This window comes from Azolla caroliniana, unplaced genomic scaffold (genome assembly GCF_043228905.1).
Source record: "Azolla caroliniana isolate FFs.n. ecotype wild unplaced genomic scaffold, voAzoCaro1.0.p SCAF_16, whole genome shotgun sequence".
NCBI classification, from domain to species: Eukaryota; Viridiplantae; Streptophyta; class Polypodiopsida; order Salviniales; family Salviniaceae; genus Azolla; species Azolla caroliniana.
Genome location: NW_028230451.1, coordinates 17,128,228 through 17,199,839, shown reverse-complemented (window position 1 = coordinate 17,199,839; position 71,612 = coordinate 17,128,228). Strand labels below are relative to the sequence as shown.

The 71,612-nt window shown below is 43.2% G+C and overlaps 4 protein-coding genes across 7 annotated transcripts in view; 3 read left to right on the top strand and 1 right to left on the bottom strand.

Moving 5' to 3' along the window:
• Positions 1–19,632: 19,632 nt before the first annotated feature.
• Positions 19,633–22,648, top strand: LOC147854100 (uncharacterized). Of its 3 annotated transcripts, XM_087332697.1 has the most exons (5): positions 19,633–20,359; positions 21,218–21,458; positions 21,542–21,666; positions 21,973–22,041; positions 22,356–22,648. In XM_087332697.1, exons 1-5 carry the CDS (start codon positions 19,973–19,975, stop codon positions 22,365–22,367), a joined length of 834 nt encoding a protein of 277 aa, XP_087188823.1. In that variant the 5' UTR covers positions 19,633–19,972; the 3' UTR covers positions 22,368–22,648. The 3 variants fall into 3 exon arrangements, with proteins under 3 accessions (XP_087188823.1, XP_087188824.1, XP_087188822.1); XM_087332698.1 differs by lacking the exon at positions 21,973–22,041; XM_087332696.1 differs by lacking the exon at positions 22,356–22,648 and having other exon boundaries at positions 21,973–22,154.
• Positions 22,649–34,907: 12,259 nt separating this feature from the next.
• Positions 34,908–37,480, top strand: LOC147854099 (uncharacterized protein At4g08330, chloroplastic-like). The gene is made up of 3 exons (XM_087331823.1): positions 34,908–35,191; positions 35,764–35,827; positions 36,898–37,480. The coding sequence occupies exons 2-3, from the start codon at positions 35,802–35,804 to the stop codon at positions 37,286–37,288; spliced, it is 417 nt and encodes a 138-aa protein (XP_087187949.1). The 5' UTR covers positions 34,908–35,191; positions 35,764–35,801; the 3' UTR covers positions 37,289–37,480.
• Positions 37,481–64,764: 27,284 nt separating this feature from the next.
• LOC147854098 (uncharacterized) lies at positions 64,765–67,062 on the top strand. Its single transcript, XM_087332311.1, has 5 exons — positions 64,765–64,868; positions 64,995–65,175; positions 65,599–65,825; positions 65,927–66,344; positions 66,693–67,062. The coding sequence occupies exons 1-5, from the start codon at positions 64,797–64,799 to the stop codon at positions 67,043–67,045; spliced, it is 1,251 nt and encodes a 416-aa protein (XP_087188437.1). The 5' UTR covers positions 64,765–64,796; the 3' UTR covers positions 67,046–67,062.
• Positions 67,063–68,659: 1,597 nt separating this feature from the next.
• Positions 68,660–71,612, bottom strand: part of LOC147854097 (uncharacterized) — an 8,369-nt gene continuing 5,416 nt past the window's right edge. For both annotated transcript variants that reach the window (XM_087331917.1, XM_087331918.1), the window contains 6 exons: positions 71,027–71,068; positions 70,832–70,927; positions 70,567–70,677; positions 70,242–70,331; positions 70,066–70,145; positions 68,660–69,979 (listed from right to left, as the gene is read on the bottom strand). In XM_087331917.1, coding sequence (XP_087188043.1) covers positions 69,064–69,979; positions 70,066–70,145; positions 70,242–70,331; positions 70,567–70,677; positions 70,832–70,927; positions 71,027–71,068 — 1,335 coding nt within the window. In that variant the 3' untranslated portion in view covers positions 68,660–69,063. The remainder of the gene's footprint in view (positions 69,980–70,065; positions 70,146–70,241; positions 70,332–70,566; positions 70,678–70,831; positions 70,928–71,026; positions 71,069–71,612) is intronic.

Sequence of the window (71,612 nt, the reverse complement as noted above, 5' to 3'; positions counted from 1 at the left end):
GTTTGCCAATCTAGAAGATGATATTGCTTATTTCAAATCCAAAGGGGAAGTTATTGTCTTTGGTGACATGAATGCTCGTACAAGAAGTTTCCAACTTGATTCACAAGAATCTTTCATGCCACATATCTCAAGGATGCAAGAGGATATGCAAATGTATAACCGCTCTTCTAGCGATGAAAAAGATCTGGACCAATTTGGGAAGTTACTCCAAATGTGCAATAGTACCGGATTGCTTATTGCAAATGGTATTTCCTTATGGCCCAACACTAATGGTTTTACATGTAGAAAACACAATGGAAATAGTGTGATTGACTATGTGCTACTTTCCGAATGTATTTTGGATCGTATACATAAATTCTCACTTGGTGAATGGACACCGGAATCCGATCATAGGCCTTTATGTATCGATCTCAAATGTATGCATAGGTTTGATTGTGAGAAGGCTATTGAAGATAATAAACAACCGCACTTGAGCATGAACCTTAAGCGAGCACCCATGTATTCCAAGATGGTTGAGGATATGTTACAAATGACAAAGATACAACATGGTGCCACACTAGAATGCAAATGGGAAGCTTTCAAGAAAGTCATTCTCTCATGTACAAACAAATGTTTTTCGACCAATCGCACATCTTGGAAATGCACCAAGAAACTTAGGAAAAAATGGTTTGATAAAGAATGTCATGAAGCTCGAAAGTGCCTTATGGTTTTGGATGTAGTTAAGGATAAAGAGAATTACCAAAATCATTTGCATGAGTATAAAAGGCTTATTCAAAGAAAGAGAAGAATATGGGAAGTTACTCAACAACTTATCCAAACGCAAGAGAAAGCACATGCATGTGCTAAATTTTGGGGAAATCTAAAGGGAAAACGTGTTGAGAGTTATGGTGACTTAACTCTTCACGACTTGTCTATGCATTGTAAGAATTTATATGAATTATCTCTTGCCGGAAAGATGATGTGTTATGGTTCTCTTTCACATATGCCTCCCTTCTTTACAATTGAAGATATATGCATAGGACTTAAGAAATTGGCCTCTCGAAAGGCAAGCGATCTTCAATGTATAAAGGCTGAAATGCTCAAATGGACGGGAAAGGAAGCACATATATGGATAAGAGATATGTTTAATGATGCATTGCAACATGGTATGCCGTACGATTGGACTACAAATTGGATCAAACCTTTACATAAAGGTGGAGATATAAATAATGTAAACAACTATCGAACCATCATGGTTGGCTCATTAATGGCAAAACTATTTGGATGTATAATGGAATCAAAGATAAGTGTATGGGCTGAAAAAAGTGGTAAGAGAGCTTATGGACAAGCTGGCTTTCGGAAACACCATAGCACCATTGATCACCTTATCACCCTTCGAGTATTAACGGAGGAAAGTCGCCTTAGAGGTAAAGGTTTATATTGTTGCTTTGTAGACTTCAAGAAAGCTTTTGATATGGTACCTCGTGAGCATCTTTGGAGGCGAATGGAAGAACTTGAGGTGCCAAGTGAATATATGCTTGCAATTTCCCGAATTTATGAGAAGGTTATATGTTGTGTGCGCATGAGAGATAAACTTTCAGATTTTTTCAAAAGCACTATTGGTGTTAAGCAAGGATGCCCACTCTCACCAACACTATTTGGTCTATGCATTGATGAATTGGAAGAAATGGTTACCAAGTTTGCAAAGGAAGAATGTGTTGAAGAAGTTGCCATTGGGAATGTTGTGATTATGCTTTTGCTATATGCAAATGATGTAGTGCTTTTTGCAAATACTTTAGGAGATGCACAAAAGCTTATGAAGGCATTGGAAAAATTTTGCATGCATACTAAATTAAGTGTCAATAGCTCTAAAACAAAGATTATGCTTGTGAAGAGCCAAAAAAGAGATAAACCATGCATTATGTACAACAATGAGCCACTTGAATGTGTGGAAAGCTTCAAATATCTTGGCCTTGAAGTTCCTTCAAATCATAGATGGAATGAATGTGCTACACGCCGCTTAGAGGCGGGCAAGCGAGCATACTATGCATTTGAGAACACATGCAATCTTGGAGATATTAAGTGTTGGGTCCTCAAGAAATATCTTTTCGACACTTTGGTGACACCGGTTCTTCTCTATGGGGTGGAAGTATGGGGCGGTAGCATCCCTAAATCTATGTGGAAAGAGTTTGAAAATGTCCAAAAGCATTTTCTTACCAAGTTTCTACAAGTTAAGAAACAAACGCCCTACACCCTCCTCCTCCTTGAGACGGGATCGCTTCCCATTGAGATCATGGCCATGGAAAGGGTTGTTGAATACATGCTTAAGGTTCAAAAAAGTCCCTCACATCGACTTCCTAGAATTGCGTGGGAAGCAAGCAAAAAGATCCAAAAGACGCATAAAAGCAAAATTTTGTGTTCCGGTTGGATGCAAGATATAGAAAAATGGTTTGGTAGATGGGATGCGAGACACTTGCTTCATGATGCATCATTAGATTCCTCTGTAAATGAGGCATTTTTGCAACGCCAATGTATCATGACATGGGACAAATGTGGAGGCTCACGCTTCACACATTATACTACACATGTTGCACCGAACTACAAAACCATATTCTTCGCGGAACGGGGAAATCGTACACATCCATACATGTTAGAGCCCATACCGTTATCTTCCATTCGAACCATTGCTTCCATGCGACTTAGCTCACATGCATTGCGATGTGAAACAGGGCGTTGGGGTACAAGTGATGAGAGTGGTCGGTTATGCGCACTTTGCCCTAAACAAGTTCGCGAGTCTGAGTATCACACTTTGATACAATGCTCTGCCTTTGATCATATTCGACCATGCTTTACACATCTCTTCGATCGAGCCCAATCTTTGCATGAATTCCTCTCACAACCACAATGTGCACTCTCGATTGCAACATTCATTGGTAAAGTTCTTGAACATCGAGAGTCACTACTCACTTTCACACATATCACGTGAAATGTAATATTTTTGGTCTCATAGGTCATATTTGACCTCCGAAGACGATAATATAATCTATCTATCTATCTATCTCTCTCTCTCTCTCTCTCTCTCTCTCTCTCTCTCTCTTTCAAATCTCTCTGTAAGTTCACTCCAGCCATCGTTTTCTACGTTCTATAGCTAGTTGGAAAGCTCTTTGAGAGAGCTTTCTAAAGAATGTTCATTTACTGAATTCTGTTACCGTGGCGAGAAGTTATGAGCATTTTCATCCACAACCATCTTTGCCCCACGGTTCCTCAAACGGAAGGTAGATTTTGAAGCCCTAAATCGAGTGAAAGGTACATTCTCTCTCCTTCCCTCTCTGTCTCTCTTTTCCCGTAGGGTTTGTCCCTACAATGGAAAATACTCGTAAAACCGCCGCAAAGTTCAGGGGTATGATTGATAATGAGCCGAGATCACCAACAAATCTCAATTCTAATGAAATGGACAAAATGCTTATGAGTCACTTGATTTCTCTTCAAGAAACCATAAACAAGTAAGGTTAAGAGATTAGGATGTTAATGAAAGAGAATACTAAGATCCAAAGTGTTGTCATTGAGAATGAAAGTCTTAAACAAGTGGTTGCAAAACTTCAAGAAGAGATTCAAGAATGTAAAAGAGCTTCTTTTGAAACAAATGAGCACCTTAACAAGATTGAGTTAAAGGAAGCATTAAAAGAAGAAAAATTGGACACGATGAGGCGGAATGTAAGTGAGATGGAAAATGTATGTACAACGAAGTCATGGGCCGATGTATGTGGTGGGGATGTGTTATCAAACTCATCTAATATGCATGTGATGCATCAAGAGAAGAATATAGAAAGCATAGATGTCCGAGAATTGAAAGAACGTGAACGACAATCAAAGAACATTGTCGTCCGTGGGATTAAAGAAGAGAGTATGGAAACACCCGCATCCCTTGGAAAGGCCATTGGTGAATTTTTTAGCATGCATTATGGGATGTCAGATGTGAATGTATATGGGGCACACCGAGTTGGGAAACATGGTGTTACTCGCTCTAGAGAAAGGCCTATTGTATGCACAATGACAAATGATACAAAGCAGCGAATCATACTCGAAAATAGTTGGGTATACCTCAAAGGTACACAATGCTTTGTGAGTGAAGATCATACTATCTCACAACAAAATGCTCGTCGTAAAGCATATGAAGAAAGATTGAAAAACAAGGTTAAGGATGTGCCTAAAGATGGAAATGTAGGCAAATAGGGACACGTGATCTATGAGACTAACTCATGCCTTTTACGACTATGCTTTTGGAATTGCAATGGATACCCATGGAATGCGGGATTTGGCATAGAGGAGTTCACCGATGACTCGGATATCACACTTCTTGTTGAAACATGGGAGCATGATACTCAAAGGATTCAAGGTTTAGGAAACTATAATGTACACTCTTTGATATGGAAGAAAAATCCAAGACAAAGAAGAGGACAAGGAGGGGTGGCATGTTTGATTAAGAAGGAAATAGAGAAATATGTGTCAATCATAAAAAATGATGAAAATAAATGCTACATATGGCTCAAAATAGAAACACCTAATGATTTGCCCACTTTTGTAGTTGGATGTTACATTCCTCATCAAGATTCTAACTTTTATGCTTGTTTGGATAAAGATCAACCGTTTGCCAATCTAGAAGATGATATTGCTTATTTCAAATCCAAAGGGGAAGTTATTGTCTTTGGTGACATGAATGCTCGTACAAGAAGTTTCAAACTTGATTCACAAGAATCTTTCATGCCACATATCTCAAGGATGCAAGAGGATATGCAAATGTATAACCGCTCTTCTAGCGATGAAAAAGATCTGGACCAATTTGGGAAGTTACTCCAAATGTGCAATAGTACCGGATTGCTTATTGCAAATGGTATTTCCTTATGGCCCAACACTAATGGTTTTACATGTAGAAAACACAACGGAAATAGTGTGATTGATTATGTGCTACTTTCCGAAGGTATTTTGGATCGTATACATAAATTCTCACTTGGTGAATGGACACCGGAATCCGATCATAGGCCTTTATGTATTGATCTCAAATGTATGCATAGGTTTGATTGTGAGAAGGCTATTGAAGATAATAAACAACCACACTTGAGCATGAACCTTAAGCGAGCACCCATGTATTCCAAGATGGTTGAGGATATGTTACAAATGACAAAGATACAACATGGTGCCACACTAGAATGCAAATGGGAAGCTTTCAAGAAAGTCATTCTCTCATGTACAAACAAATGTTTTTCGACCAACCGCACATCTTGGAAATGCACCAAGAAACTTAGGAAAAAATGGTTTGGTAAAGAATGTCGTGAAGCTCGAAAGTGCCTTATGGTTTTGGATGTAGTTAAGGATAAAGAGAATTACCAAAAGCATTTGCATGAGTATAAAAGGCTTATTCAAAGAAAGAGAAGAATATGGGAAGTTACTCAACAATTTATCCAAACGCAAGAGAAAGCACATGCATGTGCTAAATTTTGGGGAAATCTAAAGGGAAAACGTTGTCGTGAAGAAAACTGTCCCCAGGCGCAAACCGTGTATAGCATGTGTAAACCGGCCCTTACACGTGGGAACGCCCTTTGTTGTACAATAGATAGGTAGGCACAAAGGTTAGATCCTAGGTAGCAATATTCTATAGGGAGAATCGAGGAGTATCTCTGTCTGAAAGGACAGAGAATTAATGTGATGTAAACGGGTAAGACGGCCTCCCTCCTTGAGCTATAAAAGAGAGGGAGACGGGGGAGAGAAGGGTATCACGCGCTAGAGGGAACGAAGTGCTGTCGGACTGGGACCGAGCTCTTCTTCTTTGTCGTTCTCCTTAGCTTCTTTTGCGCAGGTTCTCAGGAGGCTGATTCTGCTCCGTGGAACGCCCGTGTGCTTCCGGCAGAATCTCCATCTTGCTCTCCTGTGTGCGTGGGTGTTCAGGAGTCGGCATACACCTCGCCGACCTGATCGGCTGTAACCGTTCGCGTCGTCTGCATACTTACAAATACATGCCTATTTTATATACATACTCTAGTGTTCTCAACTCGTGTATCCTGTGTTGTTGTGTCGCGTCCCCGTGCACTTCTTTGTCTATATGTGAGTGAGCGTCTCTCTCTCTCTCTCTCTCTCTCTCTCTCTCTCTCTCTCTCTTTCCTCACCTATTCCTCGGTCCAAGACCCGAGTGGTCCCACCTTGTTCTCCACGCACGCGCGTAACAACGCGACATATTTGGTGAACCCGACGTGAACAGGCGGCAGAGGAGTAGAAGATGAGGGGGTCGGACCTTGCAGAAGCCATGGCTTCGGCTGTAGACCGTATAGTGAGTGCGCGCGAAGGCACTGGTGCCCTTGATAGGGCTATCGAGGCGGTTGTCGGTACGATCGGCCGGTTTAGTGGAAAGGATGCCACGAGCTACTTGGCGTCCTACCGGGCTGAGATGGTAATGAGGGACATTCCGGAAGAGAGGCTTCTAGCCGGGTTCCCTCGAGTGGCGATGCCGGGTATCCATACGGAGGTGCTCGAGGTACGGGCCGAGAGCCGGACCTGGGAGGAGTTCGAAGGTCGGCTCCTTGAAAGATACGGGCTTGAAGATGCGCTTCGACTTTCGAAGCGGGACTTCATGGAGTGGGTGGAGACCCCCGACAAAGGAAGGAACGCGTCAGTGCTCCTTCGAGAGTTTGAGGAACGCTTCGCGTGCCTCTCGGTGCTTGACCGGACCGTTCTAGACACAAGTCGTGTCCTATTGTTTGTTAAGTCGGTTGACGAGCGGAATCGGGAGCAGGTAGGCCTCCTATTGGAGACTGATGACGGGCTGACGGCCGACTGGGCCGTGGTGAAAAGGGTCTGTGGCCGTTTCGACAAACGGCAGGAATGGGTTGACAAAGGATCGACAAGGGCGGGCTCTGTCGCAGCAAAGAAGCTCGAGCCAACGCCACCAACGCGAAGGGAAGAGACCCGAGATTGGCTCGAGACCGGGTCGGCCTCAATTGGCATGGTCAAGGGCTCGTCCGGGGGAGCAGCTCTGGAGGAGCTAACGCGGATGGTAAAGGATCTCCAGATCGCCCAGGCCCGGAGGGATGGTGGCGAACAGGCCCGTGACCGACGACCTCTGGCGGAAAACAGGTGCATGTGGTGTGACGTTGTTGGGCACATCCGAAAGGACTGCGGGGAATTCGTCGAGGCGATGAGAAGCAACGTGGTGTACCTGTGGAACGGTCGGGTGCACGCCAGCGAGACCCGAAGGGCCCTGAACCTGAACGTCGGGCGAGGGGGCATGAAAAGGCTGATGGAGGAGGCAGTGGCTCGTCACGCGGAGACCGTCCACTACTCAGCGTCAGCTGGTATCCGGGTCGGAGGTGGCAAAGCCTCGAAGACTGACAAAGCCGAGTTCTAGCCGACGATGCTAGAAGGCCTCGACGGCGCGCGGCGGAGGAAAAAAGAGGTGGACTGCGCAGAAAAACGGGTCCGGGAGGTGACCGGGTGGAGTGACCTAGTGGAAGAAAAGACGGGCTTCGTCGAAGCCGCTTGTCAAAACTACGAGGCTCTGGTAGAGGACAAGTGGGTAGGGAAAACCGGAGGGGCCGGACCCTCGCAGCGATATGAAACTTGATTCGGGCAAAGGCGGAATGAGGCCGGTGTACTCGGCGCCCAAGATAATCCCAAGAAGGGCGGGTACCGGTTGGGCACAGAAATCGAAAGATCCACGGACCTGCGAAAGGTCCTGGAAGAACGAATCCTCGACAGCAAGGTGGAACTATCGCTGAGGGAAGTGCTTGGGATCGCCAAGGAGTTTCACGACTCCATCGTAGACTTGGTGAAGAGGAAGAGGTTGTCGACGGAGATAGAACCGGAGAAGCCGGTGGAGGTGCGGACGACGCACATAGAGGACATGGCGCTGGAAGACGAGTTGGCGGAGAGCCACTATTCGAGGCCGCACTGGGCCAGAGCGACTACGGAGACCCCCGTGAAGATCGGAGATGTTCATGATCCAGTGGTGGCGTTGGTGGACCACGGTTCAGAAATCAATTTGATGTCCATGGACTTTTATAAGAAGGGAAAATGGTCGATCAACACCAAGCACGGGTGGAAAATACGGGCGGCGACGCATGCCACCGAAGAACTGCATGGAGCTTGCCCGAACGTACGAGTAAAGATCGGCGATGTCGAGATTGACCAACACTTCTTCGTGCAGGAGACGTCCTCACATCCGGTTATACTAGGAGAACCGTACATCACGGCAGCACGGATGGAGACCAAGGTGTTGGACAACGGCTCGGCCTATGCAAGGGTCAAGAGCCAGGATGGGCGTCACTCGGTCCAGTTCCTAACGGTGAGACCGAACCATTAGCGGAACCGCGAACCCTCGGGGGCGAAAGCCGAGAGGATTTTTAGAGAGGGTTATCAAGGCGTGGGGCCGCGATAGTCCGGACACTCCGGGAAAACCCCACAAATGTACGATAGCGGAGAAGACCAGTACTATAAATAGGAAATTTTGGTTCTCCGACAACGGAGGGTGTATGATAGTTGACGTTCTTGGGCGGAAGAAGAAGAGGGTGGAGGAGCGACTTCGGGCATGTGGTATCCTCGGCCTCGGAGAGGAAATCAACGGAGCCGTGGAAGCGGTCTCTTTCGACGATACCTTGGGGGAGCTGCGAGAGGTAGTCGGAGAAGTCCTTAAAGAGGACCGGACGATTCCGGTATGTTCGGAAAGGATGTACGAAGTCATCGCGGACTTCAGAAGAGGGCTCGAGTTGGTTTGGACGGCCCGAGTGGACACGAGGTACAAGACTGTGGACCGGAAGATGAGGCCAGTCGCGGCTCCCTTGCCGGAGGGCAGCGAGTTGCGAATAAAGGGGGTTGCATTGGACCCGAGTTTACGAAATCCGGCCCGCATAGGACACACGTTCACCGACATAACGCTACGGGAGCTCAAGGTCGGTGGGGGCGGCTTCCTACTGCCAGCGGAGGAGGACCGGTTTCGGGGAATGCTCGGAAGGCACGGGAAGGCTTTCGCATTCTCATCGGAGGAGATCGGGTGCGTAGACCCGACATTCGTGGAACCAATGGTGATATTCATGGTACCGCATGTGCCGTGGAGTCTCAAACCGATTCCAGTACCCAGATCTCACATCCCGAAGCTGATGGAGCTATTAAAGCAGAAGGTCGAGATGGGAATCCTCAAACCGTCGAGTGCCCCATACTCGAATCGGTGGTTTACCGTGCCGAAGAAGGACGGCACGCTGCGCTTTATTCAAGACCTGCAGCCGGTCAACAAGGTGACCATTCAAAACGCAGGAATCGGACCAACAATAGACGAGTTCACGGAGGCCTTCGCCGGAAGGTCGATTTACTCGGTCGGTGATCTCTACTCGGGTTACGATCAGTTCCAGCTTGCCGTAGAGAGCAGGGACATCACGACAATGCGAACTCCTCTCGGCCTAGTACGGATGTGTACCCTGCCGCAAGGAGGGACGAACTCGGTGGTTCACATGGTGAACGCAATGAACAAAATACTGAGGGATTGTATCCCGGACATCACCAGGCCGTTTTTGGACGACGTCCCGATCAAGGGATGCCCGGTGGAGGAAAGGGACGAGACGAACCGGACGGATGCCGGAAATTCGTGGCGACGCACATCAACGACGGCGAGAAGGTGCTGCAGAGGTTGGAGGGCGCGAGGCTCACCTTCTCCGGGGGAAAGTCGGCCTTCGGGCAATCAGAGATCATGGTCGTCGGACACCTATGCGGGCCGTACAGCCGGAAACCGTCTCCGGCTAAGGTAGAAGCCATCTCAGCGATGAAGAACGACTGTAGCTTGGTCACGGAGGTTCGGAGGTTCTTGGGAGCGTGCGCGTTCTACCACATATGGATCCCGCATTACGCTCACGTCGCGGAGCCGTTATACGGGTTGCTGAAAAAGGGGCAAAAATTCGAGTGGAGAGACGAGCATACGGAGTCTGTCCGAAAGACGAAGGAAGCACTTGCCACAGCTCCGGCGCTCTGAAAGGCTGTCTACGGAAAGGACACCCCAATTTTCGTAATGGTAGACACGAGCCCGACCGGGATCGGATGGGTCGTCAACCAAGAGGACGAGGATGGCATGCGTTTCCCGATACGGTTCGGCACGAAGGTCCTCAGCGAGTGACAGCGAGGATACGCCCAAGTTAAACGCGAGCTCTGGGGTATCGTTTCGGCGGTAAAGGCCGATAAAGACTACCTGATCGGGGCAGAGGTAATAATCGAGACGGACTGCCTACCAATTCTTGGCATGGTTTCCGGATGCGCAATGCCGAACCTGGCAATGCTTAGGTGGATAGCGTACATCAAGTCCCTGAATCCGGAAATATGACACATTTCCGGGAAAGACAATGCCATGGCCGACATGCTTTCAAGGGTGAGGTTCGAAAACGAGGGCGGCATGGTTTCGGAGGACGAGGAAGTCGGCGTGGACTTCTTCAAGGCGGCTCACATAACAACCGGCAAGGAATGCACTCCAACGCTTAATGATTTTGACGAGAGCAAGTACGATGGGGAGTGGTTGCAGATCGGCGGGTTCCTGAAAACAATGACACCGGACGCGGCATGGACAACAGATGAGGCCAACCGGATTCGGAAGAAAGCGTACCGATTCTTTCTCCGGGACGGGTACATATGGAAGCACCCGAAGAAGAGGAACGGCATCCCGCTTCGAGTAGTGGCGAAGAAGGAGGAACAGGAGGATTTGCTGACGGCGTACCACGACAGTCCTTGGGCTGGACACCGTGGAACGTGGGCCACGTTCGAAAAGCTAAAGGGGAAGTACTGGTGGCCGGGACTATACCGGGACGTGCATCGGTTCGTGACGACTTGCGAAAGCTGTCAGGTGCACTCCATGATCCGACACCAGGACGAGCTTCACCCGACCTACCCTCCGACCGTCCACTTCAAGTGGATGGTGGATTTGGTGACGATGCCAATGGGGGTAGGACAGATGCGGTATCTGGTGCTGGCTCGGGAGGATCTAACGAACCAGGTTGAAGGCCGAGCCCTGCAGAACAAGACAACTGCAACCGTGTGCCGGTTTTTGATTGAGGACGTGGTATGTCGATACGGGTGCGTAGGGAAGATCGTGGCTGACCGTGGTGAGTTGGACGCAGAAGAGGCCGAAGTGCTGTTCGACCGGCTAGGAGTCAAACTTTCGCTCACCACAGCGTACAACCCGGAGGCGAACGGGAAGGTAGAGCGCGGACACGGGCCGATTGTCAAAGCGCTAGTACAAGCGTGCGGAGGCCAAGTCGGGAACTGGCCACGGCTACTACCTTATGCCTTGTGGGCGGACCGGACTACGCACAGTTCGGTAACCGGGTTCATGCCGGCAGAGCTTATGTTCGGACAGAAGCCGATCATGCCAACAGAGCGAACGATCTCCTCGTGGGCCATGGTGGAATGGAGGGATGAGATGAGCCGGGAGGAACTGTTGGCGGCGCGGATTCGATAGCTCGAGCGGAGGCCGGAGGACGTAGAGCGAGCCGCGGAGAAACTTCGGGTAGCGAGGATAAGGAACAAAGCCCGGTTCGACCGAACGCACCGGCTCCGGCCAAGGAAGATCGAGGAAGGCGATTGGGTGCTAGTCTATGACAGCAGCCTCGACAATCAGCACAAGGCCACGCGGAAGTTCGCAAGGAGGTGGTCCAGGCCTTACGTAGTAACATGCGCCAACGACAATGGCACGTACCATCTCGCGGAGCTCGACGGTACGAGAATGGCGATACCAATAGCGGGGAAAAGGATCAAAGCGTTCAAGAAATGACACGACGGTGAGCCGGAGCTAGGGGGCACGGACAGCAACGACGAGCAGCCCGAGGCGAAGGACGAACCGGTAAACGACGAATAAAAGCAAGGACCGGTTTTCTCCAGTAGGAACCCAATTTTGGCGCATACCGGTGGACGCGCGGTTAGGTGGGGGCGGATGTCGTGAAGAAAACCGTCCCCATGCGCAAACCGTGTATAGCGTGTGTAAACTAGCCCTTACATGTGGGAACGCCCTTTGTTGTACAATAGATAGGTAGGCACAAAGGTTAGATCCTAGGTAGCAATATTCTATAGGGAGAATCGAGAAGTACTCGAACTTCTTTCAGCTTCCGGCTGGTTTATCTTTCCACTCTCGCATGGAGGTCCTTGAAGACGGATAACACCTAATCCTTCGTCGTTAGTGGTGTGGCCCACAGCTTCCGGCTATGATCATCTATGAACGTCACAAAGTACTGTACTCTGGCATGTGACTTCGTGTCTACCTGACACACATCAGTATGCACCCAACTCCAGTGGTGCATTACGTCTCATTGGTGGCCTTGATCGGAAGGAGGTCCGGTTTTGCTTACCGGCCAAGCAGTCGGTGCACCTCTCAAGATGCACGTTCTTCACCGGAATGAGGTTGTCATCGGCAAACCTCTTCATCCCCTTCTCGCTCATGTGACACAGTCTCTTGTGCCACAACTCACCGGCAGTGTCGGATGCCACGTTCACTTCGCCCGGGCATTCATCAGGTACAACGTGTTGACCTTTTGGGCCCGAGCCACAATCAGGCTCCCTTTGCTGAACTTCATAACACCGTTTCGGATGCTACCCGTGTAGCCTTCATCATCTAGCCAACCAGCTGATATCAGGTTCAGATGAACCTCCGGAATGTGTCGGACATCCTTCAGCAGCAGCTTGCATCCGGTTGGTGTTGTCAGCCACACGTCTCCTATGCCGACAATTCGGCATGTACCTTCATTCCCCATCCGTACACAGCCGTGATCATCGGTTGTGTAGGATGAGAAGCATTTCCGGTTCAGGGTCAGGTGGAACGACGCTCCAGAATCAACAACCCACGTTGTCTCGTTGCCGGCAAGGTTCAACTCACTCTCCTCGGTGATGAGCATCAACTCTTCTTCACTTTCCGCGATTGTCGTCATTCCCTTCCGGTCCGGTCCTCTCCGATCTTTGTCGTTCCGGTCCGGTGACCGCTTCGAATCGGTACTGTTTGTTTCCTTGTCTTTCCAGAAATGCCGACAGTTCTTCTAGAAGTGCCCCGGCTTCCCACAATAGAAGGAAGTGGGCCTTCCCCTTGACTTTGACCATGTCCCCAACTTTTCCCGGTTCTGGGAACTCCTGTTCCTTTGTCTTCCGCATTTCGATTCTGTAAGGAGCGCTTTGGAATCGGAGATCGTATCCTTGTCTTTCCGACACACCTCCTCATCTAGCAAGCTCGACTTTACTCTTGCTAGGGATAACTGTTTTCCTTCCGACCTGGTGTTGCCCAAAGTGACAACTAACGTCTCCCAGCTATCTGGGAGGGAACCGAGCAGGAGCAATGCTAGTACCTCATCGGTGAGAGGTACTTCCAATGATGTTTCTTGGTGAATCAGCCCCTGGAAGGCATTCATGTGCTCCGCCATGCTGGAGCCATCTTGGTACCAGAGCCTCACTAGCTTCCAGAATACCAAAACGCAATTAACAACATTTTTGTTCTGAAACATAATGTCGATCTTCTCCGATAGCTCATGAGCCTTGCTCTCTTCATTGAAGTTGTTGTACAAGCTCATGTCGATGAAGCACCGTATGTATATCGTCGTCTTCATGTGCATCACCTCCCACACCATGGCGTCGATCTTGTCCGGTCTCTTGTCCCCGAACTGAACCGGCAACCAAAGATCTTTCACCACGGGCATGTCCCTCATCTTCAACTTCCACACTGAGTAGTTGGAGCCGATGAGCTTGAACATGCTGACGTAGGATTCTTCCATTTTCTATGTCGTTTGGCTCTTATACTAGTTTGACACGAAATATGCGGAATATTACTCGGCCACAACCGAGTCTCAGATCGTGTCATTTGGAATCAAAATCGAGAATGGGAATAGACATGAATATATGTACACACAGACAATATGAGAGAGGGTACAAAGTATGTTTACGTGGAAAACCCTAAATGGGAAAAAACCACGAGAGTTCACAAACTCCAATTATCACTATGTCTAGAAGAATACAACAGGTGAACATAGAGGCAACAACCGCTTGCTCACAATCTTTGCCTAACTGCAATTACAACAGAGACCCACTCTGTATCTCTCTCTCTCTCTCTCTCTCTCACTTTGTACAACAGTTACACAGATAACTCTATACAAAATAATGACAACAGCCTTGTCGATGAGTTTGCCCTAGGTCATATTTATACTAATATGACTTTCAGGCTATTTACAAATATAGCCCCAGTGGGCTCTTTGGAACATATTTACATATATGTCCCTTCATTCGGTGAGGGGTCCTCAGCGGGCCTACAACATCCAGTTCTCACTGGGCCTTCATCATCCCATCCGAAGGGACCGAAATCCTAACAACAACTTTCTCCAATGTAATAAACTGATGATGCCAAGCAACATTATCTTCAGAATCCCCAATAATACAATCCCAATTGTCCCTTTAAAGTATCAGCCATGCCCAACCAAATATGACGTACCAATTCAACTAGTGAGGGTCTAGCTTGGTGAAAAACGAGAGAGCAATTAGCCTTCCCGATGTAGTATATATTAGTACTAAATATCTCCCATAGTGGTTATGGTTCCATCTCCTTCCTTTTCCCTAAAAAAGCACTAATGGAAGTATTTGAACTATTGTCGAGTGGGTGTGGAATTAAAGACAGAAGATATGATTGCGCCCTTATTGTTAAGATTAAGAAATAAATTAGTATATTGGAATAAAGAAAAATTATCCTTAGCTGGACAGGTAGTTGTAGCGAATTTGGTGTTGTTGTCCTCAATTTGGTATATAGCATCTACATGGTTGTTTTCTAGGTCAATAATGTTGAAAGTTCAAAGTTTAGTACGAAATTTTATTTGGGGGAACAATAGGTCAGACAATTTTGTAGCAAAGGTAGCTTGGTCTGTTCTGATACAATCTAAACAAAAAGGAGGTTTAGGTTTGATTGATCCATTTATGCAAAGCAAAGCTTTACTTACTAAACATGTTGTTAGGAGTTTATTGCCAGGAGAGGAGTTATGGAAAAAGCTCTAGATGCAACATTTACATAAGGTCAAGCCTTCAGTAGGTGGTCAATGGAAGGATAGTCTTAGATGGTTCTTTAATGTAGATTTTCAGCTACCTAAGTCCAATGATGGATCGTTGCGTTTCTTCAATGGAATTTTTCGAGCATGGGAAACTCTTCGGCAAGAACTAGTTTTCTTGCCACCGAATATCATCAATTTATGCGTCAACCATTGATATGGAATCCTTTATTTACTAATGAGCTGCATGTGTTTTGGGTTTACGCCCTAGGTTATCATGGGCTGCAATGGACAGTGGACCAGCTCGTACGGTTGCGGATTGGATAAAGTTTATGCAGTCCTCTATGCAGGATCAAAGTAATAGGTTATCTAACTTAAGAGGGGCTCAGATCATTTTATCACAATTGTCCACGGTGTATCAGGTCACAGTGCCAACATTGCAATTTGATCATTTTCAGAGTTGGTACGGTATGTCCTCGACACTCAATATACTTATAGGAGCTCGGTTATATCATCAAAATGGAAGCCTCTATTTTTATGAAGTTTTGGACAATGGTAGGTTGATACTAGTGGATGAGGAGTCTCCAATCATGTCCGTTGTGAAGCAATTTCCAGTGCGAGTAATTGCTAGATTAGATAAAAATATATATATATCGATCCTAGTCCACTAATCACTAATTTCTCATCTCATATTTCTGTGTTAGACTCTAAACCAATTAATGACCTGTAGTGGGATCCATCGGATTATGGTTGGAAATTGTCCATGTCTGACTCTTCGACTAAGGTCCTTCCTTTCTTCAAATATTCAGTGGCGTTTGGCAGGAATTTTATGTTGAAGCAGATCGAGCCGATACCTGCTGGAAAAAAGTATTGGGAGGAAGGTAATGTTTCATCTGATCATATGGTCATGTTTTGGAAACAGTTTTGGTCAATTAAATGCATGAATAAGATATTACATTTTCGGTGGTTGATGATTCATTATGCATTGCCAGTAGGTGATTTGTTGAGGGGATTGGTGAGTAATCGGTCATGTATTATGTGCGGGTTTACGGATGAGACATTGCATCATGTATTTTGGGAATGTGTTTCCACAAAAAGTTTTTGGTGTCGAATTCTTAGGCTTCTAGGTCGTAAGTATAGATCTGCTATTTTTACATGGGGTGCAGTCTTTTGGGGAATGTTGGATCAACACAGGGCTTTTTATCATTATAATCATTCTTCCTTGTCTTTACATGTAAGAAGTTTCCAGGTATATTCTACTTCAAGCTCCTTGCAGGGAATCAAGTTCTTCTCACGGAGTTATGTTTGGCAGATTGTCTCCTCGTTATCTCTATGGGTTCTTTGGAAAGTTAGGTGTTCCAAGTTATACAATGATGAAGACAATCACGTTGTGGATCAGGTAAAGTCTTTTTGGAACTTATTAGTACATACGGTTAAAGGTGAGTATGACAGTTATAAGGGCTTTGGAAACACATCTATGCGAAAAAGAAGGAGATTACGACTAGTTTGGTCAGCTATTCCTATAATGTTAGATGCAGGCACTGAGGTTAGGTGGAACTATGTACCACCTCGTTGGGTGTTCCTACCATCGGTACCATTCTTACTGCGAACAACATGAGACAACATGGAGGAGACGGTTGCGGCATGTAGGAAGGCTATTTTAATGTATAAGGTGGTGATGACAAGTGAACATAGCCATATGGTGGATGAAGACATGAGGATGTGGGATGATGTTGTTGTTACCGGCCGGCAAGGAGTCCAAAATACGGAGTGAAGGAATTAATTAGATATGGTTGTAAATGAGCATAGTGTGGACGGACGGACTGGAAACGGTATGCCGTTCCAGATCCGGACGGATCCCGAATAGGTGCGAGAGGCACCGTTTTGTACTACGGGCCGGAAACCTATTTAAAGGCCCGGACCCCATTGTAATGACAACGGATAATTAATAGAGCTTATGTTGTTTATACTTCTGTCTTGATTTCCGTTCTGTAATTACTGTTATATCTTACGCGTGTAATTCACCAAAGCCTTCTAATCGTGTAACCTATGTAAGTCGGTGTAATCGTTGAATCTTAATCCTATGCCGTAATCACCCTTTGGTGAAGTGTCTCCGTGACACCTTGTGTTAGGCCTTGTCCGGCTAGAGAATAACAGTTGTGGGTGCTGAAGCAGAGTAGTATAAGAAGGATTTTAGTGGTAAGAGGCGGAATTCCTGTGATAATTGGAGACATCGAGATGGTGGATGTGGACATGAGGAAATTGGTTTTCTGTTTTTGTGATCAGGATTATTGATGTTGGTGGGGGTTGTTGCAAATTATTATGAGAAGGTGAGGATTTTTTCTACTCATTTGTTGGTTGTTAGTGTAACAGGATTTTCGAGGTAATCAACGATATGGCAAGAAGGTCAATGAGATGCTTTAGATCAAGGCTTACTTATGAAGATGTTATGGTTCTAATAGGTTGAGGGATGATGGCGATGGGGTTTGAAGCATATTTGTCATCACAAGAGGATGAGTGGTGATGGTGTGAGGGTTGCAACAAATCATGAGCGGAGGACAAAACATTTTTCACTTATTTTTTGTTATTTGCACAAGACCTCAGTGGATTGTAGCAGTAATAGGCGGGAATCCTGAGAGAATCGGAGATAGCGAGATGGTAGATGGGGACATGACGAAGCTGGTTTTCTGTTTTTGTGATCAAGATGAGTGATGTTGGTGTGGGGGTTGAAGTAGATTATTATGAGAAGGTGAGGAATTGTGTTTCACTCATTTTTGGTTGTTACTACAGGATCTTGGTAATTGGTGAGATGGAATAGGGTCAGCGAGATGCTCCGGATATGGGTTGAGTTAAGAAGATATTATGGTTCTCATAGGTTGCGGGATGATGGCAATGGGATTTGAAGCATGTTTGGCACGGCGAGAGGATGAGTGGTGTTGGTGTGAGGGCTGAAGAAGATCATGAGGGGATGGGGAACCATTTTTCACTTATTTTGTTGTTAATTGCACAGGACATTGGTGGTATTCGGCAAGATGGTGGATGTGGATGGAATGAAGCAATTTGTTTGTTTTTAGGAGTGATGATGGTGGGGGGGGACCAAAGCAGATCATGAGGGGATGAGGAACCATTTTTCACTTATTTTGTTGTTAATTGCATAGGACATTGGTGGTATTCAGCGAGATGGTGGATGTGGATTGAATGAAGCAATTTGTCTGTTGTTAGGAGTGATGATGGTGGGGGGGACCGAAGTAGATCAGGAGGGGATGAGGAGCCATTTTTCACTTTTTTTTGTTGTTAATTGCACAGAACATTGGTGGTATTCGGCGAGATGGTGGATGTGGATTGAATGAAACAATTTGTCTGTTTTTAGGAGTGATGATAGTGGGGGGAACTGAAGCAGATCATGAGGGGATGAGGAACCATTTTTCACTTATTTTGTTGTTAATTGCACATGACATTGGTGGTATTCAGTGAGATGGTGGATGTGGATTGAATGAAGCAATTTGTCTGTTGTTAGGAGTGATGATGGTGGGGGGGGACCAAAGCAGATCAGGAGGGGATGAGGAACCATTTTTCACTTATTTTGTTGTTAATTGCACAGGACATTGGTGGTATGCGGCGAGATGGTGGATGTGGACTGAATGAAGCAATTTCTCTATTCTTAAGAGTGAACATGGTGTGAGGATCGAAGCAGATGGTGTGTGGTGTGGAGGACATAGTTCATCTTGTTTATAGGGAGATTATTACAAGTACATTTCAATTTTCGTGGTCGTCTTGATTTGGGAGATGATACATGGGGGCTATCCATGGCAACCCATCACGTTTTACCCAAGCATCAGGTGCATCATGGACAGTTTTGGTGTCTTCAACTGTTGTGTACAAAACATTTGTCAAATAGCATCACCCTAGTGGACAGTCAGGTGATGGTGAACAACTCCAGTATTGGCAAAATCAAAGGCATATATGGAGTTTTTAGTCTACTAGCCAGGGTGGACAACCGAGATATGTTGACTAGGATTACCACCAAGATATGTAAAGATATGTATTCTCTTGGACTACAGGAATTTGTTTATAGGTTGAGAATGGGTCTTGTTGGCAAAGGTTGAGAGAGTTTTCATGGACATAATTAGCCTTATCTTGCCAAACGTCATCGGTTATATTTGCTCTTTTTATAGACACTTGTGGAGTAGGAACTATTATGTACAAATTGTATATTGCCTTTGGCATTGTTAATTTTAATACCAATGGAGTATAGTTTTTGTGGAAAAAAAAAAGAAAAAAGTATTCGAACTATTCTGGCAATAGTGTTAAAACTATGGTCCATAGATTCAACTAAGAATCAACTCAACTCAAGCCCAAACCGAGCCGTTAAACCGAAACGGTTTGAGCTCGGTTTGGGATGGCTGAAGCCAAATTGAACCGTTTTGGGCTAAATCGTTCCCAAACAGTTTTAGGCTTAATTGGTTTGGTCAACTGGTTAAACCTCAACCGGTTTAGGAGCCACTTCGGTTCAAGTTTGAAAGCTCCCAATCCGGTTAAAGCTTAACCGGTTTGGTTTGGAATAGGACAAACCGGTTAAGCTGAAACCGAAGTGTGTATCAGCATCATAATGAAAAATAGAATACTTTGTCTTTCTCCCTACAGGCTATGACCCGCTTATATCCACTAACTGCAGCGAATCCCTCTAAACCTCCGGAGGAGTAGAGCGATGAAAAACCCTAACAAACGCAAAGACTGCTGATAAATGACAAGAAGATGTTTGCTCGCTCAAACAGTCCACTCAGAAAGAATGAAATAAATGGAACATGTATTAGGGTTGTTTTGCTTGAAATCGCAACAGGTTTTATTCACGGAAGAGGAGCTGAAGCTCTTTGATTTGTGTTGATTTCGATATGCCTCTCCCGTAGAAGCAATCACAGAGATAGATAGATAGATAGATAGATAGATAGATAGATTGATTGATTGATTGAATGATGATGCTAAACCCAACTCTGACATCAAATGCAGGGCAGCATATGATTTTGTGCTGCCAGACACTCCTGCTACCTCCATCACCGCGCAGATTCCCTGTTCTTAACATCCCACGGGCTGTTTCCTATACTGTTTCTTCTTCGATTTTGGATGCCATTTCATGTTCCGTTAAACCTGTGTTTTCCTATCCTGTTTCATCTTCACTTCCGAAGGCTGTTTCATCCTCAGTTACCGCAGCGATTTCAGATGCTGGTTCCTCCACATACTACCCATTCCAAGGCCCTCCTCTTGTCTCAATGTATTTGTTGTTCTTGGCAAAGTATCCCATCATCACCAAGTGTGTCACGGCCGCCATCATCTTCTTCCTAGCTGACACCACATCCCAGGTAAGAAAAACATAGACAGATTTTGTTTCTCCAGACATTTAAAATATAAAGCTTGCATAATTGTGACACTGTAGACGAAAATGGAGAGAGAGAGAGAGAGAGAGAGAGAGAGAGAGAGAGAGAGATAGTTCTAGTGTAATAGACGACCTACTGCTTGAGTAGAATGTGACACCTATGACTCACAAACTTGCTCATGGTTCCATACCATGCATGTATGGCATTGATGGGACTCAGTTTCTGATTCCTTGATACCTTGTTTTGCATTGAAGAGTATGAAAGCAGATTTTCTGGTCTTCTTCTTTATGTGAATCTTGCAACACTCACATACAAATAATCTTCACAACAGCGAATCCAAAAGGAAGTGATGGTGCCAATGAGAAGATAAATTGGATATGCTCAAGTATGTAAGGTTGAGTGCAATTCTCACAGCATATTTGGTGTAAAAACTTCAAGCGTGAGCTCTGTGATTTCTCCCAATTTGTGGGCTACAGCTGTCAATTGAAAAAAAGTCTCATGCAGTGAAGAAGCATCGCAAATGCAAGTGAAAATGCATCCCATTATAAATGTTGCAAAAAGTCTCGTTTATGTCCTGCAGCATCATGAAGGCAAATATAATACATCCAATCTTCCAAACTACTTCTTGATGTCTCCAGATGGAAAAGGGGGAGTGTTTAAGACCTCTATTTATATGGAAGTAACTTGCATTGCCATGATTTCTAAGAAATAATATTTAAACTCAAGAAAGACATTTCTCTTGGCATTCATCAACTCATCTCTCGTTTATTACATTTTTATTATAGTTCCAGTGACTGGTTCTGATTGTTTCTATATATATTCAAAAACTAAACAATTTACCAGGGAATCAAGATAGCTCTATCAGGTGAAGATGTAGTTCATTGGGATGTTCGAAGAATGTGTCGAATGGTTGCAGCTGGTTTGTTACTATCGGGAACGACATTACATTTATGGTTTACCCTCATGTCCAAAACCTTGCCATTCCAGGACCTAATGAGCATACTAAAGAAGACGGCACTTGGACAGGTTGTGTATGGACCAGTTTTTAACACACTGTTCTTTTCCTTCAATGCTTATTTGCAAGGTATTTTACTGATCGAGCTCAAGAAACTGAATGTCAATAAAATTTTAACCAATTTCTAATGAGTTTTGTTTTATCCTGGATAGGTGAAACCACACATGAGATCGTATTACGTCTCAGAAGAGACTTGATGCCAACTTTAAAGAATGGATTTGTGTATTGGACTGTCTGTGACTTCTTAACTTTCAGATATGTGCCAGTTCACTTACAGGTGAGTCACTATTTCTCTACAAGCTTTTTATACTGGTAAGATTTTCTCTTGATAAGATTGAGATCAAGAAGCAAATTCGAGGCTTAAACATATTATGTCAAGGCTTCCCACATGGATGTATGAGTATAACTTTGGTTGCATGGTTGTGAAATTTTAAGAGTCATTTAATTGGTCATATAATAGAACAAAATTATAATGGAGAGTATCAAGAAGAGTCTATTTTCAAATTAATGTGCATGTTATAAAAAGGATTATAGTAATGTCCTCATTTAACACGACCTAATTTGTCTCTCAAAAAAAGCGCAGCCATTGGTGAACAACTCTTTTGCATACATGTGGACGATCTATCTAACATATGCAGCAAGCTCTAAAAAGGTCATCATCTTTTTCTTATGAATAGGGGAGGGGGATAGATACGTGTGCTTGCCTGCATGGTTTAACATAATTTTAGTTGGTCTGATCGGCTGGCATGGTTTAACATAATTTTAGTTGGTCTGATCGGCTGGAATGGTTTAACTTAATTTTAGTTGGTCTCATTGGCTCTGTGAAAGGCTATATCAGAATATTAATGACTGAACACACACTCTTTTTGGGCATTCTTTGTCATTTACTAGAATGGTGATGTATTTCTTGTACATTTTTCACCTTGAAAGGCACTGACTGATATTTGCCACGCTTGGGTTTTGTAGATGGCGAATTGACCAAAGGCATTGGTCTTCTCAAGGAACTTACTTAACCAAGAGATTTGCAAACTAGAACTTGTAATTTTCAAGATATATGGTATCTTTGTGGCATATTATAAATCAATTAATGAGGTAGTGGAATCAAAGTCAAACTACAAAAACAGCACAAAACTTTCACACATTTTTGAACTCGGGATGGAGAATATTCTGTGAGGGCTAACCATTATGATGTACTTTCAAAGGAAATTACAGTGATAACCTTTTTATCACAATGTGGTGATCGTAAGCAATGTTTGACATCTTTGGATAGGAATTTGATGTCTTTTGTAAACATTCAATATAATCTCAATGCAAATTAGGTACCATGTTGGTAGGTTGTTGACCTAAATTTATGCACGGGAAATTAATATGTATAATTGACAAGCTTGATCACCTATGGATATGTATAGTTGATATATAGATAGATAGATAGATAGAGTTTAGAAAAAAAAAATGTCGTCCATAAAGAGGTCAATTTTGACCTATGGAACTAGAGTCTACATGTGTTCTTCATATGTGTCTCCTTCCTAAAAAGGGGTATTCATACATTGAAGCACAAAGTCTCTATGTGTGAATAAGGCATACACATATGAGCTCAACCTTCTAGTTGGTGTCTTAAGTATGGCACTTAACTTCTCACTCCCACTTAATATGTCAAGCATATCTTGAACAAATTGCACTATATGTCAAGCATGTGAAGAGCTAGTGACATTCATCTTGTATCATGCCATAATTGTGTACTTTACATGCCTTCAAATTTGTTACATTTTGATGCCATGATGCAACTTTGATACCTAACTTGTGAGATTGAGTGTGTGTAGTGTGAGGGCTCTACGAGCATTACTCTACTCATATTGGTAATAGATAAGGTTGGATATGAACAATAGGCATTCTTGCCTTATATTGAGATTAACATTTAGAGTTGACATTTGCAATGTAGTATTCTAGTTTTGTCTTGCATTTGGTTTTTGATGATCAGCACATCTTGCATCATCTCCGTCCATAAGGGAAAGTTTTTGCTATCTAACTTTTTTATTTCACAACTTGTACTGGATATCGAAGCCATTGTTCTTTTTGGAAGTATTTATCAACTTGGTCTTTTCCTTCAGATTTTTTCCTCTTGTTATACCGATGCTACTTGGTTCCAAGATCACTCTGATAGAACTTGTTAACACTTGTTGTGTTTAGTTGACTATTGTGTGTAATTAGTTGGTCGATTGTTGTGGAAGCAAGTGTGGATCTTGTGGAGGAAGTAGTAAATGTAGAGTAAGCGTGAGGTTGTGATTTGTTCTTGATGTTACCATTGTACACAGGTAGAGAGAGAGAGAGAGCCCAGATGGATGTAGCTCAGTTGGTAAGGTTGCCCAATGGAGACCAGGTGAGCCTAGATGGATGTAGCTTAGTTGTTAAGGTTGCCCAATGGAGAGCAGGTGATCATGGGTTCAACTCCTACATTCCACAATGGCATGTAGTGAATTAAGAGGTATGTTTGGAGTATATAATAGAGAGGTGAGTAAAATTGGGTACCCAAGACATAGTGGCTTGTAGTGTAACAACTTACCAATGGGGTAGACAAGGCTAAATACTAAGAGAGAGCATATAGACAAGAGAACAAGAAAGAGATAGCATATAGACAAGAGAACAAGAATTGAATTTATGTTTCTATAACTGGTGTTGTTCACCTTGATTAGAATCAAGGTGCACCGAAATATTTATACATGAATGAGGAGGTTTGCATGAAAGCTAAGAATATTCTAGAAAATGCATGAGGACGTATGCAAGCTAGGAATCTTCTGGAGAATGCATGAAGATGCATTGTCTAGAAGTTTCTTGAAAGTTCTAGTGATGAACCTACAACATAAGAAGTTTAATCTTATACAATGATATACAAATAGATGTAGTTCAATTGGTAAGGTTGCTCAATAAGACCAGGAGGTCATGATTTCAACCCCTACATTCCACCGTGACGTTATTTGTCTATGACATTATCCTCCCTTGAAGGCCGCCTCCCAAAACCCATGGTCGGCTTATGAGGGTATCATTGATGAAAAACTCGAATGGCCTCTGGAGCATTTTGTAAATGTGTAATTGGTTCCCATGTGGCGTCCGAAATCCGATAACCTTTCCATAAGACCAAATATTGAAGTTGTCGACGACGCAGGCGGTAGTCGAGGATTGGTGAACCTCGTACTCCTCCCTTGACGACAATTCCATGGGTAGCGGTGGAGGAAGTTGTCATCCCGGAATTCGAGAAGGATGGTCGAGTTCGAGGAGAGAAACGTGAAAAACGTTGTGAATCCTGAATGTTGGGGGAAGTTCTAACTGAAAGGCGACGTGGTTGATTCGCTCAATGATATAGAAGGGGCCTAGTTTTTGTAGTCCAATTTTGCGTAGGGACGTGTGGTGGCGATGTGGCGACGTAACAGCCAAACCATGTCGCCAACTGCAAACATTGGCGCAGCCAAGCGATGTCGGTTAGCCTGATCTTTTTATTGGTCGCCAACAATACGGAGCTCAAGGGAGATGTCATGATGGACATCGTGTAAAGTGCGGGCATGTGTCTCTGCCGAAGGATTGACCAAATTTGCAATAATGGAAATGTTGAAATTAGGGTGAAATCCATATTTTGCAAAGCATGGGGAAACCTTAGTTGAAGCATGGATGCTATAATTGTAGGTTGTTGAGAATCAAACTCAACTTCCCTAGTGTGTGAACACCCCACCACCGACTATACTAATGTGTCATAGAATCTTATAGTTCTATGACACATATTCAGTGTAGTTAAGACTCCACCTCTCTTTAGTTAAGTGGTGGTTGTAGAAAGAGAATAGTGGGAAGGTGACTATATAACTGCACTTTCACCTCTCTTGTAACGGTTATTGGTTATTCTTGTATTCTGCTTCTTGTTAATATAGTTTTTACTTGCCTTTTCTACATACATCGAGCTCTCTCTATTTCTCTCCTTCTCTCTCTCTCTCTCTCTCTCTCTCTCTCTCTCTCTCTCTCTCACACACACACACACACACACACACACACACACATCACTTCCACTATACATAATCACTCTCGATTATGTACAAAAGGAGAGGGTCGAAATTGTTTTGGAGATCCATCGTTTTGGGGAGGAGACGTTATCGGTTTGTGCTTTGAGTTTTGGTTTTCTATTCTAAGAATTCGATGAGGGAAGTTGAGGCCTCTACTCGCGTAGGAAGCCCGTGTGCTCCCGACTAGAGGCTCATCAGTTTTGCGTGTGTGCATGTGTTGTTGAGCTCGAAGCTCTGTCACTAGCCGATTCCAATTGTATTCTTGCCTTAGTTTAATAAAATATTATTGGTATTGTTGTATCCAATTCTCTCTCTCGGTGTTGTGTCAATGTCTATTCCTTTGTTCCTGTCTCCGAGAGGTGTCACTTATCCCACATCTGTTCTTGTGCATCTACTCGAGTCCCTCAACCGTGTGCTCATTGTCTGGAAACTGACAATAAGCCTAGATCGGATGCAGGTTTCACGAGCCCGTGTGCTCTGTAGAGATCTCGAACAACTGAGCCGGGTAGGACACTGTCAGCTTAGTGACCTCTCTCCTTCCTTCTCCTTAGTCCAAGACCCTCGTGGTCTTGGCTCGATACGACACATACACAGATATCCACGACAACGTCCAGATATGTCATGACTTATGCAATGGGAGCCATTTCGTGATAGTAGAGGCCACAGAAGGCCGTGGCTTTGTCGACCACAGAATCAAAGTATATGGTTGTAATGGAAGTCAGCAAGGAAATAATTTGGATGAAAGAGTTCATCGGAGAGTTGGAGATTCGATAGGAGGAATTTTTACTCTATTGCGACAACCAAAGTGTCATCCACCTTGCAAAGAATGCCACTTACTGTTAAGAAAACGTGAAGAAGGCACTCGGGCTCTTCTTATGTGCGCGGCGGATCGTAGTGTGCTGGATCGTTAGCGTGCTCTAAACAGACAGAGAAAGGAAAGGGGACTTACCTCTGTAGTAGCAAAATGGTTTTCTTCTATTACATGTAGAGCTCAACTTGCTCTCGTCAGTCTTCTGGTCTCTCACTCTCTCTCAGAGTTCTCTACTCACTATTCTCTGTTTTTTCTTACTTCTACCTTTCTATTCACTCTCACTTACTTTTACCTAAGTCATAAGTTATTACACATGCAGCTAATTAGCTGCCAGTAGCTAATTAGCTGTCAGTCGCTAAATAGTTGTTCACTAGCTAATTAGCTGTCACTAGCTAAATAGCTGTTCAGTCGCTAATTAGCTGTCCATAGCTAAATAGCTGTTTTACCTTTTTGTTCACTAGTAGCTAAATAGCTACTATAGCTTATTTCTCATAAGCATCACATACCATGTTGAGCTTGCTTCTCAACACTCCCCCTCAAGCTCAACTTATTCTTGCTTGAGGTTCTCTTCAATCTTCTTTTCCATTTTGCTTTTTATCCATCTCATCAATGTTTACAACTCCCATCATGTTCCGAAACTGTGTATGTTTTTCCACACTCAATCCCTTCGTAAGGATATCAGCAACCTGCTGACTTGTATTCACATACACCAGATCAACTTCACCTTCCATCACTTTTTCTCTAACAAAGTGATAATGCACCTCAATGTGCTTTGTTCTTGCATGGAACACTGGGTTCTTTGCAAGCTGAATGCTGCTCATATTGTCACACCAGATTGTGACAGCACCATCTATATATACTCCCAGATCAGCAAGCAGTCTTCTGATCCATACTTCTTCACATGTGGCTATTGCAGCCCCTCTATACTCAGCTTCTGTACTGGACAATGCAACAGTAGCTTGTTTCTTGCTACTCCATGAAATTCTTGCACTTCCCAAGGTAAACATGTATCCACTTGTGGATCTCCTGTCTGTTTGGCTTCCAGCCCAATCAGCATCTGTATATCCTTCCAGATTTATGTCTAGATCAGCCCTGTAAAATAGTCCAAAGTTCTGAGTTGCTTTTACATACCTCAGAATCCTTCTGATGCAGTCCAAATGTGGCTTTGTTGGCTGTTGCATAAACTGGCTGACTAATCCAACAACATAGCTCAAATCAGGTCTTGTTATAGTCAAATAAATAAGGCTGCCCACCATAGACCTGTACATGTTTACATCTTCTATCTTGGCTCCCAAATCAGCCCTCAACTTGCAGTTTTTATCAAGTGGTACAGCAATAGGTTTGCATCCAAACATACCATACTTTTTCAACATAGTTGTTGCATACTGTTTTTGCAACATACATATACCACTTTCAGATCTGATGATTTCAATACCAAGAAAATATCTCAGATCTCCCAAATCTTTCATATGAAACTGCATTTCCAGATTTTTTTTCAACTTTCTTATTTCATCCACGGAATCTCCTCCAATAATCAAATCATCTACATAAATCAGAATAATAACAATGCAATCATTTTCACTTTTTACATACAAAGAAGGATCAGCTTTTGACATTTTGAAACCAAGATTTTTCAGAGAATCTGAAAGTTCTCTGTGCCATGCTCTTGGTGCCTGTTTCAGTCCATAGAGAGCTTTTTTCAGCTTACATACATAATCAGGTTGTTTCTTATCTTCAAAACCTGGTGGTTGACTCATATACACTTCTTCTTCCAAGTTACCATGTAAAAAAGCATTTTTTACATCCATGTGATGCAAAATCCATTTTCTGGCTGCTCCTACAGCAAGTAGTGTTCTCAAGGTTGCCATCTTTGCAACCAGTGCAAAAGTCTCATCATAATCAATCCCTTGCATCTGAGCATATCCTTTTGCAACCAATCTTGCTTTATGTCTACTTACATTTCCATTGGAGTCATGCTTTGTCTTGTAGACCCATTTGCAGCCTACCACATTTTTCTCTTTTGGTAACTTCACTAAATCCCACGTTTTGTTCTCAGCCAATGCATCAATCTCTTCTTGCATTGCATCCATCCATTTCTTCTCAGATTTTGCTTCTTCAAAGCTGTTTGGGTCAGGGATCTGTACCACCTTAGACATATATGCATAGTGCATAGCCATATATGTATCATACCCAAATCTTTCCACAGTCTTTTTCTCTCTATCTGATCTTCTCAGTTTCTGATTTGCATTCTTTATTGCCTTTTCCATACCAGGGATTTTCATTTCCTGTATTCCAAGGAAATCATCCAAAGACATATCTGAATCTTCATCTTCCATGTTTTTTGATAGATCATCCGGGATTTCATACTCTGGCATTTTCTGTTTTCCTTTTTTGTCATCAGATTTTTTCTGTCCAGTTTTTCCACTCCATGAATTTGAATCAGATTTACCATCTGAGCTTTTTGATGGTCCAGAACATTCTGTTGATGTTGGACTTTGCTGTCCAACCTTGTCTCCATCTCTGTGACAGTCTTCTACATTTTCTGATCTGTCTTTGTCTTCATTCTCATTGTCTTCATCAGTCTCTGGATTCTGTTTTGGACTATACCAGCTGGCTAACTCATCAAAGATTACATCCCTACTTGTCACAATCTTCTTTGTTACAGGGTTATAGCATCTATACCCTTTTTGTTCTTCTGAATAGCCAACAAAAATACATTTTTCTGCCTTTGGATCCAGCTTACTTCTTACTTCTGCAGGCACATGTACATATGCAAGGCATCCAAACACTTTTAAGTGTTCTATACTAGGTTTCCTTCCATAGAAACACTCTTCAGGGGTTGCTTCATGTACTCCCGATGTTATACATCTATTTAGAATATAATTTGCTGTATTTACAGCTTCTGCCCAATAGTATAATGGCATGTTCTTCTCAGTCATCATTGCCCTTGCTATGTTCACCAAAGTTCTGTTTTTCCTCTCAGCAACTCCATTTTGCTGTGGGGTATATCGGCATGTGAACTGTCTTCTTATTCCCTGATTACACAAAAAATCAGAAAATTCATTGGAGAAATACTCTCCTCCTCCATCAGATCTCAAACATTTTATCCTTGTACCAGCCTGCTTTTCTACCATGCATTTAAACTTACGAAAACAGTCAAATACTTCACTTTTCTCCTTCATGAAGTACACCCATGTCTTCCGTGAACAATCATCGATAAATGTAACATAAAATCTGCATCCACCAATAGATGCATTCTTTCTTGGTCCCCATACATCTGTATGTACCAAATCCAACAGATTTTTGCTTACATGTCTCTCATGAGGGAATGGCAACCTGTTTTGCTTACCATATTGACATGCTTCACATACTTTTCCCATTTCACACTTTTTCAAGTTTGGTAGTCCAGCCACTGCATCTTTTCTCAACATATTCTTTAATGTTTGCATACTTATATGGCCAATCCTTTTATGCCACATTTCCACATCTGAGATTACACTCGTTCCATTTGCAAACATGGCTGAAATCTGTTTGGGCATTTCTACATCCAAGATAAACATTCTTCCTTGTCTCTTCCCTTTTGCAATGAGCTTCCCATTCTTTTCTATATAGCATCCACTTTGCTTAAACTTCACTTGCATACCTTGCTCCACAATCTGTCCAACAGAAATCAGATTCTTAGCAAGGTTTGGAACATGCATCACATTCAACATATACTTGGTTTTTCCTCTTTCTTCCCACAATGGGATATCTCCAACATGTTTTATTTGGTGAGTTGTGTCATCACCTGTTTGTACATAACCAGGAACCTCTGGTTCTCTTAAACTCTCAAACCAATTTGCATGTCCAGTCATATGGTTAGATGCCCCCGAGTCTACATACCACGTAAACTCTTCATTACATTTCTGTGAGCTTTCAGCCACTGCTGCTATCTCATGTTGCACTACAAAACCACCTTCCTTTTCACAATCTTCACTAGTAGAGGCATAGTTACTCTGTTGTCCTTTTCTTCTTTTCTCATCATTTTGTTTCTTGTAACATTCAGCCTGTGTATGGCCTGGTTTACCACAATACCAGCAGCCATCATCATTTACATAAGTTTGCTTACCTCTACTTCGGTTGCTCCCCCTGCCTCTGTTGTTGTTTCCTCCTCTATGAGCTTGTTGTCCTCTTCCTTGAAAGCCATTATTATTGGTTCTTCCTGAGCCAAATCTTCCATGGCCTCTTCCTCGGCCTCTTCCGGCATTATTATAGAGGGCTTGCCCCTCGTTCTCTGAGTTTCCTTTATTTGCATCATCCATCTGATTCCTTTCCTCTACCACAAGCATTGAGACCAGATCTGAAAAACTTGGGATACTATCCCTTGTGAGCATAGAAGTTTTAAAACTCTTGTATTGAGGTCCTAAGCCTCTTAAGCATATTTCCACTTTGTCCTCATCTTCTATCTTCACATTGATAGAAGCAAGTGATTCACATATACTCTTGATTTTTAGGGCATATTCATTTATTGACATCTTACCTTTCTCCAAGGTATTTAGCTCAGTCTTTAACTGGAGCTTTCTAGCCTTTGTGTTCACAGCAAACAGTTTTACCAAGTTGTCCCAAGCTTCTTTTGGGAGCATAGCATCTTGTATATGCCCAAGCATTGAATCTGAGATACTAAGTGAGAGCCAATGCATTACCTTCCTTGCCCCTTGATTCCAATCTTTGAATGCCTTAATATGTGCAGCTGTTGCATTCTCTTCTGGGATCTCTGGAGCCTCTTCTAGGTCTCCTTCAATGTAATCCCAGTATCCTTTCCCCATCAGAAAGTTTGTCATTCTGAATTTCCACGCCGGGAAATTGTTTTTATCTAATTTCTCTGTGACCATTTGGCCTACATTCTCTGCAGCCATTTTTTCCTTCCAAAAACCAGGGTTTTGCTTTAGTTACTTCAACAAGTAACTTTCTGATTTCTGATCAGCAACCAGAGAAGTAACTTTCTCAGATTAAGGCACTGCTATACTCTTCCTTACGAGCTACTCTGCTCTGATACCATGTTAAGAAAACGTGAAGAAGGCACTCGGGCTCTTCTTATGTGCGCGGCGGATCGTAGTGTGCTGGATCGTTAGCGTGCTCTAAACAGACAGAGAAAGGAAAGGGGACTTACCTCTGTAGTAGCAAAATGGTTTTCTTCTATTACATGTAGAGCTCAACTTGCTCTCGTCAGTCTTCTGGTCTCTCACTCTCTCTCAGAGTTCTCTACTCACTATTCTCTGTTTTTTCTTACTTCTACCTTTCTATTCACTCTCACTTACTTTTACCTAAGTCATAAGTTATTACACATGCAGCTAATTAGCTGCCAGTAGCTAATTAGCTGTCAGTCGCTAAATAGCTGTTCACTAGCTAATTAGCTGTCACTAGCTAATTAGCTGTCACTAGCTAAATAGCTGTTCAGTCGCTAATTAGCTGTCCATAGCTAAATAGTTGTTTTACCTTTTTGTTCACTAGTAGCTAAATAGCTACTATAGCTTATTTCTCATAAGCATCACATACCATGTTGAGCTTGCTTCTCAACACTTACCACTCAAGGACCAAGCACATCCACAGGAGATACCATTGGCTCCGGGAGAGGGTAGAAGAGAAGGACTTTGCTCTAATGGAGATCCACATTGCGGAGAACGGATCAGACATGCTGACGAAGGTGTTGTCGGTAGAGAAGTTGGACGTGTGCCGAAGACGTCTGCTAGACAAAGAAAAACTCAAGGTCGTTGCCTTGAGATTCTTACTTGTACATTCCTCTTATTGTTAGTGATTTTTCTTGGAGTCTGTGAACTCCCGTGATTTTTTCCCTTTTGGGGTTTCCACGTAAAATCTTGTGTCTCTGTACTTTGGTTTTATTTGTTTTCTGTCTTCACGATCTTTGCACTCCCTCACATACGTACGATTGTTAACCAGTTGTGGATGGTCGATCCTCATCAGTTGCCACCAAAATAATAGTGATATTCCCTTATTGATCTACATGACTCATTGATCATCTTTCAAGCCAAACTTTATCTCTTTAAGCCCCGTTTTCTATAGTTCAAGGAATCCAATGACTTGGTTAGTTTTTTACCTCTTAAGGGGGGTTACAACAATAGTTTTGTTTTATACATCCACGATATGGATATTCAACGTGGCAATCATGGCAACAAGAATTGTAGTGACCATCAATAATGGTTGACAATATTTTGTGGCTATTTGTAATATAATAATCTGAATAAAGGAATGGCGTGTGGGTAGTGGGTCAATTATTCTTTTATGTCAATTTCCTCCACGACATCCAACCTTTCAACTCCATCTCTTTGTGGTTATCTCGCTATGTTGTGATCTTAGTTTGGTGGGTAACTTTACCTTGTTACCTATGGAAAGGTGATTACTTAGTACAAGGAATCGTGCTTGATGTTGGTTGTGTATCAAATTTGTTTTCGATTGGAACACGAAATAGGCAAGTTTTAATCCACATTTTAAGTTCACAAGCTCATAAGCTTCAAGCCTATAAAATCAACACTAATCCACTGTTGATAACTACCTTTAGGACATTAAAATCTTTACCCTAGAATTTGAACATTAGAGAATTTTCATGAAGCACTAGGAGTTCATTAGTGGGAATTGACGAGTGCCACAACCACCAAAATGCATTGAAGGATGGTCAAGGTTCTTGTGGATGCGTCATTGAGGGAAAGAGACACCTTGCTAGCTTTGTAATGCTAGTTGAATATCATTGGGATGGTAGGTTAGGTCAAAAGGTTAGGTCAAGTTGAGTGAGGGGAATATGGTGCAACATTGTTGTGTGTCTCTTATACTTATTCTTGTATAAGAGACACAAATTTTCTACCAAATTTTTGCCTTGGAAGCCTAAGGTTTGCAATTGGTGTTTTTCTGCATTGGTTATTGAAGTGGTTTAGTTGGCTATGTAAAAAACACTAGGTTGGCAAGTGTGGGCACCATGAGGGATTGCTTGTGTTGGTTGTTATGAACATCCTATGTGTGGGGGAGTGGGGTGTTGAGCAAGACGTTTGGCATACCTAGCCTATCGAGCACAATGTATGTGCTTTAGTAGATTGTGGCAATCTCAATGATCATGAAAAGACCCTTGGTTCATTATGAGGCACGAAGAGCAACTAGAGTGGCAAGCCTCAAAGTGGTGTCATTAATATTCTTGGTAATGGATATGATGTTCATATGCTAGGGTAGTGATCTCGTAATGGAGAGATTCCATAGATAGGTATATAGTTTTTAGAAACTATTGTGCTGTTGGGTACGAGGGGATATGTTCATTTGCTTATCAATATAGAGGTGTATGTCGGATTGCTTGGTAGGGTCACATAGGGAAGGATGGGGCTTGAGGATGTGTAGTCCCACCTTTTATATGGTGCATCATGGTGGTGGCTTGGGTGAGCATGTTATACCCACAATCTTGCGGTGGATAACAAGTGGAGTTGTCATGATGTGGCGAATGTAGAGGAAAAAAAGCACGAAAAAATCAAGTTTCACATTAGGATGAAATTCTCATGGAAATTATCACTGGAAGAGGAAAGGAAAAGCAGAAAATGAAAACCACAACAAACCATAGCTTAAATGGAGAGAGCTAATCATTGCCAAGGCGTGGGGGCATTTTAGCTACCCCTCATACGTTAAACTGATAACCAAGTTTCAACTAACGTAACCTTCTCCATCCCTTAAGATTAACAAGGGGCAATACAAGAATATTAACCTATTACCCATTGGTGATGCCATCCGGCGTGATCATAGGCCTTGTAACACCCTTCCTGGATGAACCTTGCACGGGAGCCCTTGGTTTTTTCGGGGCATTACATTTCTCACAAATGTTTGTGTTACTCAAGCCAACATTCACACATCTGATTCATCCACACCTACTTGCTACTGGTGCTTTTTACCTAGACAACAAGGAATGCTCAAGCTTAAAACTTGGCAACAATGATTGCAATTGCTGATTGAAGTTCAGACGTGTGTGACAACACGAGAAATACCGGGCGAAACGAACACGTAATAGAAATTGAAGCAATACAAATACATACAGTCGGCGGGACACGTTTTTCTCGGGGCTGAGGAATTTGAATCGAGATGAAAGAAAAATCCGTGCTGGCAATGCGAGTCTATATATACGGTTTGTGTGTGAGGGTTTTGGTCTGGAGGAGGCCGGACACCTCAGTCTAACTCAATGAGACAGCGAGAGATGGCCAAGTGTGAAACGGCCGCCCCCGCCCCCTCCTTTCCTTCTTTCGACCGTTTCTCAGGAAACGGTAAAGCCTGCTGCTATACAGTATGTATGTATGTATGTATTTCTCTGCCCAAAAATCAGACAACAGAAGAAAGAACAGCAGCAGACAATCGACGAAAAACAGACAAAAACGGAAACAGAAGGGAGGAAGAACCCGAGCTGGAAGTAGGATCAACGTGAACAGAAAGCAGCAAACACCCCAGGAGATTGGCCGACACAGATGAAGTAAAGAAGAAGAACCGGAAACTGAAGGAAGTAAGAAGAAGAGGCGGAAACAAGAACGGAAAAGGAAAGAAGAAGAAGAAGAAGAAGAAGAAGAAGAATCAGAGACATCAGAAGCATAACGGGAAGTAGGGGCTTCGTCTCGTTCCATCAAGGTACCGTTTCTCTCTTTTACTCGTGCTTTATCCATCTCAGTACAGAAAAGTAGGCGTGTTTCCGGTACAACTTGATTTATCCGTCGTTTTCCAGAAGATGAAAATAGTTTCTCTTCTGTATTCATGATCATCCGCCGACGTTTTGAGTGTATGAAGATAGATTCTCTCTAATTCTCACGCTTTATCCATCATTCTCTCAGTATATGAGGATCGTTCGACTCCTTGCGTATAAATTACTGCAAACTATAACCATAGCTGTTTCTTGAGACAGAAGCGTGGAGACGGAAAGAGAGAAGCATTTCTTGAAGGTATTTAGAAGCATGCCTTCTCTTTGTATCGCGCATCATGCAGTGCATTCTCAGTATGTGAATGTCCCTCAGATTCTTCAGTATAAGTCATAAGTTATAACAGCAATTTTTGGATCAAAGTCTTTCAATAAATGTAGAAACGCGTTTGCATCACTTATGGATGATTCATAATTTATCAGAACATATAGAAACTAAGCTATTATATGCATGCATTGTCCAATTATCTGTCTTTAGCTTTTGTAACGATCTTTCTGTGTATGTAGAAATGAAGATTTGCCTAAACAGTTCTATTCGAGATTGATCAGTATATTTAAATTAATTATTGAAACGTTTCCTTGCACTTAGAATCAAAGACTTGCTTTGAGATTGATTTGTCCATCATTGCTCAATATAAATATATCAAAATCTTTCAGACCGTGTTAAAGTTTTTTGATTGATTCATTCCTAGTTGTATTTAAACTGATGAGATATTTCCGTATTTGTGAACACAGATTTACCATCGTTTCTCAGAAAAAATGAATTCATTGGCTTTCTTGAATTTCTTACATCGGAATCTGCTACATGTCTTTCAGGTTACTTTATCATTTTTCTTTGTTTTCTTCCGACGACAATGTCTGATCGAGATGTTCTATACAGGTAATGCTCATTTTGATCTTTCATCTTGCATACTTTTTGACAACTAAGAAGGAAAAATCCACTTTTTGGTGGCTCTTATATTTTATGCATCTGGAATGTTGATAAGCTATGTGTTTCCGAAACCAAGACTGTAATGGTGTCTTATGCGATTCTAGTTGTCTATCTTATTCATTTCTTGTCAGTGAACAATTAAAAAATCTCTGTAGTGCGTTGGTCTTTGATCTTTATAAATATCTTATATGGATCTTGGTATGGTGCAGAGGATTCACATTCTAGCTCTAGCCCATGATAGAAGTTTTATAAATAAGTATGTATTCCAAAAGAAAAAAAGGTACTTTCAAAGTAACCATTTCTAGCAGAAGAATTCACTTTCTTCTCCACTAGCCCGTTAAAGAAGATTTGTATATTAATATATCTTCCAGAAGGAAAAATAGTATTAACTTTAAAACAACTCCTTTTAGTAGACCAAAAGAATTTGGTTACTAGATTATGATTGTATTGTGAGTAAAAAGGAATAAAGGTATTATGTATGTTCTATCTGATACATAGTTCTTACAATCACTACAATCCCAATTTTCTTGTCCTACAATCACTCAGAAACATTGTTGTAGAATACGTCTGCTAAGTATTCTACATTAGAATACATATTTTACATATTAAAATACATGTAGAATATATTAAATACGTTGAATGCTCGGAATACGCAGAATATGTGTAGAGTACTTCAGATTATTTTAAAATGTATGTAGTCTAAACTTAGTATATGATTTTTTTTTAATAACTATGCTCAGAAGGCATCGTAGCATAGGTAAATAAACGATTTCGAAGTTTTTTTGATTTAGAAGAATGGGAAGTAAATTTCTGGTGTTAAAGCATCTGATAGACATACCTAATCTCTGATTTTACATGCTGGTGTTATACGGTTGCTCAATTTATTAATATTTGCACTTTGATTCGTGTATCTTGCGGGTGAAAGTGGGAAATGTTCTTTTTCTTCTGTTTCCTAGGGGTTGATCACTGATGTGAAATTATCTGATGTTTTCTTGTTTTCAATGGTGGTTTGATTATAGCTGTGGAGCTTGTGGGTATCCTCTCAACCTCAGTTCTTCCCAAAGGCTGGTATCAAGCATAAACACAAAAGCTCTTCGTAAAGGGAAAATCTCATTTCTCTGCATAGATGAGACCAGATTCAAGCAAGTGGATGAATTCAAGTGTGCACCGTTTCTGCATTCAAATGGCTCCCTAGGACTTCACCAGTTAAGAACCAAACTTTTGTGTGGGAAGTGTGGAAATGTTATTGGATATGGTCATTCTGACTCAAAAGAGATGAAAGTATCTTTCCAAAGAAATGATGTTTCAGATTTCAACGGTGGAACACCTGAGCATCGGAAGTATTGTGTGAAAATTAAGGCTTTGCAGCCTTATTCTGATGTTGAGTGCATCACTCCAGTGCCATGTTAAGTCTTCATCAAGGAGAACGGAAAAAAGAGCTTAAAGAATGTGAAACCAAAGGATGGTGTATATCATTTTAGAAAATGAGTTGTATATTACCCCGAAAAAAGTTCAATTTCCTCTTCTAAGTGTACAGTTTTTTGCTGTTGTGACTGAGTGATCTTTATTTTGGAAATAATAGTAAAGCAGATTCTTATAAAATAGTATTTAATTTCAAGGTTTTGCTGACCTCTGCAATTGTGGACAGCTCATTGTATGTTTTGAAAGTAAGAGTGAGTTTTTAATTCGAAATATATATACATGGAATGATTGGTTGTATGTCAATAGAAATTTAGCTTACAATTATAGTAGGACCCTCCCCTGTCCAGGAGAGCATATACCGTCAATGCATAAATGTATTCATGTGGATTAGGTTCTCAAATTTTTAATAAGTTTATGTGATGCACCTCATCCTTGATCTCATTATTTTGCCTAAATCGAGTTCAATGCAAGGTTGGTCTTTGTTTACCAGATCGATATCATGGCCACTCTAGTCCGATTAGGCTTTTGTAATCTATTCGGTTGAACTCTAGATATGGTCGTAAGCATCCATTGAGCTTGCTTGCCATCATTTTGTCACATGAACATGTAAGCTTGAGGCATTGTACACATTCTAACTAACCCAATGGAAGTTGACATCATGGTAATATCTCTACTATCCAACACTAACTTGAACTATTTATACATTATCCTAAGTGGAGGGCCAGCTGGAATTAGTCATATATTGAGTAGAAGTCACCAGTCAATTGTATTAATCTTCCTACAAATGTTTGTGAATTCATCCATATACTCAGTCCAATCTTAGCATTGTAAATGGTAACTTTGTTAACTAATTGGGCATCTTGGATGAATCGCAATGTCCCATTCTTTGTTGGATTTGTAGAGCATCTATTTGAGTAGGGTGCATTGGATGCATTGTTGTAGAATACTTAGGATACAATACACATAGAATAAGTATGCTACGTATTCTAAAATTATTCTACATTTTCTTTAATTCTAAAATTATTCTACATTTTCTTTAAATACTTAGAATACGTATTCTACATTTTCTATAAAAAAATGTAGCTTCTTGGAAATGTTAAATATGTACAATATGTGAAATATTATAAAATAGCAATTCTAAAACATAGAATACGTGTAGAATACTAAAACATATTGTGGTGTGCATGTGTGTCACACATGCACACCACAATATTATAAAGTATTCTAAAACATATTCTAAACGTAGAATACACATTTTATGGTTGGATGATATGAGGATTCCCATCTTCTATTTTTCTTTCAATAGTTCTATAAGATTTGGGATATGAGCCCTCTATAAGTCCCACAGAACATGAGGTATCGTGAAAATAACCAATTGGTTCCATGAGAGTTGGGTCAACACAACCTATTTCCTATGGAGTAAGGCAAAGAGTCTCCCATATCATTCAAGCATTTCCCAATATTTTGACTTTTCTTTACGAAAAAGGAACTCACCCCACCAGCTCGAAGCTTCCTTTGCATTTTGTCAGTGAATGTGTGACCTATTCCTCTCGGATCTCTAAGATACCGCCACCACAACTTCATCTTCTCCTAGCTATCTTTTGGCATGGGAGCAACCACATGCTTCACTTTCTTGTCTATTGTTTTGTATGTCATCTTGGCTTTGATCTTGTCTATCGTGACACTTTGCTCATATTCATTGATGGCGATATATATAGCAACACAGCGGTTAGGAATTGTATTCATTGATCTCATGATTTGAATCCATGACCTTATAACACAAGGGTCAACGGCTTACCGTTAAGTTAATTATTGGTATCTTTTTTGTATATTATTTCACCCAAGTTCTAGACTTTTCGGAATAATGTAGAAAAGTCATGAATATTCTGGAATACTCTAGAACTATCTAGAAACTTCAGGAATACTCCTAAAAGCCTACAAATAGAGGCAATATTGTATTATTTCAAACCAATTTGGTTCAACACCAATCTTAAGCCACTAAGTTGTTCCCGAAGGAAAATATGATAAAAGGAAAATTTGTACTCATTTTCTATAATACATTTTACTTTTATCATATATTCTCTCTCACCTCTATCTCACAATCATGACAATTGATGGTAGTATATATAGTGATAGAGTTAATAGGAATCACTTTATCTCTAGGAAGGTTCATCTCAACAACTCTCTAATTTCCCCAAGAGTATTATTGAATGTGCTCTCCTTTTTCAAGTATTCCATTTTCTTTTAGTTGTTCTTCGAAGCGTTTTATTTTTTCTTCTTTCTTAATAGAATTTAACTTGCATGTCCCATTTTCAGAAAACCAAACATTTCCTTATCCGATACTTTTACTACAAGTTTCCATGATGAAACTAAGTTTCCCAAACTATTATTGTTCCTCTCCCTAATAGCCCATTTTAAAGATACTCTTTACTATCACTTCTAAAGCCATCCTTATTTCTCTCATGGTTCAGTCCAATAGTGAGGAATTGAACCAAACTCGACACATCTTGGCTTCAGACCTTTGCATAGTTAGAATTGTTGTTTATTACTTTAGAGCCTTCGTTGTCGTGTGGTTTTTCACACACGATATGAAAACTAGTAAAAAAATTATTTAAGATTAGCTTAATGTATTCATATGGAAAGATAGATGTCTTTAAGAGCTTCATAACGTATTTTACTACGCATAAAACGGATAAATATCAAGTTATGTGAGTGTGAAGTTTGAAGAAAAAAGAAGAAAAGACAAACTGTGAGATATCCCACATAGATAGGAAAACATTGGAATCTAGGATATATAAGGGAAACCAAAACATATTCATTCTATCAATGTGTGGAGCATAGAATGTTCAAGGTGACTTGGGCTACATTGTGTGGTGTGCATGCTTTGGGCGTATGCACGTATGCATGATTGTGTCGACGCTTTGGGCGTATGCACGGGTGTGTGTATGCTTGAACAATGTTTTAGTATGATGTCCCTTTGCTCAATGATATCCTTCACAAAATGATACTTGATATCCACATGTTTAGCACGCTTTGTACTTCCTGAATTTGTGGCCATAAATACCGCAGCTCGATTATCATTGAGTGTTGGAATGGGTTTATTTACATGTAGACCGGATTCGTTGATTAGGTTGGATGCCCATAAAACTTCTTTGATTCCATATGCCAATGCCATATATTCTGCCTCTGTTGTTGATAATGCCACACTATTTTGTTTTTTGCTTCCCCATAGAGCTACCACGTTGCCAATAAAAACACAATAGCCAGAAATAGATTTTCGATCGGTGGGGTCACTTGCCCAATCAACATCAACATGCAATCTCATATTTGAGGAACTAGCTTGAAATGTAAGTAACAAGTCACTTGTCCCTTTTAAATATTTTAAGATTCGTTTTGCAGCTTTCCAATGAGTAATGCTAGGGTTCTCTAAGAATTGACTTAGTTTATTAGTTGCAAATGAAATATCTGGTCTTGTACAAATACTAGCATAAATAAGAGAACCAATTAATGACTTGTATGGAAAATTTACCGTATCACCTTTGTAATGAAGATTTGAAAGGTGTGAGAGTCCTTCCATAGGTGTGCTTGTTGGATAACAACTTTCCATATGAACCCTTTCCAATATTTGTGAAATGTATCCTTGTTGGGAGAAGTGAATAGCTCTTTTATCTTGATTGTATAAAATGTCAATCCCTAAGCAAAAGGAGATGGCACCCATACCTTCCATGTCAAATTCTGCGTTCAAGATGTCTTTCAAATATTGGGTGGCTGAAAATGTATTGGCCATGATGATTATATCATCAACATATACCGCAACAATAATATGTTTTTCATTGTTACAAAGAACATAGATGCTCTGATCCGATTTGCAACAAGTAAAATTATTTTGTAGAAAGAAATTATGGAGGCGGATATACCAACATCTTCCAGCTTGCCTTAAGTCGTAAAGTGACTTCTTAAGTCGACATGTTTGCGTTGGTTCCTCCTTGTTCATATTTGGTAATGTCATATATATTTCTTCATTTAATTCTCCGTTAAGAAAAGCTGTTTTTACATCCACTTGATGGATTTCCCAGCCTTGTGCACATGCCTTTATTAATTCGACCCGAATGGAAGTGATGAGGGCAGTTGGCGCATAAGTTTCAGTGAAATCAATGCCAACGATTTGTTTGAAGCCTTGAGCTACTAATCTAGCCTTGTATTTGATAGGAGTCCCATTTGATCCTCTCTTGATTTTGAACACCCATTTGGAACCTATGGTTTGTTGCCTTTCACTTCCTTTCATAAGTTCCCATGTACCGTTTTTTTGATGCGCTTCAAGCTCCAAATGTATTGCCTCTTCCCACTTTGCTTTATCTGGTGAAAGTAAAGCTTCTTTTAAATTGGATGGTTCAAACATTTCAGATTCTACACTTACATTGCACTCGAATGAGGGATCTCTAAGGATAGAAGATGGTCTTCTAATTCTTTGACCTCGCCTCAAACAAGATGATGCAATTTCCATTTCATTTAGTGATATTTCTTCTCTTATTGTGGTTTCGTCACATGGTTCTTCACCACAAAATGTGTCTTCATTTTCCTGCAAAATGCTATCAATGATCATGTGTGAACTTTTAACACTAGATTTGTTACCTTCTTCTTGCATTTTGCAAGGGAAATGATCTTCATCGAACAACACGTTGCGAGTGACAAACACGCGTTTTTGCTCTTCATTCCAAACTCTATACCCATAGCTTGGATCCTCATATCCGATCATAATTCCTTGCTTGGTAGTTGGATCCAACTTATGACGAAGTGGACGAGGTACATGGAAGTATGCCTTGCAACCAAAAGGACGAAGATGAATTATACTAACCCTTTTTTGTTGCCAGATTTCCTTCGGGCATCCTCCACATATAAGCTTTGTTGGGAGTTGATTGAGTATATATGTTGCACATTTGGATGCTTCTCCCCAAAATTCTAATGATAATTTGCTATCTATCAACATACATCTTACCATATCCATGATAGTCCTATTTTTTCTTTCAGCCACACCATTTAGTTGAGGACTGTAGCTAGGGGTAAATTCTTGTGTAATACCATGATTAGAGCAAAAAGAGCCAAAAATATGTGACTTGAACTCTCCACCTCTGTCTGATCTTACTTTGATTATCGAGAGCCCAAGTGTCATCTTTGCATGAAAGAGGATATGCAAAAGTTTTTCGTGTATAATCATCTGTGACAACATATAAGTATTTTGCTCCTCCTATTGATGGCACATGCATTGGGCCACAAAGATCCATATGGACTAATTCAAGAGGCCTACTAGCTAAAATTCCCCTTTTTGTATTAAATGGTTGTCGAGTAAACTTGCCTAGCTGAGAACTCTCACATAAGTATTGTTGACTTACTTGGAGAATTTCTTTGTTTGAGATATTAATGTCCCTTACTTTCCTAAGTTTGTCAAAATTGACATGCCCGAATCTTTTATGCCATTGTAAGGCTTTCTTCCCAAAATCTTCAGCAACAATATTTGCTGAATGATGATGAATGTTTACATCTAATCTATATAATCCATGCTTCTTTTTTGCTTCAAAAAGAAGCATGTTTCCTCTCCATAATTCACACAATCCTTTTGAAAAAACAACCTTTATACCAGCTATATCTAGTGCATCAACAGACAATAGATTTTTCTTTATGAGAGGAACATGCAATGCATTATGAATGATTCCTTCTCTAATCTTCACATTTCCTATTGCAATGGCCATTATGTGTGCACCATTTCCCAAAAATATTGGGTGTGGATTATCGAAAACATGATATTCTGTGAAAAATTCTTTGTTTTTACACATATGAGCTGATGCAGCAGAATCTACATACCAAGTTAGTAGATTTGTATTTGTGATTGCTTCATCATCTTCAATGTCATGTAGTGATGCCATGAGTGCTACACCTTCCGTGCCTTTGTTTTCCCTCCTCCTTTTGTAATTATCTGCTACCTTCTTAGCACACCCACGTGCAATGTGTCCCTTTTCCTAGCAGTAATGACATACCACTTGAGATGGATCCATTGGTCGAAAAGATCTGACATTTCCTTCCCATCCCTTTTGTGAAGTTTTCTGAAATTTTTCATGCCAATTCTTAACATAATCATGTCTCTTACCTGAATGGTTTAGGAGAGCATGTTCATTAATAGAAGACTCTTCCCTTTGTAAACTTTGTCGTTGCTCCTCTTGTTCTAATATTGCCATTAGTTTGTCTAGGTCTTGAATTGCATCTGAATCATGCATTGAAACCACAAGATGCCCATATGAACTAGGCAAACTGTTAAGTAAAATGTATGTTACCTCATCTTTGGGAAGCGTATGGCCAATCACTTGAAGTTGAGATGCAATATTTCTAAGTTTTTGAGCATGTTCACAAACTTTATCACCGGGCTTCATTTTTGTTGTTAAAAATTCTCTTTTGAGTCGAAGGACGTTAGCCATCATGCTTGATTCATTCAACTTCATCAATGTATCCCATGCCTCCTTACCCGTTTTGGTGTGCCTTATCTCCTCAACTTGTCTATCCCCTAAGTTGAGTCCCATGAGTGCATATGCCTTCTTCTCTCTTTTGTTGTAAGCCTATGTATCTCCTTCTTTCTTCGGTGCCACTTCCTCCCCGTTTTCGTACACGACACAGTCGGGACTTTTGCGCGCGGACACGTCTACGGTTTGGTTGCGATGCACGTACGGATTGCGCATGGGCTAAACTTTATGGATGATTGGGTCATTTGGCCAAATTATACGAACGGTCGCATGCAACTAAAAGCCAAGGCCATGCAACTAAAAGTAAAAGGCATGCAACTAAAAATAGAGGCCATGCAACTAAAAGTGGACATGCAAAGTAACATTGGGAAGGAAGATCAACAAAGAGCTCGATATATGTTCCATTTTTTCCCTCTACTTTTTTTTCCCTTCTTCTCTCTACCATTCCTTGGGGAAGAAATCTCTCTCATATTGATATCGGACCACTCCTTACATGGTTGTTGGCTCCTTCCTTTCAAGAATAATCTCATATATTCATATTGGACCACTCCTTATATGGTTGTTGGCTCCTTTCTTTAAAAAATTTATCTCTCATTTTCATCTCCAACCCGTTGTAACAAGATTCTTGAATTATAAAAGAATCTATTTTCTGATGCAATAAACGAACGTTTTCTCTAATCTACTCGTCTTATATGTGAATTTTTCTTGTGTTGTACGTGTTGCACTAAATCCTTCTAGTCCAGAACCCCGGCGGTTCCACCTCGCGATCCACACATAGTGACGGATTTTCACGACATAATAAAGTGGTGAACCCGACGTGAAAGAGGCGGTAGGGAGGATGTCAACTGCAACGATGGCTTCCACAAGCAGAACTCAAGGAGAGGAATTAACGAAAGGCATGGTGTCCGTAGTGGAATACATGCTGAAGGTGAGAGATCGAGAAGCTTTAATCGACAAAGCTGTTGATCGTACGGTCGAGATAGTTGGACGATTTGGTGGCAAGAACATCACGGATTTTCTTGCTACCTATCGGAACGAGATGCAACAAAGGGATTTCAATGATCACAAACAAATTTCTAGCTTCAAACGTGTGGTGGAACCAAGGATCCGCGAGTGCGTCATGGAGATCCAAAACGAGCATGCAACTTGGGTGGAGTTCGAAAATGCGCTTCTCACTGAATACATGCTTGAAGACGCATCACGGATGACTCAACATACGCTAATGTCTTGGATCGAGAAGAAAGGGAAGAATATGTGTGTGTCTGGAGTATCTGCCGAATTCGACCAAAAGTATAACCGACTTCCGAGTGTTGATCAACGAGTTCTCGATGAATATAAAGTCCTACTATTCCTGAAGGCAGTGGATGCAAAAGATCGGCGTGAATTGGGTAACTTTTTGGAGGATGAAACACAACCAAATGGCTTGGTAGCGGACTGGGCGGCGGTGAAGAAGGTTTGTAGCCGTCTTCATAAGCGTCGACAATGGCAAGAGGAAACTGATATGGAGAATCCACAATCGTGGAGGAGGAAGGCACCTGTGACGATTGAGTCTAACAAGCCGATCAACAATTTTGACAAGAAAGCGATGGAGGAATCTATATTCGAAGAGCTCTCCAAGAAGTTTGAAGTGTTATCGCTGGCCAACTGAGGTCGACGTGGGCCGAAGGGAAAAGAAGCGTATAGATGTGTGTGGTGCGACAACTTCAAGCACTTGCGAAGGGAGTGCACTGACTTGCAAGGCGCGATTCGCAAGAATGTCGTCTATTTGGATGGCAACATGATCACTCGAGCGAGACCCGAAAGCCACTACGAGTGAACTTCGGAAGAGGTGGGCTGAAAAAGATCGTGGAAGAGGAAGATGTAAAGCATGTGGAAGCCATGCACTATGCCGCATCGGCGGGAATAAGAGTCAGAAGAGATAATCTAAAGACGATCAATCCGGGAGCTGGGTTTTGGCCAATGGTATTCTGTTACCCATTCCTTTGGGCGGACACCTTCGATAGATCTGCGACTATCGGTCTTCAAGGGCGTGGTACGTGAAGGCTCGTACAGAGGCGTTGAGAGAGATACAGGGTTCAGAGAGAAAACACTAGCGAGGTTTTGATAGACGTGGCGGTGTGAAACTCATAGGTATAGATCGAAACACAGAATCATGCAACCAAAATAGGCACAAATAAGATGTATTACTATGGCAGAAAGGATTACAGAACACGGCCTCTGGCCGGTGACCTTACAAGTTTATCTAATTCGAATGACTAAGCTAGTGCTTCCGCCTATAATTTTCTTCTCCCCTTTTCTGAGGTAGTGTTCCTCGTTTAAATAACTTTTCCCCTTACACATAGCCGAGCCCTTGGTGGCCCGTGACACTCGGACTCGGCGTCTGCTAATTTCCTAATTTTACATTTCTGTCCTCTGGACAAAACCTGGCACGCCCGTGGGACAGGACCTTGTCCGTCGGACCCATGACCTTCAAAATACTAACAATATTACAAAAATGGCCTTTTAGGTGTGATCCTCGTTTCATTCCTCCTTTAAGATGTCGAGGATGCTTTCGGGGTCCGGGGTGGCGGCAGGGTGGTCTGGTTGGACTGTTGGTGCGGGGGGTTGAGTTTGGTCCGAGGGTGGCATAGCTTCTCGGGCGTCTGCCTCTGGTGGGGGTGTGGGTTTGTGGGCGCTGTCCTCTCCTTCGAGAGGCTCTGGTACCGTGTGGATGTCCATGGGATGTCCGTTGGCCGGGGCAAGTTCCTCATGTGTTGTGTCCGTGATCTCCTTGCTGGGAGGTTCTTCTTCCTGCTCTGTGGCCGTTGGAGGGCTGGTGGGGATGGCAGCGAGTCGTTCTCGTTCAAAGGCTTCTGCTTCCAGGCGAAACAACATCTGACCATCATTGAAGTCCTCCATTATTTGCTCGATTGCCGCGGTGTGAGATTTTGCCAAGGACTGGTAATCCTGGGTTAAATCTGCACACAGATTTTGAATGCTGGCTTCGTCCATTTTGTAGAAGTCGCGGCCCTCCTTCCGTCGGTTCTCGTCGTCGGCGCGTAAAATATGCAATTCGGTAGCTTGGGTTGCCCATTCATCTCCTGCGCGACTTAATGATTCCTCGACCTTTTTGGTGAGGTGCTGGCGCTGTTTCTCGAGCAGTATGCGGATACGTGTCTCATCCATGCCGGGCTGTGCTCGGATGGCTGCTAATTCCTGTTTTAAGCCGTCGACCTCGGCCTGAATCTTCTGGGTCTTTAGCTCATAGATGGTCTGACTGTTCTTTGCATCCGTGGTGACGAGCTGGAGAGCCTGCTCGTAACGCTTCGTGAGTTCTTCGGTGGCCTGCTCCCGTTCTTTTTGACACGTGGCCCGGATTTGTTCCCGTTCGACGATTCTCTCTTCTTGTAGGGCGAAGTAGGAATCTGATAAGGCCTCTTTTTGCTCGGAAAGTAGCTTGCACTTGATGAAAAACTCGTCAGCCATCTCTTTAAGGGTCGTACGCTCACTCTGCAGCTCGGCATTCTCCACGTTCATCCTCTCCTCCCGTTCGCGATTTCTTTCTTCCTGCCGCTAGTTCCAGTCGTGGGCATTGTCGAGCGCGGCCTGTAGGTCTAGGACCTCCGTCTCTTTCTTCACTACTGTGGTTGCGTATTCCTCCAGCTTGCTTTTGAGTTCGGCTTCCTTGGCCGCGGCTTGTGCTTGTACCCGGCCCAATGCTTCGTGCTGCTCGTGTATCCTTTGGTTGGCCTGGGCTCTTATCTCGGCCATCTGCTTGGAAGCTTCTTCTTTTAGGCGAGCCATCGCCTCTTGATGTCGTTGCTCGTGTCTCTCGGTTCGCCGTTGTTCTTCTTTAAGCTCCGCACGGTAATCCCGGAGCGGGGGTTCTGTCTGGGTTGCCACCTCCTTGGTTGGTGTGGTTAGTTTGGGTTGCTCCACGGCCGTGGCCGCCTCGGTTGTTGTGCAGGCATCGACCATTTGTAACGACTCCGTTTGTGTATTGGCCTGCACCTTCAGGATGGAGTCGGTGATGGTGCTTCCATCCATCATCATTATGCGTGGGGGCGCTGGGAGGCCCTCGGTAGTCGTTACTGGGAGGCTTTGGACTTGTTGTTCCAGCCGGTTTTGCTCCCAGGCTGCCAGCTTCTGGTTCGCAGCGTGCCATAGCTCTGTACCCATCTTAGCCTATTTTTGGGCTACTTTTATCTTTCGGGCCATGTCTTTGGCTGCCCGCGTAGTGCGATCTAGGTCCCGATATGCCTCGATAAGGGCTGTGTTCAACCCGGGGACCTCCATGAGGAGAGCGGCCTGTTTTGCTTGCTTCTTCCTCCCGATTTTTTGTAAAGCCCTGTCTTCCTGGGGCTCAATTTCACCTATTAGCGCGCGTTGAACCATTTTTGTTTCGGCGTGCTCTTCCGCCATCCGAGCGGCTGCCGCGACTTGGGCTCTGATGAGGAAGTCGACCAGCTCGAATGACGTACCGAGGCGGAGGAGCGCACTAAATTCGTAAGCCTCCGCGGGGAGGTCCTTATACCCGAGGACTTCATCCTCCGAGATCTGTGTTGTCTGCCCATGCTCGATCGTTCCTTGGTTCAGCGATGCCTCCGCAGGGGTGATAGCCAAGTTGCTCGGTCTGACCACTAAGGCTTGCTCCTGTTGTGGCTCCTTCCGTTCTTCCGAGAACTCGCAGTTGAGTCGTCTTCTTTTGCCTGGCTGTGGTTGGGGTTCCGGGGCCGGTAGTGTTGTTTCCTCCGCCTGCTTCCTTTTCTGTGGTTGTGGTGGTGCAGCCTGCTGTGTGTTGGTGCGTGGGCTAGGTCCTTGGGACGTTACCGAAGGCCGCGACGTTGGCTGCCAAATGGTGACGTCATCAGTTGTGTTGTCTTCCGCGGCTACCGCCCCCTCCCATTCTTGGCAGGTCTCGGAAACTACCCTTTTTTGTTGGGGTTGGGCAGGTGGTGGTGCCGATGCGGTTGTCTGGTCGGCGGCAGGGGGTGAAGGCGATGTGGGCTCCTCCTAGGCTTCGTGGCTGATGGCCACGAATTTCTTTCTCTGCCTTCGTGGTGGTGGTGGGGACGTGAGTGCACGAGGGGAAGGGAGCGAAGAGGGTGGGTATAACACCATCAAAAAGTGGGTAAGAACAGACAACATCTTCTTACCGGACTGAAATGAAGCTAAGGCGGCGCGGAGTCCTTCACCTATGATGATTCCCCAATCGATTCTGTTTCCTTCATAAGCGCTGATGATGATGGCTGCCTTGTTCTGCGGCATGCTCGTTGGGTTCGTATGCACAAACGCATACTCCATCAAGATACACGCAATCTCCCCGAAAGCTTTGTTGGGCCCGCCATACGTGCGATATGCCTTCCCTGTGGCTGAGTACTCCCCGAAGTACGCCTTCATCTTTGATGCCGGGGGTATGTCGACCTCATGGTCCCCTCCCCGTTGCAGGTCCAACACAACCCGAAGCACGTTGTTGGTGATGGCTTCGGGACTTATACGTTTCGCCACATTTTGGGCATCTGGGTGCGCGGGGGCATCGATGATCTTCAGATAACCGCCCATTCCTCGTTCCTGGAGCCAGGCGCGGGTTTCTGCTGAGGCGGTAAGAGGCATAGTGGAGATGGAAGCTGGGTTCGACTGTGTGGAAGCGTGAAGCAAAGTGATGAGGCGAGGGCGAGCTACCGCAGGAGCAGCAGGAAGTGGAAGTCCAACAGAGAGGTTATGAGAGCGGAACAGGGCTTGAGAGCAAGAGCGCTTAGTGTGTTGAGAGCGAGATGGGGTTTCTGATCTTGAGAGCAATGGAGATGGAGAGCGATAATGGTCTGTGCTGCGTTTTGGAAACGGTTTTGGTAACGTCTTCCTAGGGTTTTGTACCTGCAGCGAATCCTGAAGATTCTGAGTCGTGGGTGCCATAATAAGTGACTAGCACCACGTGTCCTGAAGGTGAGTGGGGTGCTTCTAGTGTGCCTTGCATGTGGTTTGCATGTGTGAACAATTTAAATAGGTACTAACTGAGTGGTGGCGAGGGGTGCTCCTAAAATTGGGGTGCCTAGGTGGGTGGTGTAGGTGTAGCTAAACAGTGGCTTAAACTATGGTTAATCCTACCTATTGCTACTTTTATTAATTTCCAGAAGGTGGGCGAGTCCTTATTCAGGGGGACCCGTGGCGTCCTCCGTGGTGATCTCCCGAGTCTCGTTGGTGCCATGTGGCTTGGTAAACGGGTTGGGTGGTGTAGTCCCGCGATAGGGTCTAAGCCGAAACCCATTGGCCCAGCTTTTGACCGTGTCGCCGGCGAGTGTGCCGAGCAGGAACGTCCCGTTGAACTCGTCGATAATCCAGAATGGACCGGTCCACCGAAATCTTAATTTTCCCGGCATTGACCCGAGTCGTGTTTGGAAAAGAAGGACTGGTTTGCCGATGGTGAGCTCCTTCTCCAGCCCGTGTCGATGTCGATCCACGAAAGCCTTGCGTTGCCGTTGGCGGTGTTCGAGCTGGGCCATACTCTCTATCCTATCTTCCCCGAGTTCGAGGAGTTGTTCCAACCGGTTTTGTTCGGATTCGGCCTCGGGGAACTGTGCTTTGACTTGAACTCGAAGGCTCGGGACTTGGAACTCGACAGGCATTACAGCTTCTAACCCGAACGCCATTCGAAAGGGGGTTGATTGGATGGTTGTTTTGAAGGCCGTACGATACGCCCACAACGCGCTCTGGAGTTTGTCATCCAAATCGGTCCTGTTTTCATTGACGATCTTCTTCAGTATGGTTTGGAGGATTTTATTTGTCGATTCTGCCAAACCGTTCGCCTGCGGGTAGTATGGTGTGCTTTTCTTGTGCACCACTGCGTAGTGGTGTGTAAGCTCACGTATTATATGATTGATGAAGTGCCCACCTTGGTCACTAACGAGCTTGATTGGACATCCGTAACGGCACCAGAGGTGCTCGTACACAAATTTAGCTGTGGATGCCGCCGTGTTATCTCGGAGTGCCTTAGCCTCGACCCATTTGGTGCAGTAATCCGTGGCCACAATAACATATCGATTCCCTGTTCGGGCCGCGGGTGGTTTGAAAGGACCGACAAAATCCAAACCCCATTTTTGAAATGGGTCCAACGGAAGAATCGGCTGGTGTGGCATCCGTGACCGTTCCATTGGTTGCCCCAGACGTTGACACAAATCGCACTGCCGGCAAAACTCGTGAGCGTCTTTCTTTGTTGTCGGCCACCATAATCCACTTTGCCAAACTTTCCTTGTCGTAGAATCCCCGGCGTAGTGTCCCCCAGATACTCCCTGGTGAGCTTCCTGAAGAACAACGTTCTTCTCAAACTGCCGAATCGCTCGGCGCCATATGCCGTCTGAGCCTTTGTGGTAGAGAATGTCTGAGATGAGGCAAAAATTTCGGCTCCGCACTGCTAGGCGTTTTCTCATGTCAAGGGTCATGTGCTCGGGAGGTACACCGGTAGTGAGAAAATGGGTCATCTCCATGATCCATTCATCTCCGTTATCGTCTGGTACCGTGGTCAGGTTAAATAGGTTGGCGTCCGGTAGCTCGTCGTACGTTGTTTTCGCTGGTTCTCCTGACTCAAGACGGCTCAAGTAGTCGGCGACGGCATGTTGTACCCCGGGTCGATGTTGAATCTGAAAATCAAACTCTTGTAGTAGGAGCATCCATCGAGCCAACCGGCCGGTGAGGGCTTGTTTATTGACCAAATAAAGAAGGGCCGAGTGATCCACGTGAAAGGTAAACTTTCCGCCCAAGAGATAGTGCCTAAATTTATTGATGCTATAAATCATACCGAGAGCCTCCCGCTCGGTGGTGGAGTAATTCTTTTCCGCAGTCGAGAGCCGTCGGCTGGCGTAGTATACGAGCCTATACCAATTCGGGGGTGTGCATTGCATTAGCGCACTTCCGATGGCGATGTCCGAAGCATCCACGAAGACATGAAACGGTTCGGACCAAACCGGAGACTGGACCACCGGGGCATGTGACAGCATTCGTTTGAGGGTCTGATAAGTCGTGTCCTCGACTGACGTCCATTGGAAAGGAAGGCGATGGACTGCCGCGTGTAAGGGTGTCGCGAAATCGGCCAGGTGTCGTATCATTTGGCTGTGCCACCGGATCTGTCCCAAAAAACGGCTTAGTGCCTTAGCGTTCGAGGGTGCGGTGGCCTCCAGAATTGCCTTTACTTTATCCGGGTCCATAGCAATGCCTTCTTGACTAACAATGTGGCCGAGAAGGTTGCCGCTGATGACTAAGAATGCGCATTTCGCCGAGTTTAAACTCAATCGAGCTTGGCGACATCGGTCCAGGCAGAGTCGTAACTGGGTCATGTGTTCCCGTCGATGGCCATACACGGCGAAATCGTCGAGAAAAACTTGCATGAACGCCGGAATGTAGTCATGAAAGATTTCGGTGATGATGCACTGGAACGTAGCCAGTGTTGTTTTTAGACCGAACATCACAACTTCTGCTACAAACACACCCCATTCCGTGACGAAAGCGGTTTTCTCCTGATCCTCCGGGTGCATTCTTATCTGGTTATAGCCGCTGAACCCGTCGAGGAAACTGTAGCATTGGTGGCCGGCTACCGTGTCGAGGACGCTATCCGTGAATGGGAGAGGGAAACCGTCGGTGACGGTTGCCGCGTTAAGCTTCCGATAGTCGACACAGACGCGGATTTTTCCGTTCTTCTTGGGGACCACTACGATCGGGCTCAACCATGTAGCCCGTTTAACAGGGCGAATGAAGCCCACTCGGAGTAACTTGTCAATTTCCTCTTTGACTTTAGCGGCGTAGTTGGGGTTCATCCTGTAGCGCCTCTGCTGAACCGGCCGAGTGTCGGGTAAGATGTGAATTTGATGTTGGTATTACTGAGGATCCAGCCCCTTCATATCGGTGTAAGACCAAGCGAAAACATCCTGGTAGTCGGTGAGTAATTTTACGAGGCATGCCTGTTCACTGGTTGGTAGATTATTGGCAATTTGTACCGTACGGGGATTCTCGTCCGAACCAAGGTTTATTGTTTCCAGGGTTGATGCTTTCACTCGTTGTGAAACGGCGAGTTCGCGTTCGAAAGCCTCCCAAGCATGACGTAGCTCGGCCACTGTGGTTGCATCGGGTTCATCTTGGGGTGGTGACTCCTCCGTGACTCCCTCGTCTTTATATGGCTCGATGGTTGGTAAGGCATTGATTTCGAAGAGAGCAATGATCGTGGGATGATCATCTAGGAAGTCATCGACCTCCGCATCGGCCAATCCGTCGAGTATATGGACTCCTTCCGCGTATAACGGCGAAGTGTTGAGGGCGACGGGGACTCGTTCTTCAGTGATGATCTGGACTTTTGTCTTCCCTTTTCGGAATGAGATCATGTTGCGTTGCCAATGTTGCTTGATATTCGTTGTATGCAACCACGGTCGACCTAGTAACATTGGGTAGGCGCCTTGTGTCTCCAGTCGTAGCACGACGGCCGAGATTGTGAACATGTGTCCTCCGAGTGTGAAGTCGAGATGGCGGATTAAACCAATGGGGCGAACGGAGCGGGTGTCGGCCATCCGAAGCCAAAAGGGGCATGGTTCCCATTCATTCAGGCCGAGTTTGAGACACGTTGATTCGCTAATAACGTTTACACCGGACCCGCCGTCGATGATGCATCCTTGCAGGTCTTGTCCCTTAATGATGATTCGCACGACTGGGTTTTGAGAATCCATGAGTGGTGGACCGGTACCTGCGTCGATGAGGTGTACCGGTAGTGTCTCGGTCTTAGTATTGGCTTGTAGTGCCGCCAGGGTGTCCCGAAATCTCGGCATGAGTGGTAGCAGTTTATGTAGGGGCAGCGAGATGCGGGAATTGGTAAGCACATCCCATAGTTGGTCGTCCTCCGACAACGTGGGTGGGGCCGAGGTGTGTTGTACTTCACTGGGCCCGTCCCTCATGTCAATTTGCATGCGTGCGGCATTATTTTATTGGCCGTGTCGACCCATTCTTTTGCTGCCTGTCGTACTTCATCCTGGATTTGCCACTGAGTAGGTTGAGCTTTACTCTGGGTAGTGACCGTTTGCACATCGGCCATGATACTGTTTACCGCGGGTGCCTTGCCACGGTTGGTTGTCGGACATTGCGTGGCGTAGTGGCCTGGTTGGTTACATTTAAAACATGTCACGTTGGCCGAGCTACTGGTGTCTGCTCGGTCTGTAAGTGGAAGCTGTTGTTGTGGATCCTTGGTCTCGTTTAGTGAAGGGTTGTTCCGAGGTGTGTTGGAGTTGCGTTGGTTCTGTTGAGGAGCGTCCCGTCGGCGGTTGTGATTAGGTCTTCTGTTGTTGCGTGTGTTACGATTGCCGTTTCGCCGATCCATGTGTGAGTTCCTTCGGTCATACCGATCATCGCGATCGTCATCGTACCGAGCATAATCGTCGTGCCGGGCATCGTGATAATAATCACGACGATTATCACGTTGGTAGTCGTCGTTTCGGCGCCATCGATCCGGGGATCGCGGTTGGTCCTTATCTTGGTCGTGGTAGATGTATCGCTCGTCCTGCCGAGAGTATGTATTGCGTGGCTCGATCTGGCGGACCGGTGTTGCCGCTGTGTGGTTCAGCATATTATATTCGCATTGCTCGACCATGTGAGCTCGAGACTGACAGATCGGACACTGTGGTCGGTGGGGACATTCGAGGGCTAGGTGCCCTGATCCTGAACACGCAGTGCATTGGAGGGCTTGGCGAAAGCGATTGTCCTCTTGGGGAAGAGTGGTTTGCAAGGATGTCATCGATAAGGCCGTGCCGTGCTGGTTCCGATCGAGGGCGAGAACGCGCGCTATGACTTGTTCGATAGTATGGTTGGCGAAATTTGTAAGTGCGAGAGTCATTCGTAGAGGCTCTCGTAAACTGGATAGGAAAGTGTCCGGTATATGTTGTGCCGAGACATCATCGGCCACTTGTCTGTAGAGGTCCTGGAACCGGATTGTGAACTGGGCGACCGTTTCGTGTGTTTCCTGGCATATAGAGAAGAATTGTCGTAGCAGTTCCCGTTTAGGCACCTCGCGATGAAAAAGTTCAAGGAACTTTGTGCGCACGATTTGGAAAGTGGTGGCCTCTCCTATTTCGAGACGAGAGTACTATCGTGCGGCCGGTCCTTCGAGGGAGAGTGTGAACTCGGCAATCTTCGATGCATCGATTTCGGCCGGTGTGAGGCGGTGCGTGGAGTGGTTAGCCTGCCACGTGGATATGAAGGCACGGACGTGTGACTCCGCGTCAGGTCCGTCGGCATATCGTGGGTATGGGTACGGCATGATGTCGTACTGTGGTTCTTCTGGTAGCACCGGAAAAGGGTTTGGTTCCGGTTGATTGACCTCCGGAGGGCTCGACGGGGGCTCTGGTGGTGAATCCACTCGCGATCGAGTGTCCGGTGGCGAGGATTGCACTGGACAAGCCCCCAATTGATCGGGAAAGGATTGGTTAGTGACCGCCGAGTCGGAAGTTCCTTCGACTGGCTCAGGGCGTCGGGCAGGTGGCCGAGACCTCATGGTGCGAGAGGGCGTCGTAACGGCGGCTGGTGGTTACCTTCAACGAAGTTCGCTGTGCACTCACAGCTGTAACCGGGCGTGCCAAATTGTGTTACCCGTTCCTTTGGGCGAACACCTTCGATAGATCTGCGACTATCGGTCTTCAAGGGCGTGGTACGTGAAGGCTCGTACAGAGGCGTTGAGAGAGATACAGGGTTCAGAGAGAAAACACTAACGAGGTTTTGATAGACATGGCGGCGTGAAACTCATAGGTATAGATCGAAACACAGAATCATGCAACCAAAATAGGCACAAATAAGATGTATTACTATGGCAGAAAGGATTACAGAACACGGCCTCTGGCCAGTGACCTTACAAGTTTATCTAATTCGAATGACTAAGCTAGTGCTTCCGCCTATAATTTTCTTCTCCCCTTTTCTGAGGTACTGTTCCTCGTTTAAATAACTTTTCCCCTTACACACAGCCGAGCCCTTGGTGGCCCGTGACACTCGGACTCGGCGTCTGCTAATTTCCTAATTTTACATTTCTGTCCTCTGGACAACATATTCGAGTGCGAAAAGAAAGGAAAAATAGATTTGGAGGATCTAAAACATGCTAATCGGAATGTGCGACGAGTTACCGAATGGTCGGATCCAGTTGACGATAACACGAGCTTTGCGGAGGTTGTGCGTGACAACTATGAAGCTCTTGTTGAAGAGAAGAGGAAAAGAACCGGTGAAGAAGATGGCACATCAAAGCCTCACAATACGAGGAATGTAGGGAAAGAAGGACAAGCCCAACCTATGCCATGAAAAGAGATAGGAGAAACAAGCATGAAGCCTGGTGGATCGAGCCAACCTTCTCGGATGGAAGTCGATGAATCTATGAAGAAAGGAAAAGAATGAGCGGCGCTGACTTACAAGCTAAGGTCGGACATAGAACAAACAACCGATTTGTGGAAGGTCTTTGAGGAGAAGGTTTTAGACAGTCATGTCGACCTTACTTTGAGAGAGCTACTTGGGATCGCTAAGAAGGAGTTCCACGATACTATCGTGGACTTGATTAAGCGAAAGCGGCAACAATCGGATGAAGAGGAGGTGAAAACAAGTGCCATAACCATGGCAAGATCAGAAGAGGAGGAGGAAGAAGAAGTGATGGCGGACAGCCATTACTCTCGGCCTCATTGGGCAAGAGCGACAATGGAGACGCCAGTGAAGATCGGAGAGAAGAAAGAGACCGTGGTAGCCTTGATTGACCATGGTTCGGAGATCAACCTCATGTCGACCGAATTCTACAAGAAAGGAAGATGGCCGATCAACACAAACCACGGATGGAAGATACGAGCAACAACGAAGGCCACAGAAGACCTGTACGGAGCTCGCCCCAATGTTAAAGTCACGTTCGGAGATGTGGAGATGGATCAACACTTCTTCGTGCAAGACTCGGCTTCACATTCCGTCATCCTAGGACAACCATATATCACATCGTCTCGGATGGAGACTAAGGTGTTCAATAATGGAGCGGCCTTCGCGCGAGTCAAGAGCCTTGACAATCAAAGATCTATTCAATTCCTTACGATGCGGGCTAATCACGAAAGGAACCGAGATAGCCTTGGAGGCGAATCCTCGGATTTTTAGAGCGGACTATTGAAGTGTGGGGCACAAATAGTCCGAGCAATCATAAGTCCCCACAAGGAAGCAAAATAAGTGGATCGCAAGGAGAAGCAACATGTGTGACACCTAGTGGCGCATGTAAACTAACACTACTCAACAAGAAGGACAAGCGTCGGATACAAGACTTCGAGAAGATGTTGAAAGAAGAAAGCATAATCCAAAAAGAAGAATTCGTGTCTCATATTCTAGAGGAAGCCTCATTTAACGACACCATCGGCGAAATCGAGGAAATCATGGACTTGAGCTACCCTCACGATCAAAATGTGATTTCGGTTAACTCCCTCAACATGTACGCTATCATCGATGAATATCATCGAGGCATCTTGATGGAGGAAGCTAAAGTCAACACAAAATATAAAACGGTGGATAAGAAGATCAAGCCAGTTGCAATTGGATAAGAAGATCAAGCCAAGCTTGCAGAAGATGAAGGAAGTTGCTAATGATCCGAGCTTAAGGGATCCAAAGGCAATAGGTCATGTCTTCACCAAAGAGACGAAAGGAAAGCTACAAGTTGGAAGGGAAGATTTCCTTCTCCCTGAAGAGGAGAGTATGTTCCGCGGAATGCTAGAGAGACATGGGAAAGCCTTTGCCTTCTCTCCACAAGAGATCGGATGTGCCGACCCGAAGATGATAGAGCCGATGGTGATTTTTACGGTGCCGCATGTACCTTGGAACCTCAAGCCGATACCGGTTCCAAGAGTTCACATTCCGAAGTTGATTGAGCTTCTAAAGGAAAAGGTTAGGATGGGAATACTTGAGCCGTCCAATGCTCCCTACTCCAATAGATGGTTTACAGTGCCGAAGAAGAACGGGTCCTTACACTTTATTCAAGATCTCCAACCCGTCAACAAGGTGACGATCCGAAATGCAGGAATTGGTCCAAGTGTGGATGAATTTGCCGAAGCCTTCGTGGGAAGATCGATCTATTCCATTGGTGATCTCTACTCGGGCTATGATCAATTTCAATTGGTCGTCGATAGTAGAGACATAACGACAATGAGCCCACATGGTGAATTCCATGAACAAAGTGTTGAGGGATTGTATCCCTGATATCACAATGCCCTTCTTAGATGATATTCCAATCAAAGGATGCTTGTGGAAGAAAAAGATGAATCGAAAGATGAAGATGGTTGCTGAAGATTCGTCATCGATCATATAAAGGATAGCGAGAAGGTGTTGCAAAAGCTTGAGGATGCAAATCTCACATTTTCGGGAGAGAAGTTTGCATTCGGTCAACCAGAAATATTGGTAGTAGGACACTTATGTGGGTCTTATGGCCGGAAGCCATCTCCATCCAAGGTAAACGCAATTCAAGTGATGAAAGAAGAATGTGTGTCTCAAACATAGGTGCGAAGATTCTTGGGACCATGTGCATTCTATCACATATGGATTCCACATTATGCTCATGTCGTTGAACCATTGTATGGATTACTAAAGAAAAGGAAGAATTTTGAATGGGAAGATGAGCATACCTACGCGGTTCAAAAGCTAAACAAACTATTATTGGAAGCTCCGGCACTATGAAAAGCCGACTACACCGAAGGTACCCCGATATATGTGACGGTGGATACGAGCCCAACCGGAATTGGATGGGTGATAAACCAAGAAGACAAAGAAAAGAATCGGTATGCAATCCAATTCGGTTTAAAGGTGTTAACCGAAAGACAAAGGAAGTATGCCCAAGTAAAGAGAGAGCTATGGGGAATAGTATCCGCGGTTAAAACCGATTGTGACTACCTTATCGGAATAGAGGTCATAATCGAGACTGATTGTCTACCTATTCTTGGAATGATATCCGGTTGTGCTACACCGGATATTGCTATGCTACGATGGATTGCCTATATCAAGCCCCTCAACCCCGAGATTCGACATATAAATGGGAAGCATAATGTGGTGGCCGATATGTTATGAAGGGCAAGGTATGAGGGTGAAGAAGATTTGCACTCCGACGAAGAAGATGTTGGCCTAAACTTCTTTACGGTTTCTTATGCACGGGTGCTTGCCGTGTTTAAAGTAGAAGATTATGAGGGTGAATTCATCGAAATTGGCAAGTACTTAAGCTCTCTTACAAAGGATAAATCATGTTCAAAGGAAGACTTCTACCGAATTTGGAAGAAGACCTACAAGTTCTTCCTCAAAGAAGGACATCTATGGAAGTTTCCAAAGAAGAATGGAACTCCACTTTGAGTGGTGTGCAAGAAACAAGATCAACAAACACTAATTGCTGAATTTCATGATAGTGTGTGGGCAGGTCATCGAGGTATATGGGCAACATTTGCAAAGCTCAAGGAGAAGTATTGGTGGTTAGGTGTTTACAAAGATGTAGCAAGCTATGTTGGAACATGTGAGCAATGTCAATTATACTCGAATATTCAACATAGGGATGAACTTCATCCGACATATCCATTATCAATGCACTATAAGTGGTTGGTAGACATAGTGGTTATGTCGATGGGATTAGGGCAAATGAAGTATCTCGTGCTAGCAAGAGAGGATCTCACCAACCAAGTAGAAGGACAGGCGCTAAGGAATAAAACAACTTCAACGGTTTGTAAGTTTCTCCTTGAAGATGTTATTTGTCGATACGGATGTGATGGCAAAATAGTAGTTGATAGGGGAGAATTAGATGCAAATGAAGCTAAAGAATTCTTTTCAAGAATAGGCGTCAAACTATCACTCACCATGGCATACAACCCGGACGCAAATGGGAAGGTGGAACGAGGACATAGTCCGATTGTAAAAGCTCTAGCAAAGGCTTGCGACGGCAAGATGGGGAATTGGCCACGATTACTACCTTATACATTGTGGGTTGATAGAACTACACATAACATGACTACAGGATATATGCCAACCGAACTCATATTAGGGCAAAAACCAATAATGCTTATCGAGCAAAGTGTTGCTTCGTGGACATCTTTGCCATGGCAAGAGGAAATGAGTGGGGAAGACTTGCTAGCCACAAGGATTCAACAACTAGAACGGACGCCCGAAGATGTCGAGTTGGCAATACAACGGTTGCGTCAAGCTCGATTGAAGAACAAGGAGAATTTTGATAGAAAGCATCGTCTTCGACAAAGAAAAATTGAAGAAGGAGATTGGGTTCTTGTCTATGATACTAGTCTCGATAATCAATATAGCACTGCTTGAAAGTTCGCAAAACGATGGTTTGGCCCGTATATGGTCAAGAAAATAGAAAGCAATGCAACCTATTTTTTAGCGGAGTTAGATGGAACTCGACTTGCTTTGCCAATTGCAGGAAAAAGAATCAAGATCTTTAAGAGAAGAGAGGCCCCAAATCTTGAGATTGAAGCTCTGGATGATTTAGCCTCGAACATCGAAGTTGAAAAAGAGTAATTAAAAGAGGAACCTCACCACAATTGGCATATACCGGTGGATGTTCAGGTTTGGTGGGGGTAAATGTCGTGTGGTTTTTCATACACGATATGAAAACTAGTAAAACAATTATTTAAGATTAGCTTAAAGATAGATGTCTTCAAGAGCTTCATAACATATTTTACTACGCATAAAATGGATAAATATCAAGTTATGTGAGTGTGAAGTTTGAAGAAAAAAGAAGAAAAGACAAATTGTGAGATATCCCACATAGATAGGAAAACATTAGAACCCAGGATATATAATGGAAACCAAAACATATTCATTCTATCAATGTGTGGAGCATAGAATGTTCAAGGTGACTTGGGCTACATTGTGTGGTGTGCATGCTTTGTGTGTATGCGTGTATGCATGGTTGTGTTGACGCTTTGGGCGTACGCATGTGCGTGTGCACTTTTTTGGACATACGCACGTGTGCAAGTTTCGGGCGTACGCGTGCACGGTCGTGTGAACATTTTCATACACGGCGCGGTCGGGACTTTTGCGCGCGAGCGCGTCTACAGTTTGGTTGCGACACACATACGGATTGCGCACGGGCTAAACTTTATGGTGATTGGGTCATTTGGCCAATTTATACGAACGGTTGCATGCAACTAAAAGTAAAAGGTATACAACTAAAAATGGAAGCATGCAACTAAAAGTAGAGGCCATGCAACTAAAAATAGAGGCCATGCAACTAAAAGTGGACATGCAAAGTAACATTGGGAAGGAGGATCAACAAAGAGCTCGATATATGTTCCATTTTTTCCCTCTATTTTTTTTCCCTTCTTCTTCTCTCTCCCATATTGATATCGGACCACTCCTTACATGGTTGTTGGCTCCTTCCTTTCAAGAATAATCTCATATATTCATATTGGACCACTCCTTATATGGTTGTTGGCTCCTTTCTTTAAAAAATTTATCTCTCATTTTCATCTCCAACCCGTTGTAACAAGATTCTTGAATTATAAAAGAATCTATTTTCTGATGCAATAAACGAACGTTTTCTCTAATCTACTCGTCTTATATGTGAATTTTTCTTGTGTTGTACGTGTTGCACTAAATCCTTCTAGTCCAGAACCCCGGCGGTTCCGCCTCGCGATCCGCACATAGTGACAGATTTTCACAACACCGTAATGTATGGCTCTTTGAGAATCGCCTGAATGTGATGTTGACTCTTATACCAACGAAATATTGGTCCAATTTGGTATTGTCAACCTCTACTTGCACATTTGGGCAATATTCATGAAGTTCTTCAGTAGATCTTGTGGTCGCTCAACCCTCCACCCATGTCTTGTCTTGACTGGTTGTCATCCCCTCTAGCAGAAGTCTAAAAACATGAGATTGATTTTAGAGTCGTGGTCAATCAATGCCACCAAGAGTTCTTTCACATCCCCAATCTAAACTGGGGTCTCAATTGTAGTTGTCATGCAACTCCGTCGTAGTCCTAAGATTTCTCATAGGGTGAAATCCAGCTGATTTTCTAAGACCTACTTTTCCATCAACCATTTCAGATCCGTGGTTGGTTCTATCTTCAAGAAAGCTTGGTCGAACCAACTCTTTCTTTTCCTCTTACATAGGGGCTATTATCAGTTCTTCTCTTCTTTGGGCAGCCTCTTGGGTGTCATGCTTCTTAGAGGGCCCAACTTGTTCGTCTGATCTTTTTCTTTTCTCTTCGATTAGGGTTACATAGTTTTGTCATATATCCTCTGCAATGCATGCTTGTCCTCTCATCCATAGGATTCTTCCATCCTATTATCATTTGCACTATCGAGCTCTTCCTTTGCTTGGAGCTACTATAGAAGGAGACGACTTGTTATCCCATTGTCCGCAATTATCGTAATGCCTGCATGCTCTCTTAATCGCTCCCTAGTCGGGAACGAGTCCATCTATATTTCCTCGAATAACCCCAAGGTCTCTCTTATATCTTGTATATACCACTTTTAAAAAGCATAGTACTGCGCTTGAGGAAAACTATGTGCATGGGTTTAGATGTATGTATGTATGCATATTAATGTGAGCCAAGAGAAAAGTTCGAAGCATGGTTTTCCTTGAAGTAAGAGGAAAGCTCGAACAGAGGTTTCTGCAAAGCAAGAGGAAACCTTCGAGCTTTAAATGCTCAAAGGGGGGGCCTTTAGGAAAAAGCCCTTTCCACGTCGAAAGGGCTACTTGAAGGCTGTCTTCGTCAGTATTAAGCGCCCTCTTCATTTGCAATCCTAAGCTCAAGTAAAATTTCGACAATTGTTCCACCTAGTACCAAATTGAGATCCTTGACAATGAGCTTTCTTGTCCCTATTATAGGCTCCTAGAGCTACTCTTCCAAATAAAAAATTTGTTGTCGTTCATCATGTCCATCTATTTATGTGACCCATTGAAGGTTCAATATTGCTTCCGCAAGATTGGAACAGTTGACCATTCCATTCCAAGAAAAACCCTTACCAATTGAGGTACATCATATAAATGTTTGTGTTTCCTTGATTTAACCCTCTAAAGTTCACATTATAGTATGAACCATACGTACCATACATGAATTCGGATTCGAGAATGTTTCAATCATTCAAGTATGGTAAACACCCTCGAAGTATGGTAAATACCATACTTTGGTATTCATTATTCACTATAAGATAATTTTCCTTATTATCTGCATCTTATGCCCCAACTTGTCGATCCTATAGTTCTACATATTAATATTGTTGCATGTACATATCCTATGTATCCAAGATTTCATGTCCCTATACTAAAGGGACAATAGGAAGTTGACCTTTGGCTCCGTAAGGGATCTTGTATTCCTAAAGCTTGTTTTCACACATATGATAGAGCTACTTTGAGTTGGTGGGCTCATCATGATAACTCGATCATGTTGTTGTGCCTTCCTTCCACTCATTGATAAATTTGCAAGCAACCTTGGGTTGATCTCTTGGTCTATTTCCACAAATTTGATTGTGAGGCCATGCATCTCATGCAAAACACATACGTGTTCTTGCTTATTAGCAACTCCATTGCTACAAGAAAGCTTCATAAGATTACTTCATCAAGGGAGAAGCCAAGAAACAATATTGAATCAAAAAATAAAGGGGATTCAAAAATGTTTTTTATTTATTTTCAAAAAGAACAAGACTAACGGTTTTGAACATGTTAGTTGGGAATTAGCATTGAAGTACAATGCTTTGAGGATATTGACACCATCCCTATATATACTATCTTTAGTCCTATGCATGTTTACCACCAAGCCATCATGCATGGTTGCCACTTAATGATAATTATGTATAGTATCATACGAGGTAATACAATGACCATAAGGTGGAATGTTATAATAAAACCGAAACATACATGCTACATGTGAAATGTTATGATATTGTATGATGATGAGACCTCCCTTGGAGGCTTTGTCATCATCCTTGGATGTCAAAATATGACCTCCAAGGGACCCAAAAGTTCATATAAAAAGTTGCCAAGAGACCAAAATCATGATCATGGAATACGGACAAATGTCCAAAGTATATAAAAAGTTTGTAAGGGACCAAAATCATGACATAGAACTCTTCATGAGGGGAAATCCTACCACATCATGAGGGAGACCAGAGGGAAAGATTAATTGAGAACAATTAACTAAGTGGAAAAAGACAACGACAAGAGATAACGTAGAACGAGTTTGTTAGAGATGTGTCGAGTCCTTCCACATAGAGAGTGTGTGTTTATGTGTTGTAGATTATTTGATTACCTATGCATGATGGATCACATGATCCTAAGAGAGATATGTTTTTGAAATTCTATATACCCATGTCATGATATTTTGGTTGCAAAGCCTCCCATAACTTTTTCTTTCCTCATCTTTTTTTGAATTTAAACCGGATGCAAAAATCAAACCAAAAGTAAGGAGAAGACTTGTATATAAGAAAGAACGTGCAACACACTATCTTGGTAACACACCCCAAAAAACCATTTCTCGTGTTATATTGAATTTTGTTGTGAATCTCTCTAGCCTCATACTAGTAATCCCAAGAATGGCCTTATTGGGGGTCATATTGTTGGTCCAAACAATGATGGCCATGTCATTGGTATTTCCGGCCATGGGAACCCTACCCCTTGTTGAGCTCACATTATATGCAACCATAACCACCCCTATTCCCGATGGTGTCTTTGCGCCAACTAGTGCACCCATTTCTCCGGCTTCGTCCACGTCCACGTCCACGTCCAGCATTGTCCTTGTCCCCAACACGTTCATCGCGATTGTGGGCAATCAGATCACGACATCGCTCCTCACGGCCGGCACCCCCGTGTTGTTCTGGGCAGTAGTGCAAGCCTCGGACATCGCCATCGCTTGCCAACACATTGTCACGCGGGGGCAGCTCAACATAAACACTACGATCAATGATGAGCAGAGAGGCACAACAACATACATGATGCTGCAGGTGCTGTCGGTCGGGGGCGGCTGCCTAGACGTGTCCGGAGGCACCAATGCTTCCATGGACTCAAACCCTGGTAGCGAACTCTTGGTGCAAGTCGATTCGGCCATCGCCAATGGCCGTAAAGCCTTGGTACAATATTTTATTAGAACTTAGTCTTTCATTGATTTAGTAAAAGATTTGGGTCTGAATTCAATTCATCTTAGTGGCTCACTCACACATAACATGGTTTTGGCCTCTTCCATTGGGGTAATGCAGGTATTGTGCCCTAGTAATGACGCACAAGAGATCGGTTGTGCCGTGTACCTCATTGGTAACGATATTGAAGCTCTCTCTATTCAATCAGGTCGCAGCCAAGGCGACCAACTTTCTTCTATAAAAGGAGCTCCTTCTTGGTCGCACACGCACCGTCTCGACTGTCCCGGAGGCGCCGAGGATGGTACCTTGCACATAACTAGAATATATAGAGTAAATAAGAAGGCATTAGTATGAGAGTAAAATTAGAAGGAATTAGTACGAAATCATCATGCTGTGTTAATGGATTCACGTCTAGCTCATAATTTGAATAGGTAGGCGATGAATCAGTCTAAAGAAACTAACTAGACCACGATAAAAACACAATGCTGGCATCGTCGGCATCCCCGTTATAACATGTCTATAAGTATTAAGAGATTATCGGGCCTAGAACCCAAACTTCGTTAATTATATCGGCATTTCGAAACTATGTGTACCCATGGTGAAATACAATTTTCGATTTGGTTGGGTTTGGTTTGTGGGTTTTCAATGGTCCCTAAGTGTAGGGGCTCCCTGGGGCCGGATAGGAGTCTTACCATGATAAGAGACCTACATGAATGAATTACAGGTGTTATACGAGGAATTGTAACCGGTATCTTCGCGGCCGAGAACTGCGCTGGGTTGGGCCCGCGCCTGGCGCCATTTTGCATCGTGGGTGTCATGGGTGTGTATGCCATGATGGGTGCTTTCAATGGATGTGTCTCAGGCACAAGAAACTGCTTCCCCGGAGATGCTGTCGTTCTCACACGCGGCCAACACCCGAAGCACATGTCGGAGCTTCGTCTGGGCGACGAGGTAATTACGAAAACCACCGCACTCAAACACATATATGTAGAATCATCATGTTGGGTCTTCATCATTTATATGATCCATAAAAACAACTGAGTTTATGTCAGGTGGCGGTGTGGCGACCGACATCTGCCGGCCATGGAGGTGTGATGAGCACCGCCTATGAAGAGATCTATGCCTTCGGGCATAAAGATGCGAATGCGACGGCGGTTTTCCTCGAAATATTTGTCTCACCGATAGGTACCGATAATGATAATGGTAACAAAAACAGGAACAATCTCGCCCTCCGCATCTCGCCCATGCATTTTGTGCCTACATTGCTAGCAAGCTCTAAGTCTAGTAGTAGTGCACCATCACATGAATCCGATATGTATCATATTAGCTCCTCATCATCGAAGCAGTTGCCTTTGGACACCGTGGTCTACAAGCGCGCACAAGATGTCAATGTGGGCGATGTTTTGTGGGCCGTTGTCCAACATCATGGTCGTGCTGATGACATGGGTGTTGTCCTTTGCATTGTACAAGGTAAAGAACGCATCATACATTTACACATGGAAGGGGGGTCTTACATTATGTACTCCAAAACCAAAACACCAATACTTTACCCCTTAACTCTAATTTCACAATCATGTCAAACCCTAACCCTCAAAATACCTAGAAAAAAACCCTAAATCTCAAACCCAAACCTTCACTCTAAATTCCTAAAGGCATTAATCTGAACCCTAATTCCTCAAAACACCTAAATGACTTTATAATTCAATATAAACAGTATGACAACTAATTTGTACGAAATTGTTTAAATTTGCGTGTTACTCAACTTTAATATGTTTTTCCATTAGTTAGTACTCAAAATGTACATGTATTAACATGTAGACATCTCCATCAAGAGGATGCAAGGCCTCTACAACCCTTTCACAATGGGCGGTGGCACTATCATTGTGGACGGAGTCGTGGCTTCCGTGCACAGCCGATGGTTCCTCGATGCATTCTTCGACAACTTGGGCATTACTCATCTCCTACCATCTACATACCAAATCATCCTCTCGCCCGTAAGACTCTTATACACCATGATGGGAAAGGAGGTATATGTCTCCATCTATGAATGGCTCGATGCATGGATCGACATATCCATGTCCGGGATCAATCACGGTGGCACTTTCGTCTTCTCTTCGGTTTTCGCCATAGTAGCTTCTTCGACTTTCCTCGTCCTTCGCCACTCAAAGTGACAAAACAGGTTGTGTACTGTTAACGAGAAATAGCTCCGTTTATGTGTTTGACTAGATATACTTCCATCCACAACGTAATCCGGACAAATCCTTTGAGTTGTTACTAATCCCATCAATAAAGCCCACAAAAACCACTCATGCGTGACAGATCATCAAACCCTAATTTGCTTCTGCAATAGGAGAATATTAGTGATTACTTTAAATTGTTATTGTAGGTGTTTGAATGTAATTATGTTATACATTTCTTCTTACAAACTTAAGACTTGCAAAATGATATTGGTTCAAGAATAGGGTTCAGTGAGTTGAAATTGGCGTTCAAGTCATTCTTTTAACATATGGTATGAAGACGAGGTTGCAAACCTCACTTTAAATTAAAACCCAAGTTGTGTTGAACCCATTCACGCTACCTTGCAAATCAACATGTTGCTCACAATGCAACAATCATGATAAATAAAGCACGCTTGTCACTTTACTTCTTAAGTAAATGTAAAGATGTCCACTTTAGTACCTTAGAATTACACTAACAAGATTAAGCATCATCGTCAATGATCGATATTAGTTCCGTTTATGTGAATTAGTATGCTTAGATAACAAATGGGAGTGACCATATGCAATAAGCATACCTGTTTTAAAAGCTCCTCGATTAAAATGCCACTCAGTTAGTGCACATCCCCCTCCCCCCTTTAAATTCTAATGTGTACAGAAAAAATAGCGTGACTACCTTCATCTATTTATTGAATTTATGTATGACGACTTACATGTTTATTTAACTGAAGAACGAACTAAATTTTTAGGGAAGTTGATAAGAGATCTCACACAAACTTTTGGGTAAAAAAAAGTTTGGGGCATTTGAAGGTATAATGAGAACTTGCAGCAATTTAGGACCATTTGGAGAGAATAGTGAAGACGGAGGAGCATTTCAGAAAAGAATGAAAATTTGGGGGCATCTTTGAGAAACATCAACAATTTAGGAGCATTGTAAGAGAGGACTTTAAAGCACATTGTGTAAACATGAGGCATTTTAGGGAAATAATGAAGACTTGAGCCAAACGACGCACTAAACCAACAAGGAGTGTAGTGAGGGCCTTAAGCGAAGTTTGGGAAAATAATCAGAAGGCTCTAGGGGAATTGGAGAAATATTAAAAATGCAGGATGGTGTTGTGAAAGAAAGAACATGTTTTGGGGGGTAGGCAGTAAGGCAAACTGTAGGGGCATTTGGGGAGAGGGGAAATCTAAGGGTATTACAGGGAATAAAGAGAAAGTTGAGTGGAAATTAAAAGAACATGTGATCAGTCAACGTGATGTATTTTCAATGCCTGCAGCCTACTTGGTGGTCACCCTCACGTGCCACATCATAAGATATCATAGTTTTTGAACAAGCTAAAGCTTTTGTAAGTAATGGCCTACAAGAAGGAAAGCTGGTTTGACAGACCAATTAACCCATGTTTCTTTCTATGCATGTTTTCAAATGGCACTTAGATTTCTAATTAAAAGACCAAATTACAAGAATTCTTGGAATCAAATTAGCTACTTTCGTTCTTCCAGTGAATTTTGCTACCGTAGGAAAGACATAAATTTAACAAGAGTTTGAGTTGCACTAGGAACACACGCATGGAAAAAGATTACCACTATTATTTCATTCCTAATTTGAAGTTAGAATTCTGCATCTATGGAAATATCATTATGAACAAAAAAATGACCCCAACTTGTCTTCATGTCAAATGGGCACCAAGTTGTCCTACAGCTTAACATTAATTTGGGGGAGGGTCCTTTGAAATAATATCGAAGTGATCGTCGAACTTCCAATATAAACCCCCATATGTCATTGGAATTCAATGCTAAACAGATAGGGAGGAATATGAATGTAGCAGATACATGTGAAGCTTTTCCATATCCTTTAAAGAGCAATGACAACAATAATGCAGAGCATTAGTATTTGGATTTAAATTTAATTCCAAACTTCTGATATTTCTAATACAATCATTTGAGGACATTAATTAATGCAATACCTACGACTATTAATCCCTCTCTGGAAGATAGGTGTTCAAGTGCTCCTGTGCCGCCAGTGCAAGCGCTTGCTTTTCCTCATGTGTGCGTGGTTCTAGACCTTTCCCATACCTTTTCTGGTATAACTTCACAGGAAAGTACCTCACAAACACCTTCCTCTCTCCATACACTCGTCCATGCAAAACATGTGCAGCTGCACAAGCTGTCTCTTCTCGAGTAAATTCAACATACACCCTACCTAAAGTCTCTTCTTCGGTATACAGGCTTGCTTTATCGTCGTCCATTTCCAAGCCTTTTTCTGGATTGCTAGTTTCTTTCCCAACATTAATGATATCCGCATTTGGTTTGCTCTCACCATTGAAGTTTTTTGTTTCTTCCGATTCGATGCTTAAGTTCGCCAAATCTTTGTTTTCCATTGCTATAGTTGAGAATGCCTCCATGTCACCTTCCACTACCATTGCAGTACTCTTTGATGGTTCAACGGTAATAACGTTCACATCACCAGACATCACCTTATCTATGGATTCTGAAACACTTACACCTTCTCCTGATTTAGTATCTAAATTAGAATTAAGATCTGACAGTCCAACTCTTGCCACTTTGCCTAAGCATTCCGAATCTTCCTTAACATTCAAATCTGCAGATATTGCTATTGTTGTTTCCTCAGCAACAGTTGTAGATGAATGCACATTAGTATGGCTTGATTCTACATGTGCTTTGTTGGCTTCTCCACTACCTGAAACTCCAGAAAGATATTGGCTTTCAACACTGGCAATGTACTCAGCAAATTTTTTCTCATCTTCTGTCATATAGACATCTCCATCACCAGCTTCAAGCATCATCGTGTTCCCTGCCTGATCACAAATAGTGCCTTGATCGGTCTTCATCTCTCTTTTCACAACATGCGTTGATTTCACTGTTCCAAATCTTTGGGAACAATTTGAAGCTTGTTTAAGAGCATTCTCTTTTTACAGACTTGAACAGAAGTAATATAAATCTAAGAACAGTAGTACCTTTTGCATTCCAAACGAACATCTTCCTCGATTTCCAGCAACTCTGCCTCTGACAAGGTAAGAGCTTCTTCTTCAGAGATCTTAGAAAGGCATCCAGCATCCATATCAGCGGAAATATACTAATGCAAAATGAAATTATTTTTTGAAGTATTCAACGTAGAGAAGATGATATATACCACATTTTGGAGTTCCAGAATCCGTGTTGGAGCTTGTAACAGTGGTCTTGCATGTTCTGGAATCCCATAAAATGGAGTTTCTTTCACATCCTGCCATTGAGAAATAGAAAAAATATCACAGACCTTGAGAGCAGAAGATAGAAGCAGATCAAAGTTCCTACGCAAAATCTTTGACAATCTCCATCAGTTCATGGTTAACAGTGAGCATTGATCAGTGAAGATATTCCATATTTAGTAACAAGTGCCTATGTCATTATCCACAGTGATCACCTCAAAATCTGTGGTCGATGCTTGGTAAAGACAACAGTTGAATTAGATAACTTACAGGTTCAGAACTCGCATTTGGGGTTGCCTGAACAACAGTGAGGATCTTATTTCCCAATCGCATCCCATTAAGTCCAGCACATGCTTTTACGGTGATGGAAGGATCAAGATACTGCAAGAATACAATATGCAACATTGATGATATTACAGTCTTTTACTACTTTAAGAAAGATTGCTGAAATCTCTCCAAATGCAAAAGCTTCTCTGTGATTATTCTCTATGGAACTTTCAAATGAAGACATGCATAAACTTCAGAATATTCAAACCTCTAGAAACGCACAAGCTTCTTTTTTATCATTCTCTACAATAACTTCCCAATGATAAGCTTTTAATTGTCCAAAGGCAGTGACAATCTCCTTGACCTGAAGAATGGGCAATTGGTCATGTCAATAGCTGTACAGTGCTAAAACCAAAAGTTTAAGGCAGATTAAAATTTGAAAAGGCTAGGTTTTGGTCATTACCTTCTCAGGACAAAGTGTTTTACAAATAGCTCCCACAAATATCTGTAAAAAATGTCAAAAGGTTTAGTATTAACATCCAGGAGTATGTATTTGTTAATACTATAAGACTCATAAATATTAAGACGCATACAATCAGCTTCTGGCTAACTACAGTATGCAGTTGCTGTCGACTACAAGCATAGGTGCTAAGCAGGGACCAAAATAACAGAACCCAATGAGACTTTAAATTTAAGGTACTGACGTTTCTGCATCCCAATCATGAATTCTATTTATCCATTGATCATAAAATATTCATATCACTCTGTATTGCTGGTGTGACTATGCCAGAAAGTTTTGTCTGTTTTACTGAAATGAGTTTCAAGATTTCTTCTTCGAAGGTTCATGGTAAATAACAAAAACCGCCGAGATTTTGTCTTTATGATGCACACATGATTATGTGCATGTATACATGCATGCATGTTTCTTTGGATGTTTGTATTTATGCCACCTCTTATTACATAAGCAAAGCATAAATATTAATTAAAATCCAAAGAAGTAAGAAACTACATTTCCAAATACATAAATGATTGTATCATTGATACTGGAC

What these genes read in the sequence shown, in the direction of transcription:
- LOC147854100 (XM_087332696.1), top strand. Translation starts at nt 19,973, where the DNA reads ATGATGATGCTAAACCCAACTCTGACATCAAATGCAGGGCAGCATATG. An exon ending in CTTCAATGCTTATTTGCAAG is followed by an intron (nt 21,459 to 21,541) that starts GTATTTTACTGA and finishes TATCCTGGATAG; the next exon opens with GTGAAACCACACATGAGATC. An exon ending in ATGTGCCAGTTCACTTACAG is followed by an intron (nt 21,667 to 21,972) that starts GTGAGTCACTAT and finishes AAAAAAGCGCAG; the next exon opens with CCATTGGTGAACAACTCTTT.
- LOC147854099 (XM_087331823.1), top strand. Translation starts at nt 35,802, where the DNA reads ATGTCTGATCGAGATGTTCTATACAG. An exon ending in GATCGAGATGTTCTATACAG is followed by an intron (nt 35,828 to 36,897) that starts GTAATGCTCATT and finishes GTTTGATTATAG; the next exon opens with CTGTGGAGCTTGTGGGTATC.
- LOC147854098 (XM_087332311.1), top strand. Translation starts at nt 64,797, where the DNA reads ATGGACTCAAACCCTGGTAGCGAACTCTTGGTGCAAGTCGATTCGGCC. An exon ending in AGCTTCGTCTGGGCGACGAG is followed by an intron (nt 65,826 to 65,926) that starts GTAATTACGAAA and finishes AGTTTATGTCAG; the next exon opens with GTGGCGGTGTGGCGACCGAC. An exon ending in TGTCCTTTGCATTGTACAAG is followed by an intron (nt 66,345 to 66,692) that starts GTAAAGAACGCA and finishes ATTAACATGTAG; the next exon opens with ACATCTCCATCAAGAGGATG.